This window comes from Nicotiana attenuata, unplaced genomic scaffold (genome assembly GCF_001879085.1).
Source record: "Nicotiana attenuata strain UT unplaced genomic scaffold, NIATTr2, whole genome shotgun sequence".
Taxonomy (NCBI): Eukaryota; Viridiplantae; Streptophyta; class Magnoliopsida; order Solanales; family Solanaceae; genus Nicotiana; species Nicotiana attenuata.
The window spans coordinates 191,545-244,160 of NW_017671324.1; the positions used below are offsets into that span (position 1 = coordinate 191,545).

The 52,616-nt window shown below is 38.4% G+C and overlaps 2 protein-coding genes across 3 annotated transcripts; one reads left to right on the plus strand and one right to left on the minus strand.

Annotated features, from left to right (window-relative positions):
* Positions 1 to 21,341: 21,341 nt before the first annotated feature.
* LOC109207574 (membrane protein of ER body-like protein) lies at positions 21,342 to 33,749 on the plus strand. Of its 2 annotated transcripts, XM_019370513.1 has the most exons (11): positions 21,342 to 22,210; positions 23,620 to 23,769; positions 25,911 to 26,495; positions 27,299 to 27,439; positions 28,238 to 28,483; positions 28,806 to 29,222; positions 29,855 to 30,034; positions 30,885 to 31,073; positions 32,088 to 32,303; positions 32,706 to 32,767; positions 33,041 to 33,749. In XM_019370513.1, the coding sequence occupies exons 1-11, from the start codon at positions 21,568 to 21,570 to the stop codon at positions 33,509 to 33,511; spliced, it is 3,300 nt and encodes a 1,099-aa protein (XP_019226058.1). In that variant the 5' UTR covers positions 21,342 to 21,567; the 3' UTR covers positions 33,512 to 33,749. The 2 variants fall into 2 exon arrangements, with proteins under 2 accessions (XP_019226058.1, XP_019226059.1); XM_019370514.1 differs by lacking the exon at positions 23,620 to 23,769.
* A 2,237-nt stretch (positions 33,750 to 35,986) lies between these two features.
* Positions 35,987 to 42,317, minus strand: LOC109207575 (transmembrane protein 120 homolog). Its single transcript, XM_019370515.1, has 10 exons — positions 41,836 to 42,317; positions 41,577 to 41,655; positions 41,171 to 41,265; positions 40,438 to 40,542; positions 40,221 to 40,300; positions 39,923 to 40,013; positions 39,382 to 39,489; positions 38,901 to 38,987; positions 36,968 to 37,036; positions 35,987 to 36,602 (listed from the first exon to the last, which is right to left on the minus strand). Exons 1-10 carry the CDS (start codon positions 42,055 to 42,057, stop codon positions 36,450 to 36,452), a joined length of 1,089 nt encoding a protein of 362 aa, XP_019226060.1. The 5' UTR covers positions 42,058 to 42,317; the 3' UTR covers positions 35,987 to 36,449.
* Positions 42,318 to 52,616: the final 10,299 nt, after the last annotated feature.

The following is a 52,616-nucleotide window of genomic DNA, read 5'->3' on the forward strand; positions in this document are numbered from 1 at the left end:
GGGCGGATAGACCCTATATATCCTGTTTGAGGGCGGATGAACCCAAATATTTAATTAAAGACAAATGCGCATAACTGTCCTATTAAAGGCGTACAAGCCTAAATGTTTAATTAAAGATAAATGTGCATAAATATCCAATTAAAGGCAGATATGCCTAAAATATTTAATGCATAAATGTCCCGTTAAAGGTGGACAAACCCAAATATCATATTAAAGGCAAACTTGCTTAAAAATCCAATTAAAGGCGGATAAGCCTAAATATTTAATGCATAGATGTCATGTTAAAGGTAAACAGGCCTAAATATAATATTAAAGGAAAATGTGCTTAAATGTCCCATTGAAGGCGGACGAGCCTAAATGTCATAAAGGCAAGCGTGCTTAAATATTCAATTAAAGGCGGATAAACCTAAATTTTAATGCATAAATGTCCTATTGAAGGCGGACAAGCCTAAATATCATATTAAAGGCAAGCGTACCTAAAAATCCAATTAAAGGAGGATAAGCCTAAATATTTAATACATAAATATCCTGTTAACGGCAGAAATACCAAATTAATAGGCAAACGTAAATCCAATTAAAGGTGGATAAGCCTAAATATCATAAAGGTAATCATGCTTAAAAATCCAATTAAAGACGGATAAGCCTAAATATTTAATACATAAATGTCCTGTTAAAGGCGGACAGGCCTAAATACCATAATAAAGGCAAACGTGCTTAAAAATCCAATTAAAGGCGGATAAGCCTAAATATCATAAAGGCAAGCGTGCTTAAAAATCCAATTAAAGGCGAATAAGCCTAAATATCCTATTTAAGGCGGATGGGCCTAAATATTCAATCAAAGACAAATGTGCATAAATTTCCTATTAAAGGCAGACGAGCCTAAATATCATATTAAAGGCAAACTTGCTTAAAAATCCAATTAAAGGCGGATAAGCCTAAATTTCAATTAAAGGCAAAACGTGCCTAAACGTCCTATTAAAGGCGGACGAGCCTAAGTGTCCTATTAAAGGTGGACAAGCCTAAATGCGATGCTTGATTTGAACTTACAAGATTGGTGCAGTGTGAAGAGCTTGGCATGGTTCTTTCGAAGTAACATATATTGATGGTGCGATGCACAGAGCTTGGTGCAATAATTTTGCAATAGCAAATGGTGCGGTGCAGAGTGCTTGATGCAATGCCTTTGTAGTAGTGAATATTCCTGGTGCAATGCTAACAGTTGTTGGATCTTCATACTGAAATTTTGCTATTAATAAATTCCTGCACTTAAAGAAAAATTATAAGTTTCAAAGCTTGATTTGTGCTGGCTTGGCTTCATCCTTTGCATTTCATGAATCTTGTGGCTGAGCTTTGCGGTAGCGTGTAATATTTTTCAAGAATGGCAAAAATATGCCCCTGCATTACTGAAAGAAAATTCGTTAGTATAAAAGAAAGTGGTTGCCTTGCATTGAATATCAAAGTTTGGCATTGAATTTGCAATTGTATTGCTATGGCATTTCAAACTTGTTGATGCGAAGAAGACCAGAATTTAGCTCGAAAATCTAACTTTGCTTCACCGAATAATGAGAATACTTCTGCGAAATCTGCCCCGGTTTTGACTTTTGGGGGAAATAAAACTTTTATTATATTGAGACCGAACCCATAAGGCTGCCTACGTATCCCCTCTTGAACGGGAATCAGGTCAAAACGTAGTTCATTATAAAAGCAAGGCATGATTACAAAAAATAGCTACTCATATGATGATAGTTGCAAAATGATAATGCCAGCAATGCAAGGTGAACTAGTCCAAACGACGTTTCTTCTTCGGACGCCCAACCACGCTCAGTATATTGCTTGTGCTGCAGCTAATTGCATTTGAGATATTTGTTCCAACTGGTAGGTGCACTCGCAGTTTGTTAGAATCAATTAAATTCTGAATCTTATGTTTTAATGCTAGGCATTCTTCTGTATCATGACCTTGAGCGTTTGAATGATAAGCACAATACTTGGAAGGGTCGAATAATGGATGCGTAGGGTTTAAAATCCTTCCTTTTCTTGGTTGCATAATTCCTGAGGCATTCAATCGAGCGAATATGCTAGAGATTGATTCTGTCAAAGGTGTGAAGTTGCGTGGCTTCCTTTTCTTTAATTGGCGAGAAGCGACTTGTGCTTGACGATGTTGATGTTTAATGCTTTGTTGGCGAGGAGGCTGGAGATGCATGTTACGGGCATTAGAGATGGCATGATTTTGCAAGAGCTGGTGATCATGATGGCATTGGGGTTGATGCATAGTCATGATAACTGAGGCATTTTCCTTCTCTTTACCTTTCCAACTTTCTAGCATCTCTGGTTGTAAAGCATGATTGATAGTTTGTACGGTAACCTTTCCTTCTTTGATGCCGCTTTCTAGGAATTCCCCGACTCTAATCAAGTCTGAGAAATTGCGCACATTCGCAGTAGCCAGCTTTTCATAATATATGCCATTTTGAATGTCAATGAAGATTGATATCAACTCTTTCTCGGATAGCGGAGGGTGCACCTTCGAAGCTTCAACTCTCCACCGGATTGCATAATCCTGAAACGATTCATATTTTCTTTATTTTGTACAAGCTATGCATGTCTGGATCGACCCCCAAGTTGAACTCATATTGCCTTACAAAATCGTGAGCCATATCATCCCACGAGCGCCATTTGCTAAAATCTTGTTTTGTGTACCAAACAAGTGCAGGTCCTGATAAGCTTTGAATAAATAATTTCATTCGAATGGCCTCATTGTGTCCGATACCAAATAATCTGCTACAGTAGTCCTTTAAATGAGCAATGGGATTGCCCTTCCCGTTGAAAGTATTAAACTTTGGCATCGGTACCCTGGTGGGAGTTCCACATCTGGCTGCAGGCATAAGTCTTCATATCGTAGACTTTGATAATTTCTTGATTGCAATTCTTCTCCAATGGCTTTCTTCAAATCATGGAGTTCTTTTTCCAAATTTTCACGGCAAATCTGCTGGGTTGATTTTTCAAGTCTCTTATACGAGCATACAGCTAGTTGGTTTTGCTTGTCCTCCTCAAATGGAGTTGTGGTTATAGGAAGTTGGGTATTAGGAATAATCATGACTTGATTGGGATTGCAGGTTATTGGCATTTGTGGAGAGATTGTATAAGTAGGAGCTGGGCAAGGAGATATGGTTAAGCAAATATTTCGGTTTGAGCTGGGGGTGGAGGTTGTATTTGGAAGAAGGTTGAAAGTGCTTCCCAGATTGACCAACACTTTCCTTTGCACCACATTCGCCTTGGTGCCATCATTCTGTGATTACAATAGTCCCATACCGGTACTGAATTCTTCAAAACGGTCTGCCATTATAGCCCGTCCTTTATGCAGATTCGCAGCCAAAACAGTGTTTAATGCTAGACAACCTTTAAAGAAAAAAAAAAAATTTCAAAACAAAATAAGTGTTAGCACATTCATCATAACAAATAAATGCACAAAATAATAAAATATATAATTAGATAGATTAATTAAGTAGGAGCCCTAAACTAGAAACAGTCGCAAAATGGATGGACGAGAATGACTTGTTATCTAGAGGGCTCTAACGCACGAGACTTGTTGACATGGAAGCAGAATGATTGAAGTTTTGTGAAGAGCTGACTTATGTCGAACATCAAAGCTTTAGCTCTAGCACAAGTCCTTTTCCTTGCATGACTCTGGAATTTTATTTTAAAATATTGCCCCAATCTTTAGGAAGTTTTTGATTATTACTCCATGGCATGATGTCCCTTTCGAGCATACTCAACCTGCGTGCTAAAATCTGCCCTAGTTTCTTTGCTATAATGAGGCTAAGCCTTACATAGGTTGCATGTATATCCTAAATAAGGGAAGGTGGGTGGGGAATGATAATCTTTTAAATTTTGTGATAGAGTCCTTATTAATCACGCTTCTTCTTCATACATTGTTGGCAGCTTAGGATGCCTTTTCTAGCAAGACAAAGTGCAGATTTTAAAAACTGGCCATTACACTCATAAGTGGGAGGTGAAGCTGTGCGAAATGGAGAGTAGCTTCTTCGTTGGATGAGTTCTTAAGATGCTATCACTTCCTTGCACCATCAATTTCTTGCTCCATTTGTCACTTTTGCTTCAAGCTTAGCAATCTTATCTTGGTATGACTATGTTTTCTCGCTAGCAGCTTCGTCTTCAACTAAGTCAATCACTACGAATTGGTCAGCCATATCGTCCTTGAAGTTTGCTTTGATGTTCAACTTACGTCAACCTTTTTTGAAAAAAAGGTATGTCTAGTCACTATGGAGTAGAAAAATATTGAAGGCTAAGGGTAGAGTATTTGGAAATGTATGCCCAAGAAACTGACGGGATCGGATCTTATAATGGATGGCTATGTTTAAAAGATGCCAAAGATGGGTGATTTTGATCTTGAGAATAATCTTTTAGTATTTGGATATAGACAAGGTCAAGATATGGATAATTAATAAAGATGGTAGTCACTTAGACATGAAATAAATTTAAAAATATTTTATTAGCATTGGCAACTCATACAGTTATCGAGGCCTAGGAATACGGAGTCAACCATTTTGGGATTTATGGGATAATACCTCGACTCACGTGCCAAAAATTAGAATTAACGGGTGCGTGAAGATTAATCTCGACGACCCGAAATAAGATGATACAAACACTTGAATTGAATATGTAAAATTTTTAGAATAATTTGACAATGTAAATTGACCAAATAATGGCCTATTATTGCTCGGTAGATTGCGCAAGTTTCGACATCTACCAACTTGGAAATGTGTGTTGGCACGAAGGTTGAAGTTCTAAGAGATATGAAGCTATGAGACGAATATCAACGATACAAGATTACGTCAGAATTGAAAAAATTAAGGAAGAATCGAAAATTATGTAAGGCACGAGTGGCAATATTTAAAAAAAAATATGTAACTACATTTTTGAGAAAAGAACGCGAATAAAATCAACTAGCGAAATTAGATAGGCAAAATATTTTTATATTATAAAAGATTACACCAGTTTTTTTAAAGAAGTGTGAATGATATCTTGCTATAGGGAGTAAGATGCTTATTGTTGTGTAAAAAAATTCTTAAGGCTAGTTAAAGGCACGAATATCGAGGTATTTCATAACGAACTGAGCTTGTTGAAGGATTTGCGGGCAAAACATCCTACCTTATAAAAATAGAAGATCATGCCCAGAGACTAAAATGACATTTTAATTATATTCTAAGAATTGGAGTGGACCTAAGAGAAATTTCGGCCTAAGTAAATACCTAAGAAGTACTCTAGATTATTAAAGAGCGCTAAGCGCGGACCGATTGGTAATTATTATTATTAATTCAGGAAGATGATATAAAAATAAGCAAAAGAAAAAATATATGAACAAATAAAAGTATATATTTAAATAAAGATGTAAGCAAGTTGGATAGTTAATACTTCCTTTATCTGAAAAACAACAGATAATGTTAGTAGAAATAATAAAGTCCAGTAAGTAAGCAAGTAGGCAAGCAAAGCATGTGACACATTCCAAAGCATAACAAATAATAGTGCGTTCTAATATGCAGGGAACCTCTTTGTGCCAGAGGTAGGCCTAACGTGTATTTGAAAGATAAATATGTCATTATGTATCATCCCATTGCTGTGGATTAGTTAAGTAATTCTTTTTTTTTAAAAGCAAATAAATAGTAAAGTATAACTGCTTAAACCTCTTTCTTTTTTTTGTAANCAAAACATCCTACCTTATAAAAATATAAGATCATGCCCAAAGACTAAAAGGACATCTTAATTATATTCTAAGAATTGGAGTAGACCTAAAAGAAATTTGAGCCTAAATAAATACAAAATGGTTCTCTAGAGTCGTTATGCGCGGAATGATTGGTGATTATTATTATTAATTCAGGAAAATGATATAAAAATAAGCAAAAGAAAAAATATATGCACAAATAATAGTATATATTTAAATAAAGATATAAGCAAGTTGGATAGTTAATACTTCCTTTTTATGGAAAATAATAACTAATGTTAGTAAAAATAATAAAGTCGAGTAAGTAACATAGCAAGTAAGCAAGTAGGCAAGCAAAGCATATGACACATTCCAAAGAGCAAATAATAGCGCGTCCTAATACGTGGGGGCCTCTTTGTGCCAGAGGTAGGCCTAATGTGTTATTTGGAAGATAAATATACCATTATGTATCATTCCATTGCTATAAATTAATTAAATATTTTTATATTTTGAAAAACGATAAATAAAGTATAACTGCTTAAAACGTCTTCTTTTTTGGTCAAAAGGAAGTATATTTTCATCAAAAGATTAAAAGAAAGTATAATAAAATATGTTTTGTCATATCTAAACTTTCCGTTGTTTTGCCTGATTATGTCAATTAAAAGTTTTTATACATATCATAGAAAGTAAGTCATGCTCATTTAACTAGGGATTTAATATAATTTAGAGCAAATGGTCCACATAATTGGCATATTCACCCTTCATATAATGCACACATATATGATAAGGTGTCACTTGGGGTTGAAAACCCACTTGGACATTTAGGTAAGGTTAACTAATGGATTTAATACACCTCAGATATTAAACCACCTAAGGTTAGAATGATGCATGATCTTAAAAGGGTTTTGGTTTAGCTCTATCGTAGGCGGACTAAGAGTGGGGTTTTCTAGACTAGTCTTCTTTCAAGCGGACAACTTGAGAGTGGAAGGTCCGTGACTGTCGATTGCACCGTTGATCGACTTACCCATGAACTTTTTCCTAAAAGGTATTTTTTTGAAAAGTGCACGGCCGCAAACCACGTAACCGCTAGGTGTGTGCTTTGTGTGAATTTTCCAGAAGTGGAGGAAGTGAAATGGGAATAACAACTTATAAAGCAATAAGTATAGATAAACAATTTATATATAAGAATTTATCACACAAGGCAATTCAAATAAGCATAAACAATTACGAGCAAACAAATGAAATTTGTTATTAACCTAAGTGCGTTATGGTTTAGAACCTAGTATCCCCAGCGGAGTCGTCAAGCTGTTATACCCCATTTTAACACGGGTCAAACTAGAGTATAACATATTGGTAATTCTGAAGGTTTAATTAATTAAAGAGAGTCGCTACCTAATTATTTTAAAGGTGAATTAGGACACCAATTTTAGCTAAGTAATGCTTCAAATTAACTCAGTTTTGTGTTCTATTTAACCTTGAGATTACAGGTAAGGGTTCTAATTAATCCTATAGGGAAGATTGTAAAAGCACCCTATGTGATCCATTAATATGGTTGACCGGCCAAACTTTGGTTAATTCGCTAGTTAAGATGTAATAAATATTAAAAGTCTGTATTAGTTAAACGTTTGAGAAAACTTATTGTGATAAGTCGGATAACTATGTTGAAGACTGTATTCAAAGTTCTGAAATCAAAGCAAATTATCTTTGTTAAGAACTTTCCAAAACTTAAGAAAAGAATAATTAAGTCAATGTAGTGAACACTTATAAACCAGTTCATACTTATAGAGAAACTATTTGAGATTAAAGAAAGACTTCAAAACTTTTCCCATAAGTATTAAAGTCTAAAGACTTTTAGTGTCACGACCCGGATTTCCCACCATCGGGAGTCGTGATGGCGCCTACTGTCGGAGCTAGGCAAGCCAAGCATTAAAATATTTTCTGATAACATCTCAACGATATAAATAAAATGAGTCATTTAAATAAAAGCGGAAGTCTTAAAAACATAGATAATTGAAAACCAAATGCGGAAGTTTAAATACAACTCTACTCAGATCCGGTGTCACTAACTCACGAACTACTAAAGAGTGCTAAAAACAAGTCTGAAATAGAAGTACATCAATGTTTGTCTCGGTACAAGGAAAACAAACTAATAACATAGAAGGGACTCCAGCCTACGGACGTCATCTAGGCTACCTCGAAAGTCCCTGGACTGAAGTCAGCTCCCGATCAAATCCTACTGTTGAGGCCCAAAAGCTCCTCCTGGATCTGTGCAAAAAGATACACAGAGTTTAGCATCAGCACAACCGACCCCATGTGCTAGTAAGTGCCTGGCCTAACCCCAGCGAAGTAGTGACGAGGCTAGACAGGACCTACCAAAAACAACCTGTGCAGATATATATGTATATACAAGTGCAACGAAATAACAGCAGAAAATACCAATTAAGTTGGGGAGGGGACATGCTTAGGGGAAATACAGATGAAAACAACTTATCAGAAGTAAACACCAAACTACATCAGATCTCATAATCTATATAAGTGGTCGGCGTGCACACGATCCCATTTCATAATATATAACTAGGTGGTCGGCGTGCCACACGATCCCATTTCAGCAAATATAAGTGGTCGGCGTGCCACACGATCCCATTTCATAATGTATAAGTGGTCGGCGTGCCACACGATCCCATTTCATAATATATAAGTGGTCGGCGTGCCACACGATCCCATTTCATAATATATAAGTGGTCGGCGTGCCACACGATCCCATTTCATAATATATAAGTGGTTTCCCGGCAAGGGAGAATACGACTAAGCAGTTAAATCTCGGCAAGGGAGCAACAACAATAACTTACACGTCCCGGCAAGGGAATAATCACATCTCTTTCTTTTACGTTCATTTCTTACTTTTTAATCAAGTCGAAAATCGAGCCAACGCTCCAAAGAGTTTACACATCATATTTCCTTCTCATTCTCTTCATATCATGTAGAAACCATCAATTTAACAAGGAAGAGTCACTACAGAATCCCAATTAAGCACAAATAAAGACCCACGGTCATGCTAGACACCGATGTATAGATACTCGTCACCATGCCTATACACCGTACTCAACATTTAACAATTAGCAAATAATACTCTAATCCTATTCCCTCAAGCCAAAGTTAGATCAAACACTTACCTCGAATGCTCCAAACTAGACTCAAGCCTCTAGTATAGCTTTACCCCTCGAATTCGGCTCCAACACAGTCAAATCTATGAAATAATGACCTTAAAATATTAATAATAGCTAAACAAACTAAACCCAATGCTTAAATATGAATTCTAAGCTTTCTTCCCAAAATTCCAAAAATCAACCCCGGGCCCGCTTGGTCAAAACACGAGGTTCGAACCAATTCCATGTTACCCATTCCCCCACGAGCCCGGATATACAATTTGTTTTCAAATTCGACCCCAAAACGAGGTCTAAATCAAAGAAAATCGAAAAGCCCTAACTCTACCCTTTCCCCCAATTTCAACCCCAGATTACATGATTTAGGTCTAGGAATTTGAAAAATGATGATAGAAAATGAAGAAAACGAGTTAGATAATACTTACCCAAGAAGTTTTGGTGAAGGATAGCTCTAAAAATCGCCTATGTGCTGTAGCGAAGATGAACTCGTGTGTTTTGGGTGAAAAATCCTGTTACTGGTCTGCTTTTAGGCTTTAAAAATAACTGGGCGAATTTGCCCTACGCGATCGCGGAAACAGGGATGCGATCGCGAAAGGTCCTACTGACTGGTCATCGCAATCGCGTGGATGGTAACGCGAACGCGTAGAAGAAATACTGGGGGTCCAAAAGTTTGGTCTATGCGAACGCGAGTTTACTGGTGCGAACGCATTGAAGGAAATGCTGAAGCTGTGCGATCGCGTGACCGAGTACGCGAACGCGGAAGAGGAAAAAGCCAAAGGAACGCGAACGCGGGCTGAAGATTGCGATCGCGATGGAGGGAACAACTGAGTAAAAATTGCAGATTTTCTGCAACTTTCTCTAAGGCCAAAAACATCCCGAACCACCTCCGAATCACTCCCGAGCCCTCGGGGCTCCTAACCGAACACACACACTAACTCAACAACCTCATACGAACTTAACCGAGCGATCAAATCGCCAAAACAACATCAAAATCAATGAATCAACCCTCAAAATCATCATTTTTTATTCTAACTTCATAAACTTCAAATTTTAGATATTTAGGTCCGAAACACGTCAAATGACGTCCGATTTCGACCAAATTTCACAGAAAGCGCTTAAACCATATATAAGACTTGTACCGGGCGTCGGAACCAAAATACGAGCCCGATACCACAGTCTTTTAATCAATTTTTATTTCCATTTTCCTTAAATTTTCAGAAAAATAATTTCATAGAAAAATTCATTTCTCGGGATCTAGACCTCGGAATTCGACTCCGGGCATATGCCCGAGTCCCATATTTTTCTACGGACCCTCCGGGACCGTCAAATCACGGGTCCGGGTCTATTTACCAAAAATGTTGACCAAAGTCAACTTTAATCATAACAATATCAAAATTCATAAATTTTTACACAGAATTCATATTTAAACTTTCCGTCTACGCGCACGCAAATCGAGGCAAGTAAAAATGAGGTTTTCAAGGCCTCAGAAGCACAGGATGAATGAGAAAACAGGTGATGACCCTTTGGGTCGTTACATTCTCCACCTCTAAAATAATCGTTCGTCCTCGAACGGACAAAAGAAAGAAGCACCTGAGTCGGGAAATAGATGAGGATAACGGCTCCGCATATCAGACTCGGACTCCCAGGTCGATGCCTCAGGAGGCTGACCTCTCCACTGGACACGCACTGAAGGAAAACTCTTCAACCTCGACTATCGAACCTGCCGGTCTAGAATAGCTACCGGCTCCTCCTCGTAAGACAAATCCTTGTCCAACTGGACAGTGCTGAAATCTAACACGTGGGCTGGATCGCCGTGATACCTCCGAAGCATGGACACATGAAACACTGGATGTATGGCTGACAAGCTGGGCAGCAAGGCAAGTCTGTAAGCCACCTCTCCCACACGATCGAGAATCTCAAATGGGCCAATGAACCTAGGGCTAAGCTTGCCCTTCTTTCCAAATCTCATCACGCCCTTCATAGGAGACACTCGGAGTAAGACCCGCTCACCAACCATGAAAGTTACATCTCGAACCTTACGATTTGCATAACTCTTTTGTCGCGACTGAGTCGAATGAAGCCTGTCCTGAATGATCTTGACCTTATCCAAGGCCTCCTGAACTAAATCTGTACCCAGTAACCGAGCCTCTCCCGGCTCAAACCATCCCAGTGGAGATCGACATCGCCTACCATACAATGCCTCATATGGAGCCATCTGGATGCTAGACTGGTAGCTGTTGTTGTAGGCGAACTCTGCTAGAGGCAAAAACTGGTCCCACGAGCCTCTAAAATCAATGACACAGGCTCGGAGCATATCCTCCAAAATCTGAATAGTCCGCTCGGACTGACCGGCCGTCTGAGGATGGAACGCTGTGCTCAACTCAATCCGCGTGCCCAACTCTCGCTGAACTACACCCCAGAAACGCGAGGTAAACTGCGTACCCCGGTCCGAAATGATAGATACCGGCATACCATGAAGGCGAACAATCTCCCGGATATAGATCTCAACTAACCTCTCGGATGAATAAGAGACTGCCATAAGAATGAAATGTGCTGACTTGGTCATCCTATCAACAATAACCCATATCGAGTCGAACTTCTTCCGAGTCAACGGAAGTCCAGTAACGAAATCCATGGTAATCCTCTCCCACTTCCACTCGGGAAGCTCAATCCTCTGAAACGAACCACCAGGCCTCTGATGCTCATACTTAACCTGCTGACAGTCCAAACATCGAGCCACATATGAAACAATATCTTTCTTCATCCTACGCCACCAATAATGCTGCCGCAAGTCCTGATACATCTTCCCGGCGCCCCGGTGAATAGAATACCGAGAACTATGGGCCTCCGCTAAGATCAACTCTCGAATCCCATCGACATTGGGCACACAAACTCGCCCCTGCAACCTCAAAATACCATCATCATCTAAGGTCACCTTCGTGGCACCTCCACGCTGCACCGTGTCTCTCAGGACACACAAATGGGGATCATCAAACTGCCGATCACGGATACGCTCCAATAATGAAGAACGAGCGACCGTGCAAGCTAACACTCTGCTAGGCTCAGAAATGTCCAACCTCACAAACCGATTGGCCAAGGCCTGAATATCCAAAGCAAGCGGCCTCTGGCTGACCGGAACATAAGCAAGACTACCCATGCTGGCGGACTTCCTACTCAAAGCATAGGCCACCATATTGGCTCTCCCCGGGTGATACAAAATAGTAACATCATAATCTTTCAATAACTCCAACCACCTCCTATGCCTCAAGTTCAACTCCTTCTGCTTGAACAAGTACTGAAGACTCTTGTGATCAGTGTACACCTCACACGTCACACCATATAAGTAATGCCTCCAAATCTTCAAAGCATGAACAATGGCTGCCAACTCTAGATCATGAACCGGATAATTCTTCTCGTGGATCTTCAACTGCCTCGAAGCATAAGCAATGACTCTGCCATCCTGCATCAATACCGCACCAAGCCCAATACGGGAAGCATCACAATAAACTGTATAAGGTCCTGAGCCTGTGGGCAAAACCAATATCGGTGCCGTAGTCAGAGCTGTCTTGAGCTTCTGAAAGCTCGCCTCACACTCATCTGACCATCTGTACTGGGCACCCTTCTGGGTCAATCTGGTCTCGGGGCTGCAATAGATGAAAACCCCTCCACGAACCGGCGATAATAACCTGCTAACCCCAAGAAGCTCCGAATCTCAGTAGCTGATGCTAGTCGAGGCCAGTTCTTGACTGCCTCAATCTTCTTCGGATCCACCTGAATACCCTCTGCTGATACAACATGACCCAGAAATGCAAATGAACTCAACCAGACCTCACACTTCGAGAACTTAGCATATAACTGACTATCCCTCAAAGTCTGAAGAACCACCCTAAGGTGCTGCTCGTGCTCCTCCTGGCTGCGGGAGTACACCAGAATATCATCAATAAAGACTATCACGAACATGTCCAAATATGGCCTGAACACTCGGTTCATCAACTCCATAAATGCTGCTGGGGCATTGGTCAACCCAAATGACATGACCAAAAACTCATAATGCCCATACCGAGTGCGGAATAGTGTCTTAGGGACATCGGACGCCCTAATCCTCAGCTGATGGTAGCCAGATCTCAAGTCTATCTTTGAAAACACCCTTGCACCCTGAAGCTGGTCAAACAAATCATCAATCCTCGGCAGTGGATACTTGTTCTTAATCGTCACTTGTTCAATTGCCGGTAATCAATGCACATCCTCATCGAACCATCCTTTTTCTTCACAAATAACACCGGCGCACCCCAAGGAGAAACACTAGGCCTAATAAACCCTTCTCCAACAAGTCCTGCAACTGATCCTTTAACTCTTTCAACTCTGGCAGGGCCATGCGATACGGCAGAATAGAAATGGGCTGCGTGCCTGGGGCCAGATCAATACAGAAGTCAATATCCCTGTCGGGCGGCATACCCGGCAGGTCTGAAGGGAAAACCTCGGGGAACTCCCGAACAATAGGAACAGAATCAATAGAAGGGACCTCTGCGCTGGAATCGCGAACATACGCCAGATAAGCTAAACACCCCTCCAATCAGGGCAAATCCGGCAAAGCCAAGGTCACGGTCTTGGCGTGACAATCCAAGATAGCATGATACGGGGACAACCAATCCATCCCTAATATAACATCGAAATCCACCATGTCTAAGAGCAATAAATCAACACGGGTCTCAAGACCCTCAAATACTACCACACAGGAACGATGAACTCGGTCGACCACTATGGAATCCCCCACCGGTGTAGATACATAAACAGGAATACCCAAAGCATCACTAGGCATAACTAGGTAGGGTGCAAAATAGGACGACACATATGAATACGTAGACCCAGGGTCAAATAGCACTGAAGCACCCCTATCACAGACCAGAATAGTACCTGCAATAACAGCATCTGACGACTCAGCCTCTGGCCTGGCTGGCAAAGCATAACACCGGGGCTGGGCCCCACCTCCCTGAGCCATGTCTCTGGGACGATCGACTGCTGGCTGGCCTCTACCTCTGGCGGTCTGAGCTCCACCTCTATGATCTCTACCTCCACCTCTATGGCCTCTACCCCCGCCTCTAGCTGGCTGGGCGGCTGTGGATCACCTGATGCCTGAATCATAGGACGAGGACCCTGCTGCTGAGAGCTGTCAGAAGCTCGAGGGCAATACCTGGCAATATGTCTCGTGTCGCCACACGTGTAACAAGCCCTCGACTGCTGAGAATAACGGAGTGGTGGTGCGCTGATAGGTGCTGATGGTGAACTGAAAAGCTGACGGTCAGAAGACTGCGGCTGAGAGCCACGACCACCTGAAGTACCATGTGAGACCTGTAGGGCTGACTGAAAGGGCCTCGGAGGATGGCCTCTACCATAAGAATCCCTACCTCCATACGAGGTACCACTGAACCTACCAGAATGACGAGGCCTCTTATCTGACACCTGAACACCTCCCCGTGCAAGGGCCATCTCAACTCTGCGAGCCGCATTGGCCGCCTCCTGAAAGGAAATCTCACTACCAGCTCCCATGGCCATCTGGAGACGGATCGGCTGAATCAATCCATCGATAAACCTCTGCACCCTCTCTCGCTCTGTGGGGAGTATAACAGTAGCATGGCGTGCCAAATAAATGAACCGTGTCTCATACTGTGTAACTGTCATGGAGCCCTGCTGGAGGCGCTCGAACTGCCTGCGTAGTGCCTCTCGCTGAGTAACTGGGAGAAACTTCTCCAAAAACAACTCCGCGAACTGATCCCATGTCAATGCTGGAGACCCTGCTGGTCTAGATAGGCAATAGTCCCTCCACCAAGTCTTGGCGGATCCTGCAAGCCGGAAGGTGGCAAAATCGACCCCATTGGTCTCCACAATACCCATGGTCCTAAGGATCTCATGGCAGCTGAATAAGAAATCCTGGGGATCCTATGATGAAGCACCGCTGAATTTGGTGGTGAAGAGCTTGGAGAACCTATCAAGCCTCCACAAAGCATCTGAGGACATCGCCTCTCCATCGCGAGTCTGAGTCACAATACCCGGCTGAACTGCCACAGCTAGCTGAACCACTGGAACCTGAGCCTGGGGAGCTACCTGCTATGGAGTACGCATAGCAGGAGTCTGAACTCCTCCTCCAGCCTGAGAAGTGGCTGGTGCTACTGGAAGCAAACCCGCTCTAGTGACGCTCTCCACAAAGCCTACCAATCTGACCAGAGCGTCCTGAAGAACTGGGGTGGCTATGAACCCCTCTGGGACCTGAGCTGGGTCCACCGGAGCTGCTGGGGCTGGAACCTCCTCATCATAATCAACATGAGGCTCCACCTCTGGGACTCCTGCTCGGGGTTGAGCTCTGCCCTGGCCTCGGCCTCTGGCACGGCCTCGGCCTCTGCCCCTCGTAGGAGCTGCTGCTGGGGGCTCGGGCTGCTTCGCGGTAGAAGAGGAAGCACGTGTTCTCGCCATCTGCGAAAGAACAGAGTAGAAGGACAATCAGTATTTGAGAAACAGTATCGCACGACAGGAAAGAACAAAAGTGAAACTTTTCCTAACTCCGTAGCCTCTGGGGATAAATATAGACGTCTCCGTACTGATCCCTCAGACTCTTCTAAGTTTGCCCGTGAGTAGCGAGACCTATGTAACCTAGAGCTCTAATACCAACTTGTCACGACCCGGATTTTCCACCATCGGGAGTCGTGATTGCGCCTACTGTTGGAGCTAGGCAAGCCAAATATTTAAACATTTTCGGATAACAACATAACAATAATAAAATATCGAGCCTTTAAATAAATGCGAAAGTCTTTTAAAACATAAACAACTGGTAACCCAAAATGCAGAAGTCCAATATTTCACTACCCAAGATTGGAGTCGCTATCTCACGAACTACTAAAGAGTGCTACAAACAATTCTGAATAGAAAAAAAATATATAATGTCTGTCTCGGTACAATGAAGCAAACAGAAAATATGGAAAGGGACTTCGGCCTGCGAACGCCAGCTAGGCTACCTCGTAAGTCCCTGGACTGAAGAGGGCTCTCGATCAACTACTGTTGTGGTCCAAGAGCTGCTCCGGTACCGTAATCTGTGCAAAAAGCACAGAAGTGTAGCATCAGCACAACCGACCCCATGTGCTGGTAATTGCCTGGCCTAACCCCGGCGAAGTAGTGACGAGGCTAGACAGGACTACCAAGTCAACCTGTGCAGATATTTATATACAAGTACTACAAAGAAAAATAACAGCGGAAAGTAATAATTAAGACTGGGAGGGGAGCATACTTTTGGGAATAACAGATAAACTAGAACGGTAGGAACAAATAAGGAAAACTACAACCAAATCTCTTCTAACACAGAATACGTGGTCGGCGTGCCACACGATCCCAGTTCATGATATATAAGTGGTCGGCGTGCCACACGATCCCAGTTCATGATATACAAGTGGTCGGCGTGCCACACGATCCCATTTCATGATATATAAGTGGTCGGCGTGCCACACGATCCCATTTCATAATATATATAAGTGGTCGGCGTGCCACACGATCCCATTTCATAATATATATAAGTGGTCGACGTGCCATCCCATTTCATAATATATAAGTGGTCGGCGTGCCACACGATCCCATTTCATAATATATAAGTGGTCGGCATGCCACACGATCCCATTTCATAATATATAAGTGGTCGGCGTGCCACACGATCCCATTTCATAATATATAAGTGGTTTCCCGGCAAGGGAGAATACGACTAAGCAGTTAAATCACGGCAAGGGAGCAACAACAATAACTTACACGTCCCGGTAAGGGAATAATCACATCTCTTTCTTTTACGTTCATTTCTTACTTTTTAATCAAGTCGAAAATCGAGCCAACGCTCCAAAGAGTTTACACATCATATTTCCTTCTCATTCTCTTTATATCATGTAGAAACCATCAATTTAACAAGGAAGAGTCACTACAGAATCCCAATTAAGCACAAATAAAGACCCACGGTCATGCTAGACACCGGTGTATAGATACTCGTCACCATGCCTATACACCGTACTCAACATTTAACAATTAGCAAATAAGACTCTAATCCTATTCCCTCAAGCCAAAGTTAGATCAAACACTTACCTCGAATGCTCCAAACTCAACTCAAGCATCTAGTATAGCTTTACCCCTCGAATTCGGCTCCAACACAGTCAAATCTATGAAATAACGACTTTATAATATCAATAATAGCTAAACAAATCAAACACAATGCCTAAATATAGATTTCCAACCTTTCTTCCAATAATTCCAAAATCGACCCCGGGCCCGCTTGGTCAAAACACGAGGTTCGAACCAATTTCATGTTACCCATTCCCCCACGAGCCCGGATATACAATTTGCTTTCAAATTCGACCCCAAAACGAGGTCTAAATCGAAGAAAATCGAAAAACTCTAACTCTACCCTTTCCCCCCAATTTCCACCCTAATCTATGTGATTTAAGCTTGGAAACCTACTAATTAATGAAGAATAATGAAGGAAATAAGTAGGAAATTACTTACCCAAGTGCTCTTGAAGAATGGGGGCTTCAATGGCTTCCTAAAGTTTGGGAGAGAAGAGAGCTCGTGACAAATATGGACTAAATCCCGTAGCTACTATTTTGAAACTTAAAAAAAAATCACTGGGCGTTTTTGNACCCCGGCGAAGTAGTGACGAGGCTAGACAGGACCTACCAAAACAGCCTGTGCAGATATATATGTATATACAAGTGCAACGAAATAACAACAGAAATACCAATTAAGGCGGAAGGGGACATGCTTAGGGAAAATACAGATGAAAATAACTTATCAGAAGTAAACACGAAACTACATCAGATCTCATAATCTATATATGTGGTCGGCGTGCCACACGATCCCATTTCATAGTATATAAGTGGTCGGCGTGCCACACGATCCCATTTCATAATATATAAGTGGTCGGCGTGCCATACCATCCCATTTCATAATATATAAGTGGTCGGCGTGCCACACGATCCCATTTCATAATATATAAGTGGTCGGTGTGCCACACGATCCCATTTCATAATATATAAGTGGTCGGCGTGCCACACGATCCCATTTCATAATATATAAGTGGTTTCCCGGCAAGGGAGAATACGACTAAGCAGTTAAATCCCGGCAAGGGAGCAACAACAATAACTTACACGTCCCGGCAAGGGAATAATCACATTTCTTTCTCTTACGTTAATTTCTTACTTTTTAATCGAGTCAAAGATCGAGCCAACGCTCCAAAGAGTTTACACATCATATTTCCTTCTCATTCTCTTCATATCATATAGAAACCATCAATTAACAAGGAAGAGTCACTACAGAATCCCAATTAAGCACAAATAAAGACCCACGGTCATGCTAGACACCGGTGTATAGATACTCGTCACCATGCCTATACACCGTACTCAACATTTAGCAATTAGCAAATAATACTCTAATCCTATTCCCTCAAGCCAAAGTTAGATCAAACACTTACCTCGAATGCTCCAAACTCAACTCAAGCCTCTAGTATAGCTTTACCCCTCGAATTCGGCTCCAACACAGTCAAATCTATGAAATAATGACCTTAAAATATTAATAATAGCTAAACAAACTAAACCCAATGCTTAAATATGAATTCTAAGCTTTCTTCCCAAAATTCCAAAAATCGACCCCGGGCCCGCTTGGTCAAAACATGAGGTTCGAACCAATTCCATGTTACCCATTCCCCCACGAGCCTGGATATACAATTTGTTTTCAAATTCGACCCCAAAATGAGGTCTAAATCAAAGAAAATCGAAAAGCCCTAACTCTACCCTTTTCCCCCAATTTCAACCCTAGATTACATGATTTAGGTCTAGGAATTTGATAAATGATGATAGAAAATGAAGAAAACGAGTTAGATAATACTTACCCAAGAAGTTTTGGTGAAGGATAGCTCTAAAAATTGCCTATGTGCTCTAGAGAAGATGAACTCGTGTGTTTTGGGTGAAAAATCCCGTTACTGGTATGTTTTTAGGCGTTAAAAATAACTGGGCGAATTTGCCCTACGCGATCGCGTAAACAGGGATGCGATCGCGAAAGGTCCCACTGACTCGTCATCGCGATCGCGTGGATGGCAACGCGAACGCGTAGAAGAAATACTGGGGGTCCAAAAGTTTGGTCTATGCGAACGCGAGTCTACTGGTGCGAACGCATTGAAAGAAATGCTGAAGCTATGCGATCGCGTGACCGAGTACGCGAACGCGGAAGAGGAAAAAGCCAAAGAAACGCGAACGCGGGCTGAAGATTGCGATCGCGAAGGAGGGAACAACTGAGCAAAAATTGCAGATTTTCTGCAACTTTCTCTAAGGCCAAAAACATCCCGAACCACCTCCGAATCACTCCCGAGCCCTCGGGGCTCCTAACCGAATACACACACTAACTCAAAAACCTCATACGAACTTAACCGAGGGATCAAATCGCCAAAACAACATCAAAATCAATGAATCAACCCTCAAAATCATCATTTTTCATTCTAACTTCATAAACTTCAAATTTTAGATATTTAGGTCCGAAACACGTCAAATGACGTCCGATTTCGACCAAATTTCACAGAAAGCGCTTAACCCATATATAAGACTTGTACCGGGCGTCGGAACCAAAATACGAGCCCGATACCACAGTCTTTTAATCAATTTTCATTTCCATTTTCCTTAAAATTTCAGAAAAACAATTTCACAGAAAAATTCATTTCTCGGACTCTAGACCTCAGAATTCGACTCCGGGCATATGCCCGAGTCCCATATTTTTCTATGGACCCTCCGGGACCGTCAAATCACGGGTCCGGGTCCGGGTCTGTTTACCAAAATTGTTGACAAAAGTCAACTTTAATCATAACAATATTAAAATTCATAAATTTTTACACATAATTCATATTTAAACTTTTCGGCACGCGCCCGGACTGCGCACGCAAATCGAGACAAGTAAAAATGAGGTTTTCAAGGCCTCGGAAGCAGGGGATGAATGAGAAAACAGGTGATGACCCTTTGGGTCGTCACAAATTACAAGGTTGCTTTTTAGTTTCTTTTTTTATTTTAATTTATTTTCTTTTTAATTTTTTTATTTTTATTGTTTTAATTTTATAATTTTAGTTTTAGTTTTTAATTTCTTTTGAAATTTTAAATATATTTTTCTTTGTACATTATTTTTCTTTTATTTCTCTATCTTTACTTCTTGTGATTCCATGCAATTGCTTATATTTTATTTTTTATTTATTTTGTTATTCTATGTTTTGAAACTACACCTCCTAATATTAGAAATAATGAGTCATTAATAACTTGGCATATAATGAATGATGCAAATAAAGTGGAATTCCGTTGTTGAATGTGGTTATAAACTTATCATATTTCTAATCTTAAGTTGCAGTGGGACTTACTCTTATTATGTTGGAATTTGACATATGTTAAACTATTTTTTTTTTTTTTTTGAATTGTGTTATATTCATGGTTCCAATTTACTTGTTTTAGTAGTATTGGCTCACATTGCATGTTGTTCATTTTTTAGTTAGAATTGATAGATTAGTTTTGTCAAACATTTGAATAATGTTATGTCTATATTTATAAATATTAATTTATTTTATCAATCATGAATTCCATGATATTCTTACAAAACGTATATTATTAGTAGGTTTTGTAAGTATCTAAACTAAATATTATTAATTTAAAAAAAATATATATATAAATTAGTTTTACAATCTTAATTATAATTATACGATTACTAATTAATGTATATTTACGAAAAAATATACATCTTAAATTCCAAATATAATATCATTTATACTTATAAAAATTTATAGCCATATATTTATTATATTAATTTATAAGTTTTGATAATTACTTCATTTAAAATTTGATCTAACTGTGTAATTACACTTGTACTATCAAATAGTAAACTTGTAATTACACTGTAATTATACTATAAGAAATAAACAGTTCGTCGAAATTACACAACTGTGTAATTAAGCTGTGTAATTATACCAATTTCAATTATAGGGTGGCTTTCCAAACAGACGGTAAGGAATCACTTATAGAGGATTCTCTTTAAAATATTTAAAGTAAAGTTTTGATCCATAATGATTTTTCTCTCCTTTTCTCTTTCAACTCCTCGAAAAGAAAAAAATAATTTAAAAAAAAGAAGAAGAAAGAAGTGCAATAATAGACCAACGCACTAGTGAACAAAATGCCAGAAAGTTACATTAATTTAAAATACAAGCATGTGAGACATGAGCCGTTAATCCTGATGTTGACAACTAAGATGCAGACGGAGCTACAAGTATGATTTTCAAGAATTGCAGTTTTAACTTAATGTAGCACTAGTCCATTTTTATATTTGCATTTCACATAATTATTATTACTTGTATCTCTAAAGTTAGAGGGTAGGTAAGACTCCATCTTGGAGATAATGAGATAAGTCACTCTCAATCTCATCATCTGCCTCAACTTGGCTCAAGAGTCGAGACTACATGAAAAATAAAATAATACTAAAATACACTATCTTGTAATCTGGTACTTGCATTCAGTGCCTCATTTACTCCTCTCTACATACTTGTATTTCAACATTATCTTTTATTTATTTATTTATAGTAAGACTATAAATATAGCAGTCAGGGGATTGGCTAAGGACCAAAGGGAGAAAGTGAAGGCTTAGTGGGGTTGAATAATGGAGAAAGAAGATTTGAAATGGGAGCAAAATGAGGTGGAACTAGCAGAAGAAGAAGAAGAAGAAGAAGAATTAGTGGGTCTTCAAGTAAGAAGCTCTAAAGCTACTAAAGAATTAACCAATGGGAAAATTCAGACAAATGGGCACACAAATTCTTCTTTAAAGTTCACTAATGGAACAGAAAAATCTGATCTTGGTGATGTACAAGAAAGTTCAAAGGAGAAACTTCTAAATTCCAGTTATGGGGTTGAAGTTGAAGAGGAAACAGAACCAAAAGAAGTGTCAGTTGAGCAGGTTTTAGCCTCAAATAATGGGGTTGAAGAGGGAACAACTGAAGCTAAAGAAGAGTTAGAAAAGCAGTTTGTGACTTTAGCTAATGGGACTGAAATGTCTGATCTTGATAATGAACAAGAAAGATCAGAGGAGCAGTTTTCAGATTCCAATAATGGAGTTGAAGTTGAAGAAGGAAAAGAACAAAAAGAAGAGTCAATTCAGCAGGTTGTAGCTTCAAATAATAGGGTTGAAGCTGAAGAGGGAACTGAAGCTAAAGAAGAGTCAAAACAGCATCTTGTGACATCAACTAATGGGACTGAAGAAGGGCCCTTCAAATCAGGCCATTCTGTTTATTATGACAAAGATGAAGGTATATACTTGTTACACCAACTGTTTGACCTTTTTTTGTACTTATATCTTTTGTGAAATTCTCTGCTGACTCTGCTATCTTGAGATCTGTGTATGTACATTTCTTCATTGATTTTGTAGGGTAAAGTTTACAGTTTTTTTAAGGGAGAGATAAAAATAACTCCTCTCAACCCCACTCCTTCTATGTCTTACCCTACCTGTCTCAAACTATTTCCTTCTTTACTGCAAAAGGGCCCCTTTCTCTTGATACATATGTTTGTTTGTTTATTTGTTTGTGTGTGTAAATATACACCATAAAGGTTTCACTCTAGTAAGATTTATGGTATTGAGGTTAAATTTTCTCAAGGATAAGTCTGCTTTGCAATTTGAGGTTGTGCACATTTCAGTCTCTTGACTCTCTTCTTGATTCTTACTTTTGAGGTGATGGTCTTTGTATTTTCTTTAGACTTATGAAGTTGGAATGATTTTATTGCTTATCTTTAGGTTTAATTCTAGACACATCTTTTACAGGTTATTTGTTTCTTTTTTCTTATTTTTTTGCCATATACCGTCTAATCGTCAACATCTTTGTTGTGTGGAATCTTTCTGAGATTAACTACCATCTAGATCCCTTAAAAAGGACACATTTTCCCGGGGAAATTTGAAGAATTCAGTATTCTACTATTCTTTTTAATGGTTAGACCTGAAAAGTTAATCCATTGGTGATCAATGTTTGACTCAACGAATATTTTATATAAAGGAATACTGTAATAGATTAGGTGTGACTGACGAGTAGAATTAGCTAAGGCATGTTTGGAAAAGTTGATAACTATTCAATTGGGGAGTTCCATTGAGACCAAAAGAGCATATTGTTAATGCCTCTAAAGCAGCTAAAACTCTCCAATGTCACAAGGACTCATGTTTGTAGATCCAAATCCATAATCACTGCAAATGAGAGAAGGCGTTCTTACATTAAGACTATAGTTGTACAAAGTGTACATTTAACGGCAGCTCTGCAGACTCTTGCAGCTGGGGTGCTTGAGTGAAGTATGAGTAAGCATTAGACTTTCTTTAACTGCGATACTTCCTTTTGGACATTTGATCAGATGCTGTCTACAGTCAAACATGTTCAACTTTATGGGATCCTTCAGTGACGTATTTATATTCAGTTTTGCCGAATAAGATATTGACTCAGCATTAGAAGTACTACACTGCTTTTGTTCATCTGCTAGCAAGAACTGGATGTTATTTTCAAGTGACTGATTATGTATGTTCTTGTACGTATAGAAATCCACCAGTAGTCCACTACGAAGTGTTTAAAATAACATCTACCCTTGTGTTTTGAACCACATAGATGAATCATCCTCGTTCTCCTCATGCATTAGGCACAACAATGCAATTTTTGCAATCATATTTTCTGTTTGATTGAAGGAATATGGAAGTGTCGAGTCTGCTGTTGGACTTTTCAAGGCAAAAGCATAAGTATTGATTGGACAAAGATTCCTAGGGGCCACTTGCATAAGCTGATGAATTACCCAATGTTTGATCAGAGGGGACTTTTATTCAGTTTTGGAAGTGAAGGTTAGTTGACCCATTGATTTTTAGGGAAACAACCATGACTGGTAGAAAAGTGATGTTGTCAATTAAGAGAACAGTTTCTATGGAAATTTAAGGAGTAGAGCAAGATCTCAGAATCTACTTTCAGTGTGATGAATGGTCCTAATATCCGTAAATGCTACATAATAGGCTGCAAACAAATGTTATAAGTAAATCCATTTTTCCCTTGCTCCTTATGGTTTCAGGCCATTTTACCTGTACATTTGCATCGCAATAGCCATTATTTTAGTAACTTTTGCACTGCAAAGGGTAGAACATGGAATTGGGGGTAAAAAAAAGTGGGTGTCTGGCTTACCGATAATAAAAAAAGAAATTGGTGTCTGGCATACTGATAATGTGATATGGATGCCATGTTTCGCACAAGAGCATTTAAGTTGCTACATGTGTTGGGATCGAAATAACATGGTGCATGCGGAAACTAACAATACAAAGCTTGGTTGTAAATCAGACGACAAAAGAAAAATATACTAAACTAAGTATAATAGTTTATAATGGTTTGGTCAATTGATCTACATATGATAAAACTAATATAAAAGAAGAAAAACTATCGAGAGAAAAGTCTCCCCTTAAACAAAACTCTTTAATGACTACATTGTGGATATTTTTTTTGTGCTCTTGTGAGAAGCAGAGATCCTTAATTTATAGATGTGTAATTCTTGTCTTCCAGGAAAAGGATAAGACATATTAAGAAGATTTAATCCTTATAGAAGTCTTTTTCCATTCCTTCAAGAAAGAGAGTCCTAATAGATTAGAAATTCAAGGCAAAATCCTAACAATCTCCCCTTGGCCTGAATTTTCTTGATAAAGTTGATTCACCTTCTTCACATAATCTTCATCGATGCTGCTTGCCATGATTAAAAATCGGTATAGGTTGAAAATCTTAGTATTGGTTAAAAGAAGCCCAAGTATGGGTTAAAAGGAGCTCACGTGTTAAGAATAAACATGGGTAAAAGAAGCTCATGCATTAAAAAGAAGCGTGAGTTAAAACTGGCATTGGAACTCATGCGTTGCAAGTAGGCATGACTTAAAACTGGCATTGGTTAAAAGTGGCCAAAAATATAGGTTAAAAAGAGTTTTTATTCCAATAAAGATGCAACAGCAGACGTTTTGAATACAATTGTAATTGTAAATTTATCTCCACACGTAGCATCATAATAAATCTTTATTATCGTCTTGATTTAAACACGCATTGAATCTGTCTTCAACCTCGTTCAAACGTTGACTCTGAACCATTGGCTCTGATACCACTTATTGGGATCGAAATAACATGGTGCATGCGGAAACTAACAATACAAAGCTTGGTTGTAAATCAGACGACAAAAGAAAAATATACTAAACTAAGTATAATAGTTTATAGTGGTTTGGTCAATTTGATCTACATATGATAAAACTAATATAAAAGAAGAAAAACTATCGAGAGAAAAATCTCCCCTTAAACAAAACTCTTTAATGACTACATTGTGGATATTTTTTTTTTGTGCTCTTGTGAGAAGCAGAGATCCTTAATTTATAGATGTGCAATTCTTGTCTTCCAAGAAAAGGTAAGACATATTAAGAAGATTTAATCCTTTTAAAAGTCTTTTTCCATTCCTTCGAGAAAGAGAGTCCTAATAGATTAGAAATTCAGGGCAAAATCCTAACAACATGGAGTATAAAAGTTTACGCTAGGATGAAGCTTACAAGTTGACATTGACAAAATCAAAAAGGGAAAATAGAAAGAGCATAAAGAAAGAAATCATTTACCTGACCCCATTACATGGGGCAAGCGGGGTTATGGTTTCAGTTCTAAGGTTGTCGGTCTCCATGTATTCTGTTTCTCCAGTACTATGCTTTATCCTAAATGAATTTATTTTTTAACTCCCAATTAAGTGATTGATTATGATATTAGTTTTCAGCTTAGCAAATTCGATGAACTTCAGTTAAACTTCAGCATTATAACTAGCTTTCTCTTGTCAATGGCAGAATTCTAAAAGTTTTCTTCCTGATTTATCGTTGAACTTGTTTTTCAAGCTGACTTTCAGATTCACGTTTGTGCTACTGTCTAGATTTTGAGATTTGGCAAAGTCATTTGAAGTGACGAGTTGAATTCTCTCATATGAATGCAGATAGTAACTTCACTTCTACACCTTTCATAAAGGAGAAGATTGATAAAAATCCAGTAGATGAAGAAGTTCAGGAGAGTGCTGTTCTAGACATTCAACTTAATGGATATTTGAAGAGTGACAACTTGTCAAATTCAGGTGCTCAGCCGTCCAAATATCTTTCAGAAGATCACAGTATAGTTCACAAGTCCACATCCATTGAAGAAATAGAAAGCGCAGACACTGACCTGATAAATGACAGTGACACTGATGTAAAAGATTATGATGTTGAGAATGTACTTCAGAAGCAGAATACTCATGATCTTTATTGTCCTAATTGCAAGTCGTGCATTACTAGGAGGGTTATTCTTCGTAAAAGAAAACGAAAGATTCGAATTTCTGGTGATGATGTCAAGCGTAACAAACTCGAAAGTGTAGTTGACTACAAAGTGGATGCTAGTCATGCACAGGCAACTAGTGATCAAGTACGCGATCGAGCCGACACTTCTCTTGATGGTACTCCACAATTGGCAGTGGATGATAACCAGCCTGATAGAGAGCCAGAGATATTCAGATGCCTATCATGCTTCAGCTTTTTTATTCCAACAGGTACGGATCTTTCATTACCTTGAAAGTTAACATAAAATCTGGTCTTTTTTTTTTGCCATCACACTGCAGTTTATGGGAAGCTGTTTCATGTGCAGTGACATGAATATACCTTGGTCCAAATTTCCTTATGATCAAATGTCTTTGTATACTGTCATTTCAGAGTTATCCCTTGTTTGGTAGTCTAGCAGGATCACTAGCAGCTAAAATAAGTCTGTAGTTTACTACTTCTGTTTGTAGCTATATAATGGAAATGACGTCATCTTCTTTCCTTCAGGACTCATGAAAACCGATTGAAACTTCTTTTTTTGGGGGGAAGGGTTGAGGGGAAGAATGAAGAATGGAGAAAAACTAAAGAAACTTGGGATTAGCTGATATACTGTTAAAATGAATTATACTCTTCTATTACTAGAAGAGTTCCAGAAACTTGCGATCATATCTTGTAATAGCAGATACTATTATATTATTGCAAGATCTTTGAATGACATAGCGAAAGTTGGCGTTAGAAATATCTTTAAGTGGAAATTAAGATGTTTTTCTTTTTTGAGATGTCGAAGAAGAAATGATTTTTCTCCTTAACGCATGTGCTTATATATGTAAGACAATCTTCCCAATATTTTATAGTTTGCAAGAATTACCATTCAAAAAAAAAGCTGTATTTTATTATCAGTTTGTTGCATTCTGTCGGGACAGACTGTGGTTGGTACTCAGCAAATAAGCTCTAACAAGTTCAAGATTGCATGTGAAATTTTTGTTATTTGTGACCGAGGTCAAAGAAGAAAATAACCCTTTTTCCAAACTTTCAGGGAATGGATTAAAGCTGTTCCGATTTTATGGAGAGAAAGGTGATAAACAAAATGTCAAAGGTGAACAGATACCTACGACGAACAAAAATTGGTTCTCCTCTATCTTTGCATCAGATAAGGGAAAAGCATCAGTTGAGCAAGGTACTTAGTTTTCTACTTCTATTTTTCTTTTTCCAGTTTTGTTTACCTAACGAGCATTATAAATCCCAACTCTACAAAGTAGAATCTATCCGCAATTTTTTCTTTTGATAAGGATCTATCCACAAAATTTATTCAGTCATTCAGAAAAAATGGGATATTATGTTAACTGCCAACATGTACTAAGATGAACTTCCGTACAAGTGTGGTAAGTTTTAGAGCTGTAGTTGATTGACTGTAAAGCAATACCTTCATATAGGAAGCGTTTCAATTGTAAAATAGAGATTTAAAGTATTGGGGGAAAGGGGATGATGTAAATGACAGAGTCAGTGGTTGATTCTTTAGATGCGCTAAAGACATAGAAAAGGAGAATCCAGCTTATTTTAGTTTACTTTTCTGTAGCTACAGTACCTTCTTGGTACTGGTTTTCTTTTTTCCATGATACAAACCTTAGAAAAAAACCTCGTCGCATAAATGAGGTAATATTTTTAGAGCTGATAACTCATAACTCTACTTTCTCCCATTGTTAAAATAAATATCCAGAGTCGACAATGAAATGGTTATGAGGGTGTATTTTAGTTCGGTGTCACATATTGCATACATCCCATAGAAGCTAAAACTCCTAGCTAGAAAGAGGTTTCCAGATAACATGCTCAGTGTAATGCAATAGGATGGACTTTTGGTCAGTTCTGATCATTGCATTGCTTGGAGGGGGAGAATATCAGAACTACACCTTTATAATGTAAAGAAACAGCTAAAGACTATCTTCATGTTGTTAAACTGATGGAGTTTCTCATGCAGGAAGTGGTATTGGGGCAAATGCAGTGAAAAATGATGCCGGAGTACTTACGCCATCAGATAATTTCAAAGATCAGAGTGCCAAGCCCTTAGTGATTAGGGAATCAGCCCCGCCTGCATATTCCAGCAGTGAAACTCAGGAAGCTGGAGGGAAAATTTTAGGATCAGAGAACCAAGATGCAAAAATGAAGGGGAAAATGGCGATTGATACAGTGGGTAAATCAGAGAATGCAACAAAGAGTCAAGCAGGTGCAGTAAAGATTTTCACCTTTGTTCTCATTACCACGAAGTAGTGATCTAACTGAAAACATGAAATAGCTGATGTAAAGTAAAATTGTGACTGTGAGTACGTAAAATGGGAGACTTCTGCTTTCCATAGGTAGTCAAAGAAATAGCCTTTGCTAGTGATCAAGTCCAAAAGCATGTTGGCGGTTCATAATTTGGATGAATAGACAAGTTTAGTGATCCAATTTTTCATCATATCTAATTACTGATTTGCCCTCAGATCTTTCTGCTCCTTGGTGCATGTTCCAGCACCTTCTTCTTTATAACATTGTTTTCTCCTGTGCAGGAGGTTCTGTCTTCGACATCTTTGAGGAAGGGATCCTTAATCTGCCAAATGTTGCAGCCTCTTCTGAGAAAGTTGGAGGAAATGATAGGAATGATGAGCTGTTAAGAACTGCTGGCAGAATTCAAGTTAGTAATGGAAATCTTGCGCAGGAGAGTCTGCCAGCATCTCAACAAACTGGATCAAAGGTTCTGATAACTTCAACAAAGGAGGAGTCTCTAACTATTGAGAAATCAGGGACTGAGTTAAAATCTGATGTGATGATAACTTCAACAAAGGAGGAGTCTCTAACTATTGAGAAATCAGAGACCGAGTTAAAATCTGATGTGATGATAACTTCAACAAAGGAGGAGTCTCTAATTATTGAGAAATCAGAGACTGAGTTAAAATCTGATATGACGTTTCTAAATAAAGGTCCAGGTAGTGTTTCTAGTATGAACTTCTCTCTATTAAGTAGAGTTAACTGAAAAACAATGTCTGTCTGGTCATGCTAACTTCAACTGAGAACATGTAATGCCTTGTCCTCTTAAAATTTTAAGAATTACCTCAACCTTCCTTATGGAAAAAAGAAAAAAGAAGATGATTTACCTCAACTTCCCTTAACTATTGCAGCGGGCAGTTGATAGTCCTTTAAGATAAATGTTATTTTCGCATGTAGCTATTGTACTGAGATGCATATTGCAAATAGTTGTCCTACTCATTGTTGCATTCTTTGGGAGCTATTCTTTAATAATGTTTTCATTACATTTTAAAAAATAAATTTGTTATCTTCACTCGGGGTGCATTTCCTTTAGGGGCAATGTTTAATTATCACCTAGCCCTACACTCCCGAAGAAATTTTTTCTTTCTGTTTGTTTTATATTTGGAAAACGAAAAAGATCCTCTTTACTTTGTTGCTCATAAGACAAATCGAGAACAGGGATAGTACGAGAGGTTGATGATGTGTATCATATGCGTTTTATAACATTGATATAATCATAATGCCCTGTTGATTCTAAAATTAATAATCATAACTGGATTCAGCTCAGACATGGCTTCATGTGAATGTGCAGATAATGAGTCCTTTCTGTCTTCAGCAACCACAGCTTTTGCACTCAATGGCTTAGATGGAAATGGGAAACCCAAGTTTTCGACAGAAATCCCTCAAGCACACGAGCAAAATATCAATGCCATGCTTCCCTCTGAGTCTCCGGTGGAAAACAATGGCAATAATTTTCAACTTAGTAATAAAGGTATGTAACTAAACCTCCTCCTAGTTCTGGTTAATGCAAGCTTATTTCAAACTGTTATACCTTTTGACTTCTAAAAGTTACTTGCATATTTATCAATAAAACAACAACAACAACAGCCCAGTAATAATCCCAATAGTGGGGTTTGGGGAGGGTAGAGTGTACGCACACCTTACCCCTACCCCGGAGGGGTAGAGAGGCTGTTTCCGGGAGTGCATATTTATCAATACTGAGCTAAAAATTGGAGTAATATCCGAACCCAGAAAGGAAGTTGTATTTTTCCCATTTATGAACTAAATCATCTTTATCAAAAGATTTTCCTCCAATGCATATCAAGCAAAGAGTTAGGTATAGCAAAATCCTGATTAAAGGGCAGCCGGTGTAGGAAGCATCCCGCGTTCCACAGGGTTCGGGGAAGGGCCGCACATTAGTGGCTGATTCCACAGCTTGAATCGTGACCTATAGGTCACGGAGACAATTTTACCATTGCTCCAAAGCTACCCTTCAGCAAAATCCCGATTGGTTACTTTGAAAATGAAGTTCCAGATTGGTTTAGCTGAAATAAGTAATCTCTTGAACGAGTGTATAATTGGTACCTGAAGCTTTAATTTCCAATGTGCCTTAGTAGGAAGTTAGGTATTAACCCGTTGTACTCTTGGAATTTTTGTTACTCAAAGAGCGCCACTCATTTATATGCAAACACTGGTTTTGAATCAAGTTGTCTTCGGCAGTATTGTGGTGTTAGCTCAAGAAAAGTTTTTTGCCTTGTGCTGCCTTACTAATGTTTGATTTGATCGCTTTGGCATTTGTCATTACTTTGCTTCCAAGTATTATGTCACCCTTGCATTGACAGATGGTTCGGATCCTTATGAAATTTCTCAACATACCATCACAAAGACCAAATTTGAGATCCACTCGAAGCAGCCTTTAAATGTTGATAAGGATGCTTTATTTTCATCGGTAAAGGATGCTTTATCAATTCACGATGCACCAGTTAACATCACCAACATTTCTGTGGAAGCAGCTGCAAATGGCATTGCAGGTAAACACTAGGCTTTTCTTCATTCTAATATTCTATGGTGACTAGATAAATCTGGTTGCAATTAGGGATCAAATACTCTCAGAACACTTTTTTATTACCCTCTCCGGCATTTGTAAGCTTCCTAATAAGCTCTCCCCTAAAGATGTGTTGATGAAATAGTAAGTAAAATGGTTGAAGCGCTATTAACCATGGAACCATTACTTTTTGTTTGTAAAATTCATTAGGGAAAGTTGATCAAAAATATTAAAAATGAAATTACCTGAGGTATCATTTTCTACCATATACCTGTTCAACCAAAATGCTTGGGCTGCCAACCACAGCCTATACTTAGATGCTGAACCTTCGCTATCAGTACCTTGCTTAAAGAAGAAACTAGGCCTGTAGAATTATTGTGCTTTGGGTGTGTTTGGTATAACGGAAAATGTTTTCCGTAGAAAATGTTTTCCAAGAAAACAAGTAGTAATCTTATTCAATTTCCGGTGTTTGGTTCGCAAATTAAGAAAAAATAACTTCTCAAGAGTATTCTGGGGGGTCTGGGATGCTGTAGAGAAAAATTACAAAAAAAAATGGGGGGGGGGGGGGGTTTAGCGAAGGTGGGTGGTGACGGAAAAGAAAAAAAACTGAAATCTGAAAAGGAAAAAAAAGACTTTTGGAGAGAGGGGTTGGGAGAGGTGGGGTAGGGGAGAGAAGGGGAGGGGGTTGGGGTTAGATGTAAGGGTAGATGGAGTTTTTGGAAAATATTTTCCTAACTTTTTCTAGGGAAATCATTTTCCTCCAATTTCAGGAAAATGTGATTTCTAGGAAAATATTTTCCAAACTATTTTGAACCAAACAGTGAAAAATGGGAAAACATTTTCCGAAAAATATTTTCCGTCATACCAAACACACCCTTTGTGTTGAATAATTTATGCTGAAGAGATATTGAATAAAGATGATAGCGTATATTCTCTGCAGTGCTAATTTGTAAAAGGGGGTTTTGTGTAGCTTAATTTTCTTGATTCAATTGTGTGACAGGCAAGGATACAGTTATAACTGTGGAAGCAGGGCATGAAACTACAGAAACTTCACCAAATCAAGATACTCAAATCCATTTTGTTGAACGACAAGGAACTGATGCTGCAGAAGGTTACAGAATTGAGATCATTAAAAGCATTATATTTGGGGGTTTAGCTGAGTCAATTACAAGCTTAAGTGTTGTATCATCTGCAGCTGGTGGCGACACAACTACATGTAAGAGTACATATCTTTCTATAATATTTGGACAAGAGAAGAGTTCTTATCTTGTTTCAATCATCCATAACATAGTTAATTACTTAAGCTGATGCTTTATCTGAATTTTTGCAAGTACTTATTCATTTATCCTCGTCTGGTGTAGCAATCGTCCCTTCAACAAGTTAGGCAGGAAAATATCTTTTTTATATGGATTAATAGTACAATTTGATTTTAGGCTAATTCAAAAATTTCTAAGTGACTTATGCAATCAGTTACAATTTGATTATGCAATGGATGTATTCCATTTTCTTGAATATCTTGAAATTATTTGAGGAAAAGGCCACTTTTATAAAAAGATCTGGCTCCCTACTTCATCTTTTAAACTTTCTGGTTTTGATGGTATCATTATGTCTACTGCAGTGAACATTTTAGTACTGGGAATGGCTAATCTGATTGGTGGACTTTTCATCATTTTCCACAATGTAAGTTGACTTTAGCATTTTGTGATCATAACGAATAATTTACGTAGAGAGACCAGTGCTCTCCTTAAAATAATTAGCCACTAGCTACGGCGCATAAAAACCATGATAACTTGAAGCTATAGATGGGGGAAGCTGTATGTATCCACAGTTAGATGCCATGTTTTCTTGATCACTTAAAATTAACTCAAATCAGTCAATCAGTTGGGGTAGTTTTTATTCCTCGTGCTTTCAGTTCAATTTACTCTATCTCTTGCTGACTTCATAAACTTGCAGATTTGGGAGTTGAAAAGAGATCGTTATGAGCAAGCCAGCAACCAGATAATGGAGACACATGTGGATAGGTATCGACAACTACTAGGCCGGAGAGAAAACTTCACAATGCATGCCGTAGTTGCTGTACTATCATATATCATAATTGGACTAGTGCCTCCAATAGTCTTCGGCTTCTCATTCCGCAAGAGTGATGACAGGGAATTCAAAATCGTGGCAGTTGCTGCAGCTTCGCTTGTATGCATCTTAATGCTGGCAATTGGAAAGGCTTATGTTCAGAGAGCACCCAAACCTTACTTCAAAACTATAGCTACTTACATTATTTTGGGGTTCACTGTTTCGGGTGTGTCTTATGCAGCAGGTATATTATTCAAAAGACTGCTGGAAAAACTTGGTTTTTTCCAGCCGAGTTCAACAGTAAACCTGCTCCTACCAGAGATACCAGGCTCTGGAGGAGCATGGGCGTCCTTATGATGAATACCTGTAAGGCTGTAACCTCCCGGAATATCCTCTAGTTAACTCTTCGTGATTCCCTTCCTTTGGCATTTTTGTTTAGCTTTAGCCTGTACACATGCTCCTCCACTGTTATTTTAAGTTTAGTTGTCGGCGAATGGAAGAAATAGAAACCCTGGTCTGACTGTAAAATGAAAGGGAATATCAGATTTATAACATTTCTTTGAGTAAATTGAAATAAAGTTTTTTTACATAGTCATCTCTTGCTTTATCAAATGATTGATATACAGTAGATTCCGTATTTCTTATGAAATAACATTAACCCCAACCAATCAACTAAGATTGCTCATAAGCCCTATCCTTCAAATCCTTTTGGTTTACCCTTGGAATCTTCTCTTTGGGATTATAAGTTCGGAAAAGGGCAAAAAATACCCCTAACCTATTGAAAATGGTTTAAATTTGCCCTCCTTCCACCTATTAAGCCATAATTGTCCTTAACGTTAACTTTTGGATTGAAAATACCCCCTCTTTAACAGAATTATGAGATGGCATATGTGTCCTTTAATTGAATAGATGGCACTTATTTATTGGTCCAAGTTGTTTACCATGAGTTTGGCGATTGTTGGAACTGGGTTTCGAAGAATCCGCCATTTTTATAGGATGAAGAAGCTTAGACGAGCTTATCTATAGAATAGGATGGAGCTTATTTGCGCTAGTTTTAATCAAAAATTGCAGCTTCAGACAAGGACGACATCGCCTGAATCCACTCAGTCGTAAAAAGCAAAACATTGAAGAAACGGAGAACGAACAGATTATAAATTTGTGTAATTTTTTTTAAGTTTGTTCATTATTAAGGCTGCGAAATCATTTTAATTTGATTTCTGCCAATACTAGTTGTTGGAATTGAATTTGCGCCAGAAAATTTTGGATTGCCATTGTTGAACGATCTGAAAGCTTGAGTTGAATTTTAACCCCGAAAATTTGTTAAGGGATCAATTGGGTGTTTTGAATCTTTGAGTTGTTTCTGGTTTCAAAACACCATTTTTACAGTTTTTGAGAAGTTTATACTGAATTAGAAGTGGGTTGGTTGAAATTTTCGAATTCCTTCCTAGGTTCTCAAGAACGAATCTTGGGTTGATAAAAATTTGTATTACTGATTTGGCGATTGTTGGAAATCACTCGAAAACACCTATTGAATTGAAACTGAGAATCGAGTAAAGCTTGGTTCGAGGAGCTTGTACTGGGCATTGTTGAATCCTCTGCTGGTGGATTTCTTTATTGAGATCAATTGTGTTAATTGCTTGGCTAAAGTTGATTGGAACTTAAAACATTATTTGAGTACCTCTGTGAAGATTGAACTTCAAGCTTTCCGTTATCCTAATTGAAACTTACAGTGCTGAAAATCTTTGGACAATCTGTGAGAAAATCAAATGGGTTGTAGTTTTTTATGGGTTGGTCTAATAGCCACTTGGACCAATAAGTAAGTGCCATCTATTCAATTAAAGGACATATATGCCATCTCATAATTCTGTTAAAGAGGGGTATTTTCAATCCAAAAGTTAACGTTAAGGGCAATTGTGGCTTAATAGGTGGAAGGAGGGCAAATTTAAACCATTTTCTTAAACCATTTTCAACAGGTTAGGGATATTTTTTGCCCTTTTCCGTTATAAGTTTAGTTTTTGCCACTTACAGACTTCAGAATTCCTGTCATTTCCTAGGGACAACTGCAGTAGCGGACGTTTAGCTTTTAGTTGTCGGATAGATATAGGGAAGACATAGGTGGGGGTTAAAGCCTCAAATTTCTTGTTTTTCCTTTACTCTTGTTTTGCTATCGGAAGAAAAATTGTGGTTTGAGTTATTCTCCTCCATGATCATTTTTTATGGTAGACGAATGAAGAGAATGGATAAGAGGATAATGTGGAAACTCATGCATCGATGTGACATCTATGGTAGAAAATGTCACAGATAACTAAAAGTTGAGGGGCTTTACATATACTTTTTTCGTATACTTAATCAGGGACAACGCGAGAACAATCAAAAAGGGAAAAGAAAACGTCCAAATCAGCTGTGTGATGAATCTTAAGCTCATCGCCTGATTTAAGCACTACTGCTAAATTCTTAGTTTGTCATCACGTCTAAAATCATTTTTAGACCCAGTTCCTACATATTCTACTTCCTCTTATAAAATTGGTTAATACATAATCAATCATTAAACTCATTTCAATAATCAGAATCAGCTTCATCATCTAAACACAGGTCCAATGATTCTCCTGTCTATTAATATTAGAAGACCAATGGAAAAAGAAGAAAATACCAAAGATTGGACCAAATAAATCTCAGAAAAATAATTGTATAAAGTCCATGCAGAATCTGCGTTTCATATATCTAATTACCTGCTATTTACATTTTAAGATTTAGTACCCAGAGAAATCACAAAAGCCAGACCTGATCAAGTTTTTTTTTTAAGTAATTGTCAATAAAGTGTTGGAAGCATCCTCGTGAAAAGACTCCCGGACATGCATTATTCGTCTGAACAGAATTTGATACATACCAAACTACAGAGGCACACGTCAGAGCAAGTCTTCTAGCAAAAATCCCTATGAGGCTTTGCCCATCCGCTGCTTGTAATTATTGTTAATGCTTACGTACCAAAATTTAGAAACAATGGAAATAACTGACGGTTAAAGTCTTTTAATGTAGACAGATCCCTTTTCATCATAACACCTTTTAACAGGAGACAAACAAAAACTTAAAACAAAAAGAACCACATCAAACCAAAATAATTCCTCGAGGAACTGGATGCACGACTATTTCCTGCAACTGTCCTCTGAAATCCAAAGTCAGTGTCAGAGATGCATTATGGGGCCTACTCATATGAAGGCGAAAAACAGTATAGGAAGATTAACTTAGCATCTTCATCCATCATAGCCAGGGCAATAGACAGGACGAACCCGTCCGATCACAAACTCTTGGCGCCTTCAGATTTCAGATCTTGCTTACTTTTACCTCTCTTCATTTTGGCTTTAACCCGAGATTTTGTCACAAGAGTCTGCACCGTGTTGGCAAAATTGCCAACTGCCATAATAATCAAAAGGACCCCACAGGTAACAACCTGCCACAACCGCATCATTTTAGAAACTGATTAGTCATTGATAGGAAGGGGCTGCCAGCACTCATAATAGCAGGATTTCTTTGGCATGGCAGTTTACACAAGATATATACTTGAACATTACGAAAGGGAAGACCTATTTTAGTTACTAATATTGTTATTTCTGCACTCGACTGTTCTATTTCCATAGAAGCAAACTAAGATAATTTGTTTAAAAAGTAAGTTAGAACTTCACCTTTCACAATCTCAAACTATTTTATTAGAGAATCTCCTAACCAACTTGCAATATGTTATACAAACTGTCTTCTCTTAACCTCTGCACCAAGCAAACAAGATAACAATGTTGGAACAGAGGGAGTTTATATTACCTGCCACTCGGAAACAACACCAATGAATGCTGTTTTAAGCAGCAAGACTCCAACATATGCTTCAAATCCCTGACACCAAGAACAAACGGCATACAGTCATTTGGGACCAGCCTCAAAAGATAGAACTAAATTGGTAAATTTCATGGAACACGTCTATGTGCACAGGGATAACCAATTAAACTGACCTTTTCTTCTGATATGTATACTGAAACATTGTTGAATGTACTCAAGTCTAGAAAAGAAATATCATCCACAAAAGTTGATTTGCTTGAGTCATAAAAGGCCACAGATTGTGACCCATCTAATGTTACTAGTTGCTATAGCTCAGATGACAATTCTGTTTTTGCTTCAATATTCAGAAACTTCGCCCAAAACACACAGGAACTCACTATGAGTTAAAGAGAAAAAGAATCCTTGATAGACATTAGTTACCTTGAACCAGACAGTCACTAAGAGGAGCAATTGACATGCATTTCACTATGTACATCAAAATTATGCAAAAGGCAAAATACATAAATGGCCTCTCTAAGTTGTCCACAACGATCAAATGAACACATTAATTGGCTTATTACCAATTAGACACTTTTTCTCTACAAAAATGTGACCTCGTGGACCCCTCACGCTGACATGGCAAATTGCGTGCTTTTATTTCATATTTGAGCGCGTGAAACCCTCAAAATTAATTTTTTTTCCTTTCTAAATTCACCTTACTTTGTTCAACCGGAGCAGTCTTAGTGGATGATGGAGTCATTGCCCGCAAAATGAGTGTCGTCGCCGGAGAGTATGCTGGCGAAGTGGACGGTCTCCTTTTAGGAGATGCAAACGTTATCACTTCAATTCCCAAATTCATTCAATTAGGGCAAATCACAAAGATGTTGAGGCAAGTCGGAAATCGAATTTTGGGTCTAGGGCAACAATCATCAGTGAGTCGAGGCATGTTGCGGCGCTTATATCATGAAAGAGTGGTGGACCATTACAATAATCCCCGAAATGTTGGGTCCTTTTACAAGAACGTCCCACCATCGGTAAGGGTCTTGTCGGAGCTCCGGCTTGCGAAATTTCAAATTAAAGTTGATGATAAAACAGGAACTGATTGGTCTTGTCGGAGCTCCGATTTCATGACCTTTAGTTGTGGCTCTGCTATTGCGTCCTCCATAGTAGCAACTGATTGGTTAATAAAATTGATGGGGGAGTCCATAAAAAATACAAAAATAGCGAAGCATCTCCCTTCCGCCTGTTAAATTGCACTGCAGCATGCTTGCATAGGATGCAATTAAGGCTGCTTTGAAGGATGATGAGTCGAAGAAGGCAAAGTTTAGTGACAAGGCAGAGAATCCGTGAATGGTAAAAGATGCTCATGCTTGGTATAGTAGTTGAAGAAATAAAAAGGCTTCCGGCAACGAATGGATTTTCATAGATGTAAATTGGCTCTAGATCTGTTTGGATATGGAGAAGAAGAAGAAGAAGTAAGGGGAAGAATTGCAGCGTTGGATTTGGGGAAAAGCTGGGAACAAAAAAAAGATTGGGTGGGTGGGGGTGGGGTGGGGGATGATTGATTAACTAAAGCTATTTTCTTATTTTACCTTTTTCAAATACACGTGTTATTTTATAATTGGTTCTTTTTACACGTCAGCGCGATTGTGTTTCACGCTTGTAATATGTTTGACTCGAGTGTCCACGAGGTCACATTTCTGTAGAGAAAAAGTGTCTAATTGGTAATAAGGCCAGTTGAGGTGTTCATTTGATCGTTGTGGACAACTTAGAGGGGTCGTTTATGTATTTCGCCTATGCAAATTACAGTAGCATTTTCTGCTCTTGGACAACTTAACATCATTCAACTTGACTTAAATCTAAAGGCCCAGTCTCTTCAATAGCAGAATTTGTAGAGAAAAGTAGTTGCAATTAGTAGAAAGCCAAATTGAACTCAGTATACCTGCAAGATAAATAGTACAGGGAAGAGCAACAATAATTGACCATCTACTCCAGCAGTCTCTCCCCATACAACATCCATTCTCCTGGCCTGAAATCAGAATTCAGTAGAATGTTCCACAATTAGGATAGTTTATCGAACGATAGGAAGTGAAAATATCTTTTTTCTTCATTCAACCACAAGGCAAAGCTAATTCCCTCAACAGGAGGGAGCGAAAAGAGTGACTGTTGACGTCAATCCTTGGAGATTTTTATCATTAACCCCACCCAAGGGGCAAAGAAATATATAAACCTATCTGCACTAGATGCCCTGGAGTAACCCAAAACCATCTTGGTGTTTATTATTAAAATTTATTTGACTTATAAAAAGGAATAGTCTATCTGCACAGGATTAGTGAAGCTTCTCAAGATAGATATTTAAACAGGACAAATTACGACAGGCGAAGGGCTTTTCAGTAAAACTAATGATTCTGCTTTTTGTGTACCTTTCCCAATGCAATGCGAGTGTACAGTCTTTGCCTTTGATATCTATTCTGAAGCAGCATAGCAACACCTTGCATGATAGCCCATTTCAGGAACAGTTGCACACCCCTCTGCAAAGGACAGTTGCCAAGTATTTATTTATTTACTAGAGATATAATTTTATTTCTCACTATTTGGATTATTTTAAACTTGCATTAACATAATAACTAGCATATTTTAATCAAGCATAAATTTTGAAGGACAATTTTGTCTTTAACTAAGCTAATGCATGCATTAAAACCCATTGCATTGCTAACACCATGGTTTTCTATGCATTAGTTATGCATAGGATAATACCAAATAGGATGTATAACTAATGCTTGCATAACTAATGCATAGGTTCAAAATGTCTACCAAACAAGGTATTATTATACACAAAGCTAATGCATGCATTATTTTATCTAATGCATCCTACCAAACGACCCCTAAATGTTATAGAAAAGTGCACTTTTTGTTGATAAGTAGCTAAATAAATATGCATGTACTATTTAAATGAACAAAGACCTGCTTCTGTGCACAGCTAGGTTCTCTTTCTATTTCCCAGGTAAGACTTATAAGTGCCATAGCCATTGCACAATAGTGATGTTTAATCCACCTGCAACAGCACAGCCATAGTTTCTAATCAATCAGCTGTTTTATGTTCAAAATAGATGACGCCGGTTAAAAAAAACTTTAGAATCATTAAAATTGCTCTGCTTCTTCAGTTACTTAAACGACAAAAATGAGGGTTTTACTTGTCAAACATAAAACAAAGAACATACGTTAAATTTACATAACGCAATAGGGAATGTTTTTCAATTACCATGGACGAATATCACTTCCATTTGCTCTCAAAATGTTCTCTCGCAGAGCCAAACCTGTGTAGAGGTAAAGCAACCACGCCTGAAGACGTGGAGGAGCTCAGCGTACTCGTTTGTCAAATGTAAATTTTTCACCAAAGGAGAACCAAATAAATAGGTAAACAAAACCACAAAGGATATCAGGTTGAGTGAGAAAGGCCTCTTTTTAAACGTACTTACCTGGTAAAGTTGGACTGGCAACGCTGGTAAACATCCATCCCAAATATAAGACCTCAAGACTAGTAGCAAAGATGGGAAAAGAAGGAATAGATAAGCTGTCCTGTCCTGTCAAGAGATCAGATGTAGTAATTACAAGAAAGAGGTTTCCACATAACATATGTTTTTTATGCATCCTAAGTCATTTTTGCATTTTAACTGGTGGGAATGGTGGAACAATTTCAAGTTCACTACTTCTAAGTTCTATCAGAAGCAACACTATCTTTCTTCCCTTATGACAAAAGTGCCAACCATTGGAAAGAACTTGAACAAATAACTTGAAAAGAGTTCAAATATCATGCAGTAACAAGCACGGCACACATGAAAAAGTGACGATACATATGAAAATAAGGTTCTCAAAAGTTGGGCTTGCGTCGAAAAATATCAAGTTCTGACAATGCAGAAGGGGCGTAACATGAACATCGTATAGTTCACCATCTTCTCTTTTTTGCTTTTCTTATTTATTCTTGACAAGTAGATAGAGCATGCAAATCATGCTCACTATCCTTCTATTTCCAACTGACAAGTGGATAGTACATGCAAACCAAAATCATTTTAACAGTAATACAGCTTCTCAAAAGAGCATCAATTTGTTAGATTGATTTATCAACTGCTCCTAAGCTGGAGAAACTAATCACCCACGCTAATGCAGAAGCTAAACACAGCTAGATGGTAAAAACTAAAGCTCGGAAAGTACCCTGAAACTATTGTATTCCTCTTTCACTTTCAGTTGCACATCCTTCCTATTAGCACGAACATTGATTGGTCCCAAAAACATCCTCAAGAATCCTCCTGCAATTGACCAGATCAAGACCGAAAACGACCAATACAATCTTAAATTTAGGCCACACATACCAATACGTAAATCAAACAAATAGAAATAATAACAAGGAAGAAAAAACATGATATATAAGTTCAAATCTTAGTGAAGGCAAAAAACACTTGGTGATCTATTCTTATCTGCCTAAACCTTGGTGGGCAGAGTTACGATCTGTGTGTGCTGGTGGGAGGTAGCGGGTACCGGTGGAATAGTCGAGGTGCTCCAGTCACCACCATCATAAAATAAAAATAGTAATCATAATAAAAAATGGGAAAAAACACACCATGAGATTTGCTCGGAAGAAAAGCAGCAGCATCTCCCTCGCTGAGTACATAACTAGCTTTGAACAACTCGTCTTCCAACTAAAAATCAATAAGCATGAAAAAAAAGGTTAACATAATAAGTCACATCTCTGCAGTACTGTAACAATAGCAAAATACACGTGGAACGAGCACCAAAGGGCAGCAACGCAACATGCATGTACAAATAAATGCACAAAAAATCAACAAAATAATAATACAACACTAAAAAACCCATATTACTTTTTCAGCTTGATTAGAATCCAATTTGCTTTTCCGAACAGATGAACGGAGCTGATGGATGCTCGAATCAAGCGATTTAGCTTTCTGCCGTAACGAATCCTCTTCGCGAGTGGTGCGGGAGATCAAAGAAGAAGCCGCGTCTTGCAATTCCTTCGCTTGTTCCACGATTCCAGAAGCTTCTCCCACAAAATCTCGCTCCCCTGAATTCGTAGAATCGCCCATCTCCGGTAACCAAAATCTCGATCCAATTGTCCAATATTACTACTATTTCACATCCACCGTTAATCCAGTGACATACAAATATGTATATATATTCGAATTAAATACAAATAGATTTTGGTGACCGTGAAGACGCAGCAATAAAGGAAATCTAGAAGAGGGAAGAAAAAGGGGAAACGAGGGTTATGGGGGGGGGGGGGGTAGGGGGTGACACAATTGGAGGTGTAAAGATATATCAGAGATGGGGCCAGCGAGCCAGAGAACCGCTGAGTCTGCTGGCGATAGCTGAAGAGTGAATTTAATTTTGTTGGTTTGTTTTCCCAAAAAAGAGCATTTAATTCATTTTCAGGGGTAATTTTGTGTAAATAATATCCCAAATGTCCTTTATTAGGTGACATTCTTTTCTTTTCTTTTTAAGTAATTTCTGAGAAAAATATATATTACTCCCTCACTTTTAATTTAGATGATTTAGTTTGACCTGGCAAAAAGCTTAAGGAATTTTTTTTTTTGAAACATATGATGCTAAAAGCTTAAAGGCCAAAATCTTAGTGGGGCCATAATATTTGTGTGACTATAAAAGCTTCTTATTAAGAGTAAAATGGGTAGAATGGAAAGTTTAAAGTTAAATTGTTTCTAAATATAGAAATATGTCATACTTTTTGGAATAGATTAATAAGGAAAGTGTGTCATCTAAATTGAAACAAATGGAGTAATAGTTAATACCATGACAAGTCTAAAAAATCTATCTTCTTTAAAAAATTTGGGATCCACCAAAGGTGGTGGTAGAGTTATAGCTTTGGCTAAAATTTTATATTTATGTCAAAAATTTATTAAATATGTATAAATATTATCCTATGCGCATCCGAAGGATAGCATTGCAGCTCCCTTGTTAACAAAAAAAATTCAGAATGTGTGAGTTGCTTCTTTTGCAATTTAGAACTCATAAATTTAAAATTCTAAATCTATCACTCGAGCTAGGCAACTTCACACAAATTAAGACGAAAGAAGTAAAGTACACTAACTATATTTTGGGGCCTCCAAATAGGTCGAACAACTTGGAGACTACAATTCACCAATTATAGTATATAGTCCATAGTCACACGTGTATTTTAGGGTTAGCTTGAAAATTGGGTATGCTAGGTATTAATTTTGGTCTAATATCAAAACCACCTACGTTGAAAAAAACATCTTTTAGAATAAAATAATGCGACAACTAAGATCAATATGATTGTGACGCTTTCAAACTTTAAACACCCTTCATAATAAACAACACTAAAGTGTCAATAATCTTAAATTTGAAGTTCTTATATCAACATAGCCCAATTTAGAAAAGTCCTAGAAATCTCTACCTAAGGGACTTCGCCTATGATTATTGACTGCATTTCTAATGAATATTTAAATCATCATTTGGTTTAATCATATAAATTTGCAATGAATTAACAAAAAGTCTTCAGTTTTCATTTCATACAGAGGAATCAACCTAAATAGCTGTCTACCCAATCACTTAAACCAAATATAACCGGTAGATACATAATATGTGTATAATTCACGTATAATTTGTATATAACTGTATATTATTTATGTATACCGACTAAGAAAAACAAATAGTGAATCGAGCCGATTGTTTGTGTAAAGATCCCACGTAAACTCGATCATTTGAAGGAAAGAAGAGAGGCATCGACTAATTCGAGCCAATAGTGTTGAATCTATGAATTGCAGAAACTGAAATGAGAAGAAGAGAAGAAGAGAAGAGCGATTGAGAAATTTCTATTGTTTCATTAAGCTACTAACTACATTGTTACACGTATATGTAGTTGCTCCACTAGCTGATACAACTAATTGACAGTTGTACAACTAACTCTAAGTGACTAACTAAAGTTTAACTAACTATGGTTAAGTAATACTATCCTTTACACCTCCCTCAAGCTAGAAGGTATGAAGATGTTCTTCATTCCTAGCTTGGACACAAGGTAGTCATGCTGAGCCCGACCAAGTCCTTTGGTAAGTAAATCTGCTTGCTGATCAGTTGAAGCCAAATAGAAAGTAGAGATGAGACCTTGTAGAATCTTCTCGCGGATAAAGTGGCAATCAATGTCTATGTTTGGTGCGCTCATGGAACACAAGGTTTGCAGCAATTTGAAGAGCAGATTTGCTATCACAATAGACAGGTACAGAGGAAGAGTGAGGAACACCCAACTCTTTGAATAAGCCAAGGAGCCACACCACTTCAGCAATAGTAGAGGCTAGGCTGCGATACTCAGCCTCAGCAGAGCTTCGAGAAATAGTAGATTGCTTCGTGGATTTCCAAGAGATGATGGAATCACCAAACTTAACAAATAGCTTGTGACATACTTTCTAGAATTGGGGCATGCAGCCCAATCCACATCACAGAAGGCTGACAAAGACTCAGAACAATGAGACTTAAGCAAAATACCCAACCCAGGACAGTGTGTAATGTAACGGACTACGCGTAAAGCATCGTCCATGTGGGACACTTTAGGTTTGTGCATAAATTGGCTAAGGCATTGTACAACAAACGAAATATTTGGCCTAGTGACAGCAAGATAAAGCAGCTTGCCCAGGAGCCTTTGATAAGGTCCAGGATCATCAAGAGGTGGATCATCAATGAGACCTATATGACCATCAAAGTCACAGCTTATCAACTTTAGATTAGGTTCCATAGTTTAGCACCAGACAAACCCAAGTCTACAATAAGCTCAAGCGAGTACTTCCTCTGATGCATCAAAATCCCTTTAGTACTCCTAGCAAACTCAATACCCAAGAAATACTTGAGCTCCCCAAGTCTTTGATTTTGAAATTCTGCTGCAAATCATCCTTAGTAGCCTGGATCAAGGACATGTCATCACCAGTGATGAGCAGGTCATCGACATACACTAAAACTACTACTATGTGACCATGCAGTCGCTTAGTGAATAAAGAATGGTCCAGATGGCTTTGGTGAAAGCCCGAGGCAATGAGAGCAGAGGTCAATTTAAGATTCCATTGACAGAAAACTTGTGTAAGACCATAGAGTGATTTATGTAATCTGCAAACCAATAATGTATCTCCACGCTTACTGAAACCCTGTGGCAGACTCATATAGACCTCGTCAGTGAGTTCACCTTGTAAGAAAGCATTGTACACATCCATTTGATAAATGATCCAATGCCTAGAAGCAGCTAAGGAAAGAACACTTCGAACAGTCACCATTTTAACTACAGGAGAGAATGTCTCCTTGTAATCCAGTCCTTCCTTCTGATTGAAACCCTTAGCTACAAGCCTTGCATTGAACCTCTCCACTTCTCCAGAAGCCTTATACTTGATCTTATAGACCCATTTGCATCCTATAGGTTTCTTACCTAGTGGCAATGGAACCAACTCCCAAGTATTGCTGTCTTCCAAGGCCTTGATTTCAGCCTGCATAGCCTCAACCCAACGTTTGTTTTTTGCTGCTTCATGAAAAGTGGTTGGTTCAACCTCATTGGAAAATTGAAAAAGATAATTGTGGTACTTAGTGGAGATATAATCATATCCAATAACATCAGATAAAGGATATATGCAATTGTTGGACTGTCCTTGCTTGTCTGGTCTCACATAATCACTAAGCCATATAGGTGGCTTAGATACTCGAGTGGATTTCCTGACAATGTCCTGTGGTGCAATGGGCACAGTGGAGTCATTAACGGGAAAAACTAATTTTGTAGTTGGCATGGATGTAGTGTCTGTCAAAGAAATAGACTCGGGAGAAGGAACAGGACAGTGCACAAGAGGAGTGGTCACCATAGGTGCAGGTACATCTGAAGGAACAGAACAAGGTAAGAAAGTATCTCCTGCTCTGGTTGGACTGGCAGTATTGAAGGACAGGCTTTCAGTAGGAATCTCGGGATTATGGAAAGGAAAGGCATCTTCATAAAAAATCACATCCCTGCTGATAAACAAAGTATTGTGCTGAATGTTCAGCAGTCTATATCCTGTTTGATTTACAGCATACCCAAGTAGAACACACTTCACTGCTCAGGCTGAAACTTATCACACTTAGGCAGAGTTGAGGCAAAGCAAAGGCAACCAATGACTCTCATGTGAGAAAGAGAGGGCTTCCTCTTGTACAGTAATTCAAATGGTGATTTGTTACCAAGAACAGTAGAAAGGATCCTGTTAATTATGTAGACAGATGACTCAATACACTCCCCCTAAAATTTAGTAGGTAGATGGCCTTGAAATTTGATTGCTCTGGCTGTCTCCAAGATGTGTCTATGTCTTCTTTCAACCACCCCATTTTGTTGTGGGGTGTAGGGACAAGAGCTTTGGTGCAAAATGTCATACTGTTGAAACAGGTCTCTACAAGTTGTGTTAAAGAATTCACTACCATTGTCAGATCGGAACATTTTAATTACTTTGCCAAATTGAGTCTGAATCATAGTAATGAAATTCTTGAGCAAAAAAATCACATCAGATTTAAGCCTCATAAGATATACCCAGGTCCATCTTGTATAGTCATCAACTAAGGTGAGAAAAAACTTCATTCCATTATGAGTAGCTGTCTTATAGGGTCCCCATACATCCATGTGAATCAATTAAAAACTACTTACACTTCTACTATGGCTAATTGGAAAAGGTACTCTAGTTTGCCTTGCTAAAGGACAAATCTCACACTTATGTAAAACTTCACATCTAGTGAAAGTAGACATTCTTCTAATGACTTGCATAGGCACATGCCCCAGCCTTTTATGCCAAATATCCCAAGCTTCCTTTGCTACTACTATGAATGCTTGATAAGTCCTCCCTTTCTCTTGTTTAGTTGCAGAAAGCATTGTGTATAGACCATCCTCTTCTCTACCAATCTCCCTCACCTTCTAAAAGACAAAGAATGTGAGAAAGAAAGATGCAAAGCAGTTTAGGTCTTTTGTCACCTTTGACACAGACAAAAGATTGAACTTAAATGAAGGTACACAAAGAACATTCTTGATAGTGTCACCTCCTTTTAACTGATAATCCCCAACATGTGTGACCTTAGCCGAGTCTCCTGTAGGCATTTGTACTTGACCTCAATTACCTACTGACATCTTATTATCTAATAAGTTTTTATCTCCTATCATATGATTTGTAGCACCTATGTCCACAATCCATTTAGGAATGTTAACATTGCAACAGAAAAGATTACCTGCCATTAATGCTACATTCTGAGTAGTCATTTCCCCAAAGGAGGAGTTGTTCAACATTTGCAAAATTTGAGCATACTGCTCCTGAGTGAAAATCTATGGCTGCCCTGTAGCTCTATGCTCAACATTCTGTTTGTTGCTGCCCTGTAGTTGTACTGTATTCATTTTCCTCTTAGACTTAAAGTCTGTGGGATAACCAACTATGTTATAACAATTCTCCTTCAAATGTCCTGTTTTGTTGCACTAGTCACACTTCATGAGTTTATAGCAACCATCTCTAGTGTGCCCCTTCATCTTACAGAAATCACACTCCAACTCATAATTCCTCTTATGTTTGGGTCTAGCTTGAGTTGTGAACATAGCAGTAGGTTCATTATGATTAGGCATTCCAAAACTGTTCCCTGTCATCATCCTACGACTTTCATCTTGAACTACCATTGCGCAAGCTTGGTTAATGGTTGGGATTGTGGGCATCATAAGTATTTGGCTTCTAGCTTGTTCAAAACTATCATTTAGCCCCATTAGAAATTGTAATAGGCGTTGGAATTGCAACTGTTCAACATAATCTTTAGCAGGCGGTAGTGGCAAAATTGAATCGTATTCAGCCCATAGATCAGTCAAATTAGTAAAATAAATTGATACTGATGAAATTCCTTGAGTAGAAGTAAAAATTTCTTTGTGCAAATAGTAAAGTCTAGATGCGTTCATCTTGTCAAAACGTTTCTTAAGTTGTGTCCAAACTGTTTGTGCATTTTCAGAAACGAGAACTCCCGTTAACAAATGCTGATTTACATTGCTCATCAACCACGAGGTCATAATCGCATTACAGCGGCCCCATTGATGTGCTAATGCTGGTCCAAAATCTGCTTTGGAAGTGGATCCATCAACTAAGCACAATTTGTTCTTTCCTAGCAATGCTACTTGATGATAGGCTATAATTACGTATTTTAGTCGCTTATTACACTCTAATTTACTGCACTTTAATTGAGTTTGCGCTTTAATCGCTAGTGTTTTGCACTAACGGTGTATTTTATGCCTTGTAGGAGTGATTCCGAGATATATAGATGTTATGGAATGAGTTCAAGTGATTTGGAGCTTTGAAGTCTGAGTAAAAGCCCAAGGAATTAAGCCGGGATCGTATTCGGGGAACAACGGATGATAAAACAACAAACGAAGACTCGAGTAGGCATATTGCGCACTGTCTAGTAAAATGCACATAACTTTTTGCTCAGAACTCCATTTGGGCTCCATAATATATGGTTGGAAAGCTAACTCAAAGGGCTACAACTTTCATGTTTTACGTTCTTCTAAATTCCAATGGAACAGGGTCAAAAACGCGATTGAAACTGCAACTGCGGACCTGACGCGGCAGAACACTGCTGCAGATTCTGAAGGCCACTCTGGCCGCGGTCCTGGCGTAACCGCGGTAGGACCGCGGCAGGACGCATAAATTTCAGGGACTAAAGTGCAAAACACGGGATTTTAAGCCCTAAACCCTATATTAAACGAAGGATGCCGGCCAAGAAAGGAGAGAATGATTTTTGGAAGTGAAAAACATCAGAAGGAAGGGCAAGAGGCAAGGAGGATCATTGGGCATCAATCTTTAATCTTCTTCTTTGTTCTTTTACCTTTGAATATGAATTCTTTTGTGATTTTTGTTATTTTCATGAGTAGCTAACTTTTCTAATCTAAGGTTTTGGTGAAACCCGTTGGGGATGAATTGGTTGTTATAAGTAATATAGATTTGAATTAGTTTAATCTCTATTTGTTCAACTATGTTTTGATTGTGGTTAATTGAAAGGATCCTCAATTAGCCGTTCCTAGTTATTATGTATCTGCTTGAGAGAGAGTGCATATTTAGGTAGTTGTTTGAACATCATCACTCCCGGAGTATAGGCGAGAGTCATAACCGAGGGTTTAGAGGTTGGATTAGAGATAACGATACCTCGGGTGCGATCTAAGTGAACTGTAATGCGAATCTAGCTAGCGTAGCTTGAGAGAGTGCGTCTAGTAAATTATCATAATTGCTTGAGAGAGATTTATGATAGCTGGAGAGTTCATGATTGATAGAGGCAACTAAGTCAACGCTATAAGAAACATACAACCAAGAAAATCAACAACGGGGGAAACCATTACCTTAGACCTTTATTCTAATTGTTTACAATTCAAGCATAGTTAGTTTTCAGCTGTTTATTTATTTTCAATCTTGTCTTCTTGGTGATATTAAACAGATACAGCTAAGCCTTAGTTCTCTATGGGATTCGACTCCGGACTTTTAGACCGGATTATATTTGCAGCGACTGCTTATCCTTTTTAGGACTAGAGTTGGGCGTGATCAAATTTTGGCGCCGTTGCCGGGGAACTAACGGTGTAGTTGTAGCTGTATATATTGCTAGGGTTCAAGTTTGAACTTTTAGTTTGTATTATTTTTTTTATAACTGTTGATTTGAGAAACATGGCATCTTGGAATTATGGGAATTTAGGTGTAGATAATTCTACTATTGATCTCCATACATATTGTGAAGGAAATCACCCGTGGCTAAATTTTCAAAACGTTCCTAAGAGCGAGTTATGTGCACCAACTCAATCTTATTTGTGGAATGTGTGTGATGCGTGTGGTGGTAAAAATGGTCACCTTCATGGTTGTGCTTATATTTCTTATTTTCCCCTAACCCCTTACTATGATGGTTCTACCTTTTCTTGTGAAGTTAATAGGAACAAAGAACCTGGGAATGCGGACCTGAAGGAGATCAAGGATATGCTAAAGTGCCTTCTGGAACAAAACAATGAGAAACAATTGCACATAGAAAGGCAAGAGGCAACTATTCGCAAGTTGGAGGCTCAATTGAGTCAAGTGGTTGGAGCTTTTAATGCTCAACAAGCCAATATTGAGGATAGTAGCCAAGAAGAGCATGAATTTGAGGTGTTAATTGGGGAGGTCAGAGTAGAACATCAACAACCTAGCCAACTAGAATTTGAGGATGTCAATGTTGAAGAAGTAATACTAGAGTCAACCAAGGACGTTGAAGATACAAATTTAGTTGACTCTAGTGTGATTGGTGTTGAGGAGGTTAAAAATCTTGAAGTTCATGTATTTGAGCGCGTTGGGCCTCATTCCAAACACTTCTCTACATTATGTTCAGACGGTGAAATGGAAATTCACCCTTATGAGCATAAAAAGGAGTCCAAGGAAGAGGTAGATGAGCCTTATATTTTGGATTTCTCAAGGCCGTCTAGGCAAGGTGACACTCCTCGGTCGAGAGCCAACAAGTGCATAAGATTTTATCTAATTTTTGGCTCGCAAGAATTTGTACCGCCCCAAGAGCATAATCATAAGCGTGAAGAAAAACTTGGGATTCAATTCATAAGCTCGAGGTGGAGGCAAAAAGTAATTCGCGTCGTGCCGCGACGTTAAATCAAGCGCTTGTTGGGAGGCAACCCAGCTTTATTGCTTTCTTTTATTTATTTTTTATTTTTATTTTTTTAATTGTATTATTTTTGTAGTGTCAATTTTTTATTTTCTAGGAGCATGGAAAGCAAAGGTATTGGAAGAATGCAACAGCAAAACAAATGGTTGGAACTAAGTGTGAGGTACCCGCACGAAAGACCAAGCTGGGGAGAAGTCTGAGTACCCCATGAGCTGTAGTGCTTTGGCCTTTGGCCTACCAGGGAGTCTCTTTTACCCTTTTTATTAGTTATGGTGTGCATTGGGGACAATGCATAATTTTAAGTGTGGGGTGAGGAGATTGTCTGGGTGACTTTCTATGCTATTTTAGTTATGTTAGTTTAATTAAATAATATTTTTTTTAAAAAAAATTGGACTTTTCCCGACGATGGATCTATTAGACAATTTTCTTGAGGGATTTAAGTCTAAAAAAAAAAGATGTTCTTTTGTTAGGTAGTGTAGCAATTCCCCCTTGGTTTTTCTTTGTGCCGCGGTTCTTTTCCAAGTAATTTTTTTTAGGAATAGGAGCCATTATGTTGTGTTTTGAATTGAAGCAATATCTTTTGACTTTGTTATGCCTTGAGAATAGTGAGTACTTTGGTTGTGACGCTTCGGCTCAGTTTTTGACTCTTGTATAAGTACCTTAAATTGTATGATTTTAAATTTGCTTAACTGCTTTGACTAGAGTGTCTTGATGAATCCAATCCTGAGTGAGTTATGTCCCATGTGTGTGTGAGGTTTGGTGTTATTCTGTACATTGCATTTGATGCCTAGAACTTGCCCCGTGTGTTTTGCAAAGCGAAATAGTAGTCTTATTCAGTCTAGGAAGTGATATAGGCATTTCTTTGTTGAGCCAGATATGTATATTTTACCCACCTAATGGTTATGTATCGTAGTTAACCCATTTGAGCCTCTAATCCTATTTCTTTGGCAATCACACTACAAGTCTTACCCAATTGTTCAAATGGACTATCTATTTGAACCTTTTAACCTCTCATAAGCACTTGAATTGTGATGATTTATGTAAAAGTTAAAGTGTGGGTTGGTTGGTTTGGCTTTTGAGTGGAACTAATGAAATCAGGAGAAAGGTGCACTGTTTTGAACAAGTAAGAGCCACTTGAATTGAAAACAAAAATATAGTTGTATTGCTGTGAAAAAAAAAAGTATTTCTTTAATAAGTGGTGACTCTTGCTGTAATTGTGTTAAAGAAGTATGAGATAATATACATTGATGTGAAGGTGGAGTTTGGTTTGACAAAAGTATGGGGTTTGAATGTTAAAGTATATGTATTAAAGTGCTTAGGGAGGTGTAGTCACTCTTATATCTAAATATATCCTACCCGTCCCGTAGCCTACATTACAACCAAATAAAGTCCTAATTGATCCTAGATTGAATGAGCTCGATTAGTGGAGTAGTACACTATGGGCAAGCTTATGGTGCATCTTTTGTGGCATATGAATGTTATTTCTGTGAGTGAGTGAATTCTTTCTATCTTGAGTTCCTAAGTGTTGTTAAATTTTATTGTGTGGAACTACACTCTTTTGTTGTGTGAGGGCACTTGATTCATGAAGGAAAGGTAATGTCAGTGACCTCTATATTAGAGTAAGTGGGTGAGTTGTGAATAACGTGTGGTACTTGTGAGTCAAATCTTGAGGTGAAGATGTTACGCTTTTGTGCTTAGTCTATTTTAAATACTCTTGGTGTGATGAGTTAGGAGAATTGTTTAAAAAGGTCGTGTCTATAAAAAAGTGTAGTTTGATTGCTCGAAGACGAGCAATGGTTTAAGTGGGGTGTTGATGATAGGCTATAATTACGTATTTTAGTCGCTTATTACACTCTAATTTACTGCACTTTAATTGAGTTTGCGCTTTAATCGCTAGTGTTTTGCACTAACGGTGTGTTTTATGCCTTGTAGGAGTGATTCCGAGATATATAGATGTTATGGAATGAATTCAAGT

Excerpts from the sequence above, each read along its gene's own strand:
- LOC109207575 (XM_019370515.1), bottom strand. The coding sequence starts at position 42,057 with ATGGGCGATTCTACGAATTCAGGGGAGCGAGATTTTGTGGGAGAAGCT. Across the intron at positions 40,543-41,170 it reads AGGAATACAATAGTTTCAGG|GACAGGACAGCTTATCTATT; the intron begins GTACTTTCCGAG and ends ATCTCTTGACAG. Across the intron at positions 40,301-40,437 it reads TGCCAGTCCAACTTTACCAG|GCGTGGTTGCTTTACCTCTA; the intron begins GTAAGTACGTTT and ends CCACGTCTTCAG.
- LOC109207574 (XM_019370513.1), top strand. The coding sequence starts at position 21,568 with ATGGAGAAAGAAGATTTGAAATGGGAGCAAAATGAGGTGGAACTAGCA. Across the intron at positions 31,074-32,087 it reads AGCTGCAAATGGCATTGCAG|GCAAGGATACAGTTATAACT; the intron begins GTAAACACTAGG and ends ATTGTGTGACAG. Across the intron at positions 32,304-32,705 it reads TGGTGGCGACACAACTACAT|TGAACATTTTAGTACTGGGA; the intron begins GTAAGAGTACAT and ends TGTCTACTGCAG.